Source organism: Aegilops tauschii, chromosome 3 (genome assembly GCF_002575655.3).
Source record: "Aegilops tauschii subsp. strangulata cultivar AL8/78 chromosome 3, Aet v6.0, whole genome shotgun sequence".
NCBI lineage: Eukaryota > Viridiplantae > Streptophyta > Magnoliopsida > Poales > Poaceae > Aegilops > Aegilops tauschii.
This window is the reverse complement of record NC_053037.3, coordinates 91,651,076-91,723,164: the sequence shown is the minus strand read 5'-3', so window position 1 is coordinate 91,723,164 and position 72,089 is coordinate 91,651,076. Positions and strand designations below refer to the sequence as shown.

The 72,089-nt window shown below is 47.5% G+C and overlaps 1 protein-coding gene and 1 long non-coding RNA gene across 3 annotated transcripts; both read left to right on the top strand.

Moving 5' to 3' along the window:
* Positions 1–18,774: 18,774 nt before the first annotated feature.
* On the top strand, positions 18,775–30,473 carry LOC109763256 (uncharacterized). 2 transcript variants are annotated; one of them, XR_012204355.1, is made up of 7 exons: positions 18,775–19,189; positions 19,274–19,366; positions 19,448–19,570; positions 19,657–19,840; positions 20,824–20,931; positions 22,166–27,607; positions 27,694–28,866. It is a non-coding gene; the product is annotated as an uncharacterized lncRNA (long non-coding RNA). The 2 variants fall into 2 exon arrangements; XR_002232877.4 differs by lacking the exons at positions 22,166–27,607; positions 27,694–28,866 and adding exons at positions 28,875–28,965; positions 30,205–30,473 and having other exon boundaries at positions 18,781–19,189.
* A 19,610-nt stretch (positions 30,474–50,083) lies between these two features.
* Positions 50,084–54,867, top strand: LOC141042735 (uncharacterized). The gene is made up of 9 exons (XM_073511617.1): positions 50,084–50,095; positions 52,266–52,421; positions 52,482–52,517; positions 52,641–52,730; positions 52,812–52,876; positions 52,944–53,298; positions 53,694–53,970; positions 54,058–54,531; positions 54,636–54,867. Exons 1-9 carry the CDS (start codon positions 50,084–50,086, stop codon positions 54,638–54,640), a joined length of 1,470 nt encoding a protein of 489 aa, XP_073367718.1. The 3' UTR covers positions 54,641–54,867.
* The last annotated feature ends 17,222 nt before the right edge of the window (positions 54,868–72,089 follow it).

Sequence of the window (72,089 nt, the reverse complement as noted above, 5' to 3'; positions counted from 1 at the left end):
GGTGAGCACGATCATCTAGGACCTGAGAGCCCGGTGGGAGGCGGGCTGGTTCGCCACCATCGCAGCTTTTTAGTTGGCTTCCAGGTGATGCCTATCTTTGCTAGGCTTGTCACTGGCTCGGCCAGTGCCCTGACTAGCTATTTGTCTTCTGGTGCTCACGGGATGGTGGTTCATGTAAAAAAAATATATTTCCTTATCTTACCGACTTCGGCCTTTCGAATACAAGCTAGACACCATATGGAACATGCAACCACATATGACACCGCAAAGTTAAAGCAAGCACCTGGGATGGTGGTTCATTGAGAGCGAGGTCATCAACTCCAGAGCTACGTTTACCGTCTCCATCTGCTGACACTGCACCCTTTATAGCGCTGTAACATGTCTTGCCTAACCGCACATGAAGCTGGAGCGACCTCTCTCTTTTCTTTTTGGCTTCTCTCATGGCAGCAGAGTCTGAAATACCCTTGCATAAAAACACAATAGTGAGAGTAAGGGTGAACTGTGTGCAGAACTAGTGCACTGTAAAAGTAGCAGATAGCAGGTGGCTGAAAAATAAATGACAGGAGACATATGATAGCTCTACAACATTGCATGGCAAACAAAATTAGATTCTACTCCGTATGATATTTTAATGAACCATCCGATCTATAAGGAATGGACATATGGCCTTCGTCTACCTCCCGCCAGTCACTGTTGACGATCTTTCTCGAACCGCCAGCGACCACCGGCCCAGACCCCTGCCTCCGCCGCCCCGCCCTCCCATCGACCTCACACCACCGCCGTGCTTGGCAGCGCCCCCAGGCCATCCCTTTAATCCCGGCCGACCTCCAGATCGGGCGCCAGTAGCTCTAGGCCGCACACGCCCCTAAGATGGGACGTGTAATAGGCGTACTAGCGCCTGTTACGCCGGGGAATCCTTCCGTTAATTAGGAATCAACTGGCCAGAAATTGAAATTCAGGGGGGCGACGGACCTCTAGCTAAGGTGAAATAGTATATGAGGAGAAACCTTGTGCATCGCGAGTTACTAGGAACATCTAGTATCAAGAAGAAGCGGTCAACTAGTGTCTTCTGTGGGATGAATACCGTGCAAGCAGAGACGTAAGATTTGCACGAATAAGGGAAGAGGAGTACCTATTTCGGTAGCCAGTGTGGTCACCTCCACATGTCGCGCCGATCTTCTTCTTTTTACCGGGGAAACCGATGTTCTGGAGGGTGCAGGCTTGGATGAACCCATGGCCAAATTGTTGACTTTGTTGCCGTGGCCGTATGTCGGCGGAGGGGAAGCAGATCCGAGGCGGCGAAGGACGGCGTAGCAGGAACAGCTCCGGTGCAGTGGAGGGTGGCGAAGTTGGAGCGGCAGCGGTGAGGCGCAGGACGGCGTGTTTGAACTGGCTCGGGTACGGACGGCTCGGCCTTGGCTTCAACTACTAGCCGTGGAGGGCGTTGCGGTTGAGGTTGCGGTGGACGACGACGTCGGGGTATCGGCTCTGGCGTGATGGAGGAGGGCGGCGGTTGATGGGTAGGATGGGGTGGCGGACGGAGGACGCCGGGGTTTCACGGCTGGTGGAGAGGTAGTTTTGGCACCCACGGAGTACGAATGGGGAATCGGACGGGTGGGGGGGAACCATGTTTCGGTCTGGGACGCGCTTGTTTTTGGCTTTTTTGAACAGAAGATGGGACGCGCTTGTTTGAAATTTGGCGAAAGTACAAACTTTGCCCCCCTCTTAAATTTCGGACCTACTGCGGGTCGGGGGTAGGATGGTAATCCCAGGTGTCCGAAATAGTGGGCGGGTGTGATTTCGGCCGCGCGCATGTGTGCTTAGGCGGCCATTGTGTATGAATGTTTTTCGGATGCGGTTGCGTGGCGTCTAGATGAAGCTACAAACCTACCCCGGTTTAGACCTTTGGACATCGGGCCGGTAGGTTTCACGGGTCAGAGTTATTAGAAAAGTAATATCCTTGTACTACCAAACATTGGTCTCACGCGGTTTCGGGCGAGTAGAGGCTCTTTTGGCGCTTCGTTCGAAATTTTGAAACACAAGCATTCACGTTTAGAGTACTCTTGAACTATGAGGATTGACCTAAATAGACAACGTTATATTTGACCTTGTATGTTTGAAAACCTCATTGAATTATCCGCTTCTTTTTGAAATTTTGACACTTGAAAATCCTATAACTACGATTATTTTGGAATGGAGGAGCTAAATTTGAATCTATTTTGTACACGCCTACATATGCTATTATGTACAAAATCAGAGCAAACATTGGTGCCCCCATAATTTAGGTATGGTTTACAAATGCCATGATATCAAATTCAAATAATTGAATGGACTTCATGTTGAATTCGATTTTTTTAAACCACCTTAAGTTGAATTCAAATGTATGCTAGTTCATAGGTAGCTATTTATAATGTCCATTGTGTAACTTTCTTATGTAAGATGTGCTTTACACACACAACATGAACTATACTCACGTTTATATTCGATTGCTAAAGCGATGCATTGTCTGGAGTTCAAAATACTAACTATGTGGATCAATTGTGTCGAATAATAACATAGACATGCTCAAATTCGATAGAATCTAGATGTCTGATGGATCAATGGTCGCTCCTTACGCGAATTGCAAATATCATGATCCCATCCTAATATTTGGATACAATTTATATCTTTAATGAATGTGTAGAGCAGTCTTTTACATGTAGTTTCACTCTCCATCGGTGGTCTCTCACACATGATCACACACTCTCTCCCGAGGTGTCTTTCTCGCACACATGCTCTAGATATAACCCTCCCTCCCTCTCGTAACCATTTACAACTGTTTTCACTAACCTTTATCACAAGCACTCTTCCTCTCGCAAACATACACACGCACAATCCTCATCGACCCTTTCTATATACATGGACCTGCCTACGTGTCTCATGTACGCACATTATCTTTATGCCTGTCTCTCACGCATTGTCTCGCACCTCTCTTCCTAATCGACGAGTATGATTCTAGCACAGCATTCTGTAGGATGCCCCTTAAAGTTAGGTTGGATGAATAGTAATATCAGAGATAAAGGGGTTACCTTAGTCCGAGAACCTAGGGTTACAAATCCTAGCCGGCTTTGTCATTGGACATAGAGTCCTTCACAATTCTGCTATCTTTGTCTTGTACGGCTAGTCATCCATGGGTCTTCCTAAATGCGTCACGGGCCGGCCAATGTGGCGCAGGTCGGAACCGAACGAAGGGCCTCACCTCGACCCACCGGACCTCACGCGGTGACACACCCTCTGCCCCCACGTCTCATTATCTTCTCACACCCACACATACCCACACAAACACCACACACACAGAAAATTTCTCCTGGTGCCTCTATTCCCTCCCCCCTTGCATATACACTCAAGGGAATGGAATCTCTTGTCATGACGTCATATTCATCTCTCTCTCTCTAGACCACTCTCATTTCTCGTGCTCTCTCTCCCACACACCCCCGTCGGCCCCTCTATCCATGCCTCTCTCGAATACGTAATACACACACATACCTCTCTAGGCCCCGCCAAATGCATCAACTACACATTCACACATGTTACATCACGTACCCCATTGATCTAAAAAGCCCTCTCTTCACGTTTATTTCGCATACAACATTCCTTTTGAATAAAGTGTGGCCAAAAAATTATTTTAGAGTTTCTACATATATACAACATTACAAAGTTATATGGAGGAGTACGAACGCTAATTTGCATTACATGGTGCCCACAATGATATTTATTCCGCACTGTGAATTTGCATATTTTTATACTATATACAAAGTTAGTCATAATAAAGAGAAACGAAGAGCATCTCTCTCTCCATCGCATACCCCCCTGTACGCCCCTTTCACGTATGCACACAAAACTATATCCAGGTCCTCTAAAAGTAAGCCCCCAGAAAATTCACGCATGTTTCATCTTTCTATCGCGATATATGCAATGACGATCATTGTATTTGAAGCGAAAGCACGATACATACATTGGACTTCAGAATCTGCTCATTACGGTCACATTTACTTTTAGTGGTTATTATACAGTCACGGGCTCACCGTACAACTCTGTATTTTCTCATGACATGACTAGTTGGCCAGTTAAATGCTCCACGTGGCACCTCTAGTGTTGCATCACATTATCTCACTACCATCGTGCCCACCTGTCGACTTGTATCTACTCTACATCTACACTCTTATAAAATACATAAAATACACTCTTATAAAAAACAGAGTTGGTGATGATGGTGTGCCTGCCATCCTGCAATATAGGTCGTCCGATTTATAACTATGGCAATTTTGCAAAAAGGTACCCACACACCTCTCCACATTTGCAAATAAGGCCTTCCCTCGTTCATCCTTTTCTCTCACAAGATAAACAAGTCATACAAATGCATCTTGATGTTACGTGCAACCCACGAGCATCTTGCTAGTAAGAATGAAAACAAACGACAAAAATATATTTGGACGGTGGTTCGAAGTCATGACCGCGGGCACAGCGGACAAGGTGGCCTTGTATTGGTATGCTGAGCCGTCTGTTTTAACACACAGGAGCTGGTGTGGTGATTATACACACACGCACGCATGGACACGAACTGCATCCACGCAACACTCACACAAACACATGCACCCACACACGCACGCAACACTCACACGTACACACGCAGCCACGCACGCATGCAACACTCACACACACACACACGCAGGCATGCATGCACACACCAGTACACCACACGACCAACACACACTCTCACGCTCAAGTGCTCAACTTACACGTGCATGCACACACATCAGGCCCTCACAGACACATACACAACCAGGTGATTCCCGTGCAAGGGTTGGAGCCTTATCGCGCCTGCGTAAATTTGTGTTTATCTGACCTTTTGCCTATGCGAACTGACAGGTGGGACCCACAAGGAATGTGGTCAATTTAACTAGTCAACATAGCGCCACGCAGACTATTTGGCCGGTCAACAAAGTGCAATCCGATGCTGAACTATGAGCAAGTGACCGTATAATCACCGCAAAATGTATATAGTGACCGTAATCAGCTTATTCTGAAGTTCGGTGACCGTATTACGCTTTTCTCTCTGTAGGACCTCCAAAACTACATCTCTACACGTTCTCGCATGTTACATCTAACAACTATGCAATACAACACTACTACTACACTCTAACACAATAAATCATATGTGTTTTTAGTTTTACTAGATATCATATTGTTACTTATAATTATTCAGTTTGCATACATTAAAATTGCCTTTGAAATGTATGGCCAGTATCATCTACCGCGCGGGAAAAATCCCGCCCTTTCCTGTTTAATCGGGTTTGTATTGATGGATCGTGCGAAACAGCAAAACTATAGTACTATACAGTACTACAAGTGATAGTTCACTAGGCCGTCGTGTCGTCTACTCCTCCGTCGTAAGAGTGGAGCGCTCGCTTTCATAAATCTTCTAGTCCCTTTCGCCGACATGTGGGACATCAAGCTACCGGGTCCACGTGCCATACCGGAATACAGTGTAGAGCAGCCGGGGTGAAGCACCCCAGTCATGGCGCCGGCATAGTAATGAGCAATGAGGCGTCAAATCACAAGCTGCACCTTTCCCGCAGTTAAGTTGGAGGGACGAATCAACCATCATTTCACTCGTTGCTGAATCCGCTTCTCCCTCATCTTCTTCAACTTAACCACGTGTTGCTTTTGCCGTTGTTCTGCCTCATGTGGGACGATTGGCTTGGTAAAGCACTGACACGTGGGACCGCATGTTACCAAACCGCCAGGACAACGTCCTCCGAAAATAAGAAGCCTAATCCTAGACTTAAAAGGGCTACGTAGCTGCTACGTATACTTTCCATCTAATCTATATATGCCCCCCCTGATTTTCAAGTGGGGTGGGCCTAATCCTCTCCTTTAATCCAATCAAATAGTCCCACATCACATCAGTTCATAACTTTTCGTAAACCATTACGTGGATGTAGCATTGCTCAAATACGAAACCTCCCCCGCCATCCGCGCGGCAAAATCACCTCCTTTTTACTAATCTTGATTCTATAATTTTTTAGAACAATATAATTGAGATTTGTATAGATAGCACACAGGAGCAAAACCAAGTGGTATGGTTAAGGGCATCCACAATGTGTAGCCAAATGTGAAAATAGCGTTTGGCATCATGGGAACCATTGTGGACGGTGTTGCCAAAGCCAAAAAGATGGAACCGAAGCTCCCTGATTGATTGATTGAAGGAATAGAAAAATGCAACGTCTCTCCTCTTTCTCCCATGCTTGGACACATGTAGTACAGTATAGAGCACAGAGTCTACTCCCCTGTCCCTTCTATCACAAATCACAAAGTAGTGAGGCATCAAATCTCAAAAGCACGGACGAAGCATCCATCATTTCACTCTTCGCTGACTCCGCTTCTCCATTGTCTTCTTCGAGAAACCATCTCATCGCACTAGTACTCCTAGTAGTACTAGTAAAGGACTTCCTGGATGCAAATAAGGCGGTTGTCTCGGCTTGCAGGCTGCACTTGCGAACGACTTACCGTGGTCTCCCTCAATGGTGTTCCCCGTCGAACGCACTTCGCCAAACCACCAAAAAAAAGATATCGTCGACGTCACCGCAATGGGGAAGGAAGTCAAATATAGTTACTACCTCCATTTTTTTGTACACAAGGCCAGTATATCAAAATTACAATTTGCAAAGGGCCACTAACACTAATCGAGGCAAAATTGATGGGGTTAGCAACCAAGGACATTAATATCCCCTGCATGCATGCGGAAGTGAGAAGGTTGGTTTGCATGGGGCTGCATTAATCAAGCGACAAGGAGTGAGATGGTTAGATCTTTGGTCTTTGGAGAAAAAAATACGCATTAATTTACACGTGAAACGAGGATTTGTATCGATTAAATCCCGTGAAGGAAAACCCCGCCTTTCTTTTTTAACACTAGTACTCCTAGTACGTACGTACTTATCCTGTTTGGGTCTAGGCCTTGCATTGCCAAACTTCGCCACACATTTTTGCCAAGCTTGCCTAAAGTTTTCAAAATGAGAAGGAGGTACACTTGCGCACGGCTGTCGCGGTCGCACAGCACCCTCACACGGTCGCTCCTGCACGCCGCGGTCGCACCGCACCCTCACACAGTCGCTCCTGCACGCCGCAAACCCAACCAAGGGAACGCAGCCTCACTGACACGTGCTGTCGCATGTGAACAAACCAAACTCAGCCATCCTATCGCTGACACATAATTTTCGTTCATAGAGTATGTTTATCCAACCGCATGTTGGGGAGTATCCGTATGGCCCGTGCGGTGGTCTGTTGGGGAAGAAGAAGAGGTGAGGAAGAAGGAAAGAAGGGTTAGGAGACGTAGGATATTCATCCAACCGCCTGAAATGGTAGACTGACCCAAGTCAGGCCACTTGCATAACAAATATATGTTTTTACACAGCAAAAGATCCATAAAACCAACAACATAAAGAAAAACTATCACTGCTCGTGGAAAGAGACGGCCTCGTCGTCTTTGGCTGCCGGCGCGAACCAGCCGTCGCTGCCGACGTGTGTCTCCGCACCGTGGTTGTCCTCGGCCTCCAGCTACTCGTTCAAGCGGAGCGTACGGGCGCTCTGCACAGACGAGAGCACAGCCCGGTTCAAGTCGAGGACGTCCGGTTCCGCCTGCAGGAGGGCCTCGATGGCAGCTGCATCCGCGCGCTCCGCGTCGAGTCGAGCCTCCGCCGCCCGGTTCAAGTCCAGGACATCCGGTTTCGCCTGCAGGAGGGCGTCGATGAGAGCGGCATCCGCGCGCTCTGCGTCGAGTCGAGCCACTGCCGCCTGGTTCAAGTCCAGGACGTCCGGTTCCGCCTGCAGGAGGGCCTCGATGGCAGCGGCATCCGCGCACTCCGCCTCAAGTTGAGCCTCCGCCGCCCGGTTCACATCCACGACATCTGGTTCCGCCTGCAGGAGAGCCTCGATGGCAGCGGCATGCGCGCGGTCCGCGTCGAGTTGAGCCTCGGCCTCCCGGTCCTCCTTTAGTATCGCCATGTTGAACCGCTGATCCGCCTGCACCATGGGGGACTCGGACGCTGGCACGAAGTCGACGTCCATCGTCTCATACCCATTGGGGGCCTTCTGCGCCGTGACCTCCACCATGAACATTGGATCGGCTTCCTCGTCCTCGTAGCTTGGCTCCAGAGAACTCGGGGATTGGCCCGCCGCAAAGCGAGCTTGGGAACGAAGGTTTGTGGCGCCGACCGCCGCCGCGATTTCTGCGTGGCGCTCCGGCGTCAGCATCTTGTAGTAAGTGATCTTGCGGCGCACCATGGCTTTCCGGCGAACTAGGGGACGCTTGATGCGGGCTAGGGGATCGAAAGGTGGGGGAATGGGCTGGAGATTTGGTGTGGTTTTAGGGCAGTGGCTGGCGTAGGCCGAGCAGCGAAGGTTCTGGTGTGAATAGTGGTTCCGGTGACGACCGGTCAATCGGTTTTGACTGTACATGGCTCTTGTCGCGTTCGCGTTGTAGCCCGGCACGCTGGACCCTCCATGTCGCTCACCAAATGGAACGCGCTTCGTCTTGCATTTTCGCTCGCTTGTGGGACCGCAGTTGAGAGCAAACCGACGTCCCTCCCCGTCCCCCGCCCGCGTCATTTATTATACCACCACTCCCTCCGTTTTATGCGGAGTAAATAAAAACAGAGGGAGTACACTATGGATGAGGATCCCCTGACGTGGCCGAACCCATTGAGTAACTGACATGCGGGGCCTAGCAAGCATGGGGTCCGCTAGTAAGTGACCGAAAGGGAGGGTAAGGCAGGGATACCTGTGTCAGAGGATCCACTTCCACTATACTACTTTGACCAAATATTAGAGTAATAATATATGACATGCAACTTACACACATGTTAGAGTAATAATATATGACATGCAACTTACACAAAGCATACAGGGTCTAATGCATTTTTCGAGGCTAACTTTGACCAAATGTTAGAGTAATAATATATGACATGCAACTTACACAAAGCATACGGTCAAATTCGTATGTGAAAGGAGTTTCCAATGATATAATTTTCACATTATACATCTCATCTACTATTAATCTTGTCAATAGTCAAATTGGAAACCATCTCGAGTACAAATCTAGGAGTACGTACGAATCTAACAATATTTATTGGGCGTTGTTGAATGTTGATACATTTTTGATCAAAGTAGAGATACTTTGACTACACATAAAACTTATATGTAAACTAGAAAGGATAGGGGGAGTATATTGTACGTTCAAAAATGAAACGAACATTGAATACCCTTTATATATGATTTGCAGATGCTATGATCACCGGTTCAAAATTTTGAATCCGCCTTAGGTATCACGTGCCCCCACTCGTTCCCTGTCGATTTCATCTCGGGGTCCGGAGATCTATTGAAAGAGGACTAGGGTGGGTACATGCGAATGATACTCGGCGGAATGTTCAAATGAGGCATGCGGGAGGATGGACTCGACTGGAGGGCGACATGATCGATGGAGAAGAGGGTTGGAGAGGAATGAGAAATAAGCAAACGCCACATGATTATACTTGAACGGCTCAAATAAACAATAAGTTGTCTCGCTTGGCCTACATAGTGAAAGGCCTAATGCGCAACGCGGAGCACTGACGCTCGAATATGGCCGGGAACACAGGGAAACCGACATGTGTGGCACACCCGTCGGGACGACGTAGCGCAGACTAGTCCAATGGAGGAGCTGGCCCACGACCTCCTCGCCACCGACAACCGTTCATGTGGGTCGTTGGGGCCAACAATGGGGCGCAGCTCCAGCACCGCCTATGGACACGACGACCGTGGTGAGCGAGACGCTCATATCGTTGCTAGACACGGTCGGTTTCAGTGTGCCGAGGGTGGCGTTAGTGATGTGGCACGACCAACGGTATGTTTGGTTTGTGCCCAAGGTTGCCCTATCAAAGCATTGGGTAGCCAAAATTTTGGTTGAGGTATTGGTTGCCCATGATTTGGCCGACATTGGCAAGAAAAATGAACTAGAGTTGGCTAGAGTTCATTGGCATGCCAAAGAAATGGCAACCATCCAAACAAAGACCAATCTTTGGGTCATGAGCAAAATTTTGGTTGAGGTATTGGTTGCCCATGATTTGGCCGACATTGGCAAGAAAAATGAACTAGAGTTGGCTAGAGTTCATTGGCATGCCAAAAAAATGGCAACCATCCAAACAAAGACCAATCTTTGGGTCATGACCAAAATTTTGGTAAGGTGCACTTTGGCCACAATCCAAACACACCCCAACACCCGGCTCATCGAGGATGCACGGGGCGCCGCGACGTGTCCGCGGAGTGGTGTAGCGCGGCCAACTGCATCCTCTGGACCTGAGACCATGCCGGGTCGTCTTGCCCTTTCAATGACATGCGGGGATCGCATGTGAGCAAAGGGCATCTCCAACGTTGCCACGACCGCAGCTGACTACCCTGGCACACCAAAACCCTCGTCCCTCGCGCTGTCGCGCGGTGCGTTCCCAGCCGGCGTCAGCTGCCCGCATTCATGCCGTCCGTTCGTATATCGTCGTTAAAAGGCTCGGTGCCCGAGGAACCAACTCCGGCGACTTAATGACGCACCCGGACGCTTGGCCTCACCGGAATGCGCTACTTAAAGCGGCAACGCCCAGCTAACCTCCACACCATAGCGCATCGTCCTCCTACCTGGCACCACATCCGCCATGACCGCAAGTGCGAACGCTTTGCGGGAGAGCTTGTCTTCGGGGATGAAGCTCGAGGTCGTCGCCCTCGCTCAAGTCGCCTCTCGAGACGCAATAGCGGTGGCCACGCTGGCGGCTGACGACGGGAGCACCGTCAGCCACGCGTCCTACTTGCCGCCGTCCAACGTCCGGCACCACCGAGGTCGGGGACTCCTCCGAGGATGAGTAGGGCATGGGAGGTGGCAAGGCATGGTGTGCCAACTGGCCGGTCCGTATCCCGTGTTCTACTCTTCCTCGCCGGAGACCGCACCTTCACTTCACGGGTCTTGAACCCCGCCCCGTACATAGAGATCGCAGATGGAGGACGTCGGTCGCCGCTGTAGAATAGGTTTAGGGTCGGGTTTCTTTTATTTTTCTGTCCTATAAAAGTTCGAAATGTAATGAAAATCTGCCGTGTTTGCATTAATCTCGGCCGGTGTATATGAACTTTCACAATAATATACATATTGTAGGAGTACTAGCAAGATGCCCGTGCGTTGCACGGAACATCAAGATCTTGTGGGAGAAAAGGATGAATGAGGGAAAGCCTTATCTGCAAATGTGGAGAGGAGTGCGGGTAAATTGTCATAGTTTCCTTCCTATCCGTTAGATATAGATAGGACGGCCTATATTGCAGGATGACAGGCACACCATCATCACCAACTCTGCTTTTTATTGAACCGAGACAAATCTAACATGCGAAGTAAAATAAACACATAGGGTCTATACATACACAAATTATCTTAGGCACTCCAATAGTACGTCCACTACACATTCACGCATTTCACATCTTTCTACATCTACGGGAACCAACGAAAGGGTTAACGTAAATTGCCTCTCTCTCTCCTCCCCTGATTTTCATGGTGGTGGGCCCCTCCCTCCCCCCAATCTACAATCAACAGCTCACATGTTTCACATTACGTTAATTACGTAACTGGGATTACGTAGGTGTAGCATTACTCGTCCTAAAAAACCCAACTAAGCCAACCTCCCAGCATATCGCGTGGGAAAGACCCGGCCGCGCCGTTTTAGTCGGGATTACCAGATTACTAGTAGTAGTATCGATGGATCGTGCGAAGCAGCAAAAAATTTTTTTGAGGGGGCGAAGCACCTAGTTTAAAAGGAAAAAAGTCGGTACACTCACAGCGCTCCTATCGCAGTCGCATTGCACCCCACACACGTTCAGTCCTGCACACGGCTCACGCAAACGGAACGCGCTTCGGCTTGCCTCTTCACTGACACGTGGGACTGCACTTGGAGAAACTGACCATGCGCCAAACTCCCCCCGCCCACCGCGCGAAAATCCTCCCCCCCCCCACACACCCAAAAATTCCCCCCAAATCCGATTCAACCGCCCTTCGGCCAACTAGCCAATAATATTCCCCAAAGCCCCCTCCCCCCTGTCCCCCTCCACTCCATTCACTCCGCTAAAGCCGCCCTCCCCGCCGCGCCGATACGTCAGTGCCGCGGTTCGGCGATCCTCTCGCTCCCACAACACGCTCTCGTAGACTGCCATCCTCTAGCCGCGGCGCCACCTCTGGCTACGTTCTTGTGGAGGCGAACGGCGGTCAGCGCCGCCACCGCTGGCGACGTTCGTGTGGAGACGCACGGCAGTTAGCTTCTCCCATGGTACACGCATTATAGACTGAGGCCCCGTTCATGTCGGTGTAGCGCTGAATGTTAGCTGATAGACGCTGTTAATCGCACTGTTTGCCGAAGTAGTTTACTGTCAATATGCTCTGCTTAAGAAGCTTCCTTGCCCTGTTCTGCACTCAGTCTGCTTAGCTGAGATGGCATGCCAAGGCTGATTAGTTGCTAAAATATCCTGCCATATATTTATTGTGACGTAGATTACCATGGTCTAGTAGCCAATCTGTTAGGTGAAATAGCTCTACACCATTTTATACTCGATCTTTGTTGCTGCGATGGCCTTCGATAGTTCGATGGCTATGTGCTCGGCCTCATTGACTGCTGAAACAGCCTGCCATAATTTGGCACTCAAATCTGTTTGCTGAATTAGCTTTACATATATTTCGTTACTTAGATCTGCTCGTCCAAATATCTTGCCATAGCTTTAGACATCGACCTAGGTATTTTTTTCTGGACTTCATAAAAAAGCATATATGTTTTTCCTGTAATATCTAGTAGAAGAACTAATTTGTATGTCTAACGGATGGACATGACTTCGATAACTTCTGCTCGAAGATTCTCCGCTGCATATGTCGAGGGGGTTGAAAACTTCATGAACTTTATCAGAGCTGAGTACCGGTGGTCCGAAATCAGATGTGCTATGCCCGTGTAGCAGTTGTATGAATTCAGTTACAAGACCCCAGTCAACTGTGCAAAATCATCAACACTTGTATGGGATGTCGGTCGCATATACTAGGTGGGTTCATCATGGTGAAGTTGTGAACGCCAATGTTATTGACTACGTGGAAGCAGCAGATCACCATCTTGATCTGCCTGATGCTCAGGTGGAAGAGGAGGAGGAGGTGGTGGTGGCGGAGCCAGTGAGTTTGACCAACATTGAAACAATGCCGCGAAATGCTCGTGCATTCTGTGAACTTTCACCTGCAGAAGGAAAACGATGGGCCCGCATGTTGGAACAATGCAACGTTCCTGTCATCCCAGGAAATAAGCTATCAGTATTCTCAGCTATGGTCACCTTTCTTCAGGTGAAGGCATCTGAGCGGATGACCAACAAATCATTCGATGCGATGTTGGCTGCTTTCCGCGAATCTTTCCCAGATGCGTCTGAGCTGCCACACACCTACAGTAAAATGAAGAATTTCCTTCGTGCAGTTGGAATTGGATATGATATGATCCATGTTTGTAAGAATAATTGTGTTCTGTTCCGGAAGGATTATGCCAACTTAAGTGAATGCCCGAAATGCAAATCATCAAGATGGAAAGATGGCGATGCTGTGAAGAGGATTCCTCATAATGTTCTGAGACATTTTCCAATTATACCAAGATTGCAGAGGTTGTTTCATGATGCTGAAACAAGAGATGATGTATTGTGGCATTCTAGGAACTAGGAGTACAGAGATCAGAATGTAATGAGCCATCCATCTCATGGTAGTGAGTGGAAAATCTTCAATGATAAACACAAAGAGTTTGCTGCTGACCCGAGACACATTAGACTTGGCTTAGCTTCAGATGGATTTAACCCATTTGACCACCAGAGCGCCACATATAGCATGTGGCCAGTGCTTGTTATCCCTTACAACATGCCTCCAAACGTCTGCACCAAAGAACCAAACTACATGATGGCCTTGCTCATCCCAGGTCCAAAAAGTCCTGGAAAGGATTTTGATTTGTTCATGGAGCCTCTTGTGGAGGAACTTCAACAGCTATGGAAGGGTGTTCTCACTCGACACCTATATAGCAGCCCACCAGCTGATTTCTTTCTGCATGCTGTTATAATTTGGTGCATCCATGATTATCCGGCTTTGGGCACTATGTCAGGGCGAACGACACATGGTTACAATGCATGTGTTCGCTGTGACAGGAATCCGCTGTCATACGCAATACTAAGCAAGATATGTTACATTGGACACCGCCGTTTCCTTGCCAAGGACAAGCCGCATCCTAGAAAATACCGAAGACATGTGTTCAATGCAAAGCATGAAAACCATGATGCGCCAAAGAGGCTCACCGCCGATGAGTTGCAAGTGGAATTAGAGAAGGTCAAGCATATTACACCAGGAAACCATCCTGGTAATGGTAGTGGGAAAAGGAAGCATGGCAGGGTAGAAGAGAGATTATTGTTTACCCGCAGGTCCGCTTTGTGGGACTTGGAGTATTGGAAAGATTTGGATCTGCGGCATAATCTTGATGTGATGCACATCGAGAAAAATATATGTGACAGCATTGTCGGCACACTTCTTAATATTGAAGGCAAGACGAAAGATACCTTAAAATCTAGGATTGATTTGACACACCTGGGTATCAGAAAGGATTTGCAGGTGCAAGATGAAGGTAAACCACGGGATATGGCACCAGCTGTGTACGTCTTGGACAAGGTAAAAAGAAAAGAATTATGCAAGGTCCTGTCACGTGTGAGATTCCCACATGGATTTGCTTCCAACCCTGAAAGGAGAGTCAGTGCAGATGGAAACAAGGTACAAGGGTTGAAAACTCATGACTGCCACGTCCTACTTCAAAGGGTTTTACCTGTTATCCTTAGAGGATTGGGCCGCCCTGACTTATACAGAGCAGTTGCAGAGTTGGGACAATTCTTCAGGGAACTCTGCAGTAGGAATATCAGGATAGATGCTTTGGAGCATCTTAGAGACAAGATACCAACTATCCTATGCGACCTTGAGAAGATATATCCTCCAGCCTTCTTTGATGTGATGGTGCATTTGGCTGTTCATCTACCTGATGAGGCACTACTTAGAGGTCCAGTACAGTATGGCTAGATGTACCCTATTGAAAGGCGGCTAGGCACTTTCAAGGGCTATGTTAGGAACAGAGCTAGACCCGAGGGTTCCATTGCAGAGGCCTACATTGCTACAGAAGCGTTGACATTCTGCTCAAAATACATTGAAACAGCTGATCAGCTTAGCAAAGAGGTGGTGAAGACAATCCCGGGCTCAATGTTTTCGATTATTCTGTTTGAGTTATAGGGAAGAGTCGACAAGAGGACAACCTAAAGATTTGGACAAAATGGTTTGGTATGTGTTGAATAACTGTCCTGAGATACTACCTTATATCAAGTAAGTGTAGTACTGCAGCTTATACATCGTAATCTACTAAACTAGCAGCACATTCTTATATATTTAGATGTTTGACGCGATCACTATGTTGTGCAGCATCTACAAAGAGGAGTTACTGCCGCAAAATCCAAGAAACATTGACAAACTGGTTATGGCAGGATTTGCGAAATGGTTCAAGAACCATGTAAGCTTTTGAAGTGCATTGTCAGTTTTTTTAATATATTGAGTACATAAGATGATCAGCTTGTCTATTTTCCAACCATAGGTTAAGAAGATGCGGGAGGATGGGCAGGCAGTTGATGATGCCCTTTACTCACTAGCAATGGGTCCTGATACTCGGGTAAGACATGATGAATCTTGCGTTGTTGGAGATGTGTGCTACAACACCCTTGCACGAGACGAAGGCAGGAAGACACAAAATAGTGCCATCATGAGCACGGATACGTATGACAAAGAGACAGCTGAAATGTATGCTAACATAACAGACATTGTTCAGTTGCAGTATATCTCCAGTTTCGAGGATCATCGGTGTGTGGTTCTGTTGTGCTGTCGTGGGTATAACCTGTTTTCCAGGATCGCAAAACCCAGAGCTGATTATTATTTCAAATCCATCAATGTCAAGGCGGTGTACCAGACCAACGAGCCTTTTATTTTGGCAAATCAAGCAACACATATATTTTCTTGGAAGACACATTTGCACGTAGCGATGACTGGAGAGTATTGCAAAGGTTTGAGCAGAGGAATTCATTTAAGGAAGTTGCACAACAAGATGATGCTTACACTGCTCCTGATGTACAAGATAACACAAATGTTCCTAATATCTTTGAGAACCATCACGTCAATGATGCTGGCGAAAAGATTGTCTGTCGTGCTGTGGACATACAAGAGTTGATCAAGAAGAAGCCAACGTTCGAGGACGTTGAGGACGAAGAAGAAGATGACACCGTGGGGAATTACGATTCAGACTGATACACATGGCGAAGATGTTGACGCTGCTGCTGTGGATGATGATTACATTGCTTTTGCCGTATTTGCCTGTCAGAAGACGTTTTTTTATCTACTATGTGAAATTGTGTTTGCTATGACAACTGAAACTTGATGAACATGTTGTTTAGTATTTTGCTGTGAGAACATCACTTGTTATGTATGCTGATTTGTGTTTGGTGATTGTATGACAACTAAAACATGATGACATTGTTGTTTAGTTGTACTCACATTTGGCTGTGAAACTTGAATTTGATGACATAGTTTGCTGTTGGACTGCAATTTGCTCGAAGTCTTCGAATGAGAACAAAGCTGACCCGATAGGGCCTCTGCTATTTATTTATTTATATGAGCAAAAGGGGATACCCCCTGATTTCCGTTAATAGAAATCATTAGATGTTCACAACACTACGCCCAGCCAGCTACACAGGTTTCATTCATTACTAGTTTCAGCAAAGTGCTCATGTCGTAGCCACTGAATACATCACGAGTGCTACATACACTGCAAATAAAGAGACAATCATCCTACAGAGCACATCGATTTTGCCCATTATCTTCACAAGCTCTTTCATCTCCTCATTGCTGTCAAGGCCGTTCAGCAGCTGTTGCTTGGCCATGATCAGAGGAACTGCATCTTTAACCTTCTGCTCTGCATCTTCCTCTTCTGCCGTTCCTTCAGTTACTTGTCCAACACCCCAACCTGCTGGTATTGGGATTCCTCGGCTAACCAAATAATCAGCGTAGTTGCATTCCCCCACATCAGCAACTTCCCAGAAATACAAATCACACGAATCTTCCCTTTTCTCCACGAATCAAATTGGAAGATCATCAACCAAACTATTAAAAAATCAGCAACTGAAAGCAGCAGAACAACACTTAAACATATTATTACCCCATGATTCGGGCATTTGTAGAAGACTCGGCCAGGATTGCGGATTGTGGTTGAGACGTGACGGATGACTCTCCGTGATTTGCAGCAGTGGCACCACACCAACGGCAGCGGGTTGCGATGAGCAATCGGCTGTGGTGCGCGTGCCGGCGGGGGTGTGATGAGACCCACAGACGATGGTATGGGTGGCGACTTGGCGCATATCTGGTTGTTACCTGCTGAAGAGCAGGTGGACGAGCAGCCAGCGGACATGGTTGCTGCGGCCAGAGCTTCTGATGCTAGGCAGAGTAAGTAGAGAAGAGGAGAAGCGAACGTTGGATATGTCAGTTTCATTACTTGCAGAGTAGCATAGCACCATATATAGTCATAGTCTCGGTTTGGATTCGAACCAGCTACAGGAGGGACCACCTTGTTTTGTGTAAAAAATTATTTCTCCACCTGACAGCTGGGACCCACCGGCTGTATCTTCACACGGAAGGAAGTGCCTCCTTGTTTTGCGAAAAAAAAATATTCATCCCGTTGACAGCTGGGACCCGTCAGATTTGGTGACTGACTTGTGGGCCTACCAAGCGGACGTGTACGCACGGCTTTGTCAACTTAATCAACAAATGATTCTAGCAGCTGGACCGTTGGATGTTAATCCAACAGCCGTGCTCCTTCTTCAACCTCTGTTCTTGCTCCTGTCTCTCGTGGGCGGCACCGCAGCTGTGCTACCGCGCACCCAAACCAGTGAAGTTTCCCACTCCTCTCCATCTGCGACTCCACTGCCCCATCTTCCCCATCTCCGGGTCGTTCCAGTCTGGGTGCGCTCCGCACGGTGTGGTCAACGTGGTCAACAACCGAGAGTCATCGTAAGATGACTGTACGTGAGAGGCTGACAGTGGGGACGCACCACGCCCATGGACGCATGCATGCAATGGAACACGGCGAGGTCAACATGGTCAAGGAACGACTTCCATCGGAAGTATTGTAACGCCCCGAGACCGACGCTTCAGAAGCCTTCCAGTTATTTCGTTGTTGTTGTGTGTTTTATTTGCTTGTTGCATTCATCATGGCATCATCCGCATTGCATCGGCACCTCGTTGCCGTCGTTGTTTTTAAAACTTGCATCCGCTCGTAGTTGCCGTGTCCCCCCCTTGCTTTCGTTGACCGTTCCGAGACTAACCTTGTTATTCATTTGCCCTCTTGCCTAAACTGGAGTCTCTTTGTACAGTGCACAAACCCCCTTGTGTGCACGTCCGAAGCTGTCCCGAACCCGAACCGCTCAGTCATGACCATTGGGTCCGGATCATCCCCTAACATCTATTAAATATCTCCGTTTTGTTATTTGGACTCCCTACCTATTTATTCTCGATCGTCCGATTGCGATCGGAGGGACGAGGTAGCCCCTAAACTAAACCACTCACTATACAATCAGTCTACTCTAACCCTAGAAACTAGGGATCCTGTCCCATCCATCCACCTATTCCCGAGCCGCTGCCACCCACCTCCCTTTCTTCCTCAGGATCTCCTCATTCCCCCCGATCCAATCCCACCAACCAGAACCAGCCCCGAAGCTTCCCCTCGATCCCGCCGCCTCCTTGCTCGGGAGAGCAAAGGCTCGACCCCGAGCAGCACCGGCGCCTCGTGCCTCCTCCTCCCTTGGTCCTGGACGCGTCCGGCCGCCCGCGGCTGTCGTCGTCCGCGCCTACAGGAGCTAGCAGTTGCAGCCCCGAGCCCTCTGCTTCTTTCCTGCCGGCGTCCGAGGCCGCAGCCTCCTCGTCCACGACCACATCACCCCACCGGAGCTCCCTCCGCCGACGAGCATCCACCAGGCCAACCCGGCCAGCCTTCGGCCACCTACAGGCCGTCCCCGCGCTGTACCCTGCCTCTCCTTCTCTTTTCCTTATTCCCCTAGTTCTTCTCTCTCCCTCACCCCGCGGTCTCTCTCTCTCTTTCTTCAGGGAGAACAGGAGCATGCCCCGCCATGACTGCCGCCCCGGAGCAGCAGTAGCGCCATCGGAGACCCCTTGTGGGTGAGCATCCAGTCGCCCCAGGTCGCGTGCCCTGCCTCTCTCTTCATTTCCCTCTCCATCTCTCTGCTCTCTCATGGTCTCTCTCTGTCGTTCTCTGCACAGGGACATGGCGCCGCTCGTTCTTCTGCAAGCCGGAGCAAGGACCCGTAGGACCCCCGCCGTTCAGATCCGCAACCCCGTGCCTCCTCCTCGCACATGCCCGGCCACGCCACCGGAGCCCCGCAGGTCGCGCGCCCGTCGCCCTCGCCTTCTCTCTTCTTCCCCTTTCTGTTCTGTTTCTCTGAATATCTCTCTCTCTTTTCTTTCTTCAGGCAACAGCAGCAGCCGCTGCACCATCTCGCCGGCGAACCCAGCAGATGAGCCGCCACCTTCCTCCACGCCTCCTCGCTGGCCTCCTCCATCTCCCCACCATGCCAGCAGCACCAGCCGCTCAAGTCCCATCCTCGAGCTGCGCCCCTGCCTCGCCATGGCCACCGGCCTTGTTGTTTCCTCGCTGTGAGCAACTTCCGTCATAAACGAACCTTCTTTATTTTCCTAGATCCGTTCTGGCATGTATAGTTCATTTACAATTGCCACTAGGCTTCTCCACGAGCTCATTAGTAGCCCGTCTGGTCAGAAATCCTTGCTCTGTCCAAGAGGTCTTGGGATCGAGTCCCAGGCGCCTCAGGTTTTTCCTCTGGTTCTTTTTGTCAACGCTGACTCACACGCGCTTGGGCCTAATCCGCCGGTGGTCTACACTGACCTTCTCCTTCCGGCCCAGTATTGTTTTTTTTCTCTGCTCAACGGTTTTTCCATTTGTCCAGGACAACTATTTTACAGTTTAGTCCCTCTAGATCATGCCTTTAATGACTGACAAACCATGCAACGTATGTAAAAACTTTATACATGTAAAATGCTTAGTTTTTCATCTAGTTTCATAATATTCTACTTTCATCCATGTTAAAAATGTTTAAACTTGCTGTTTGTTTAAATTTGTATAAATGCCATGTTAAAATGATTTATTTCATAACTAAATAACAGTTGCTCGGATTTAAATAAACTTTATATGTAAATGGGGTAGAAAAATGCCTAGTTTAACATGGTGCACTTTATTTTTCTGTTTAACAACATTAAAATTATGTTTAGGGCAGAACAGTAGCAAATTCAAAATATGCAAATGGGGATTTTCCGGAATTATTGTTTGTTGTTGCGGCCTCATGTAAACATGCCTAGATAGGTAGTTTTCATATGCTTCACCTCTTGCCATGTTTAAAAACATTTAATATTGTTGTGTACCTTAACGAGAGCGAACTAAATAACTCGAATGTGGTGTTTCGTCTATATGCAACTCATTGCATATTGAGCTCCACTTAATTTGTAGTATTGTTTGTGCACTTTGCCATGCCATGCCTCATTAAACCGGACATGCATCATACTTGGTTGCGCATCATGCCATGTTTATGTGATGGTTGTTTACCATGTTGTTTGCTTCTTTCCAGTTTGCTTCTCTCGTTAGCTTTGGTTTCGTTCCGGAGTTGTGAGGATTCGTTCGACTACATCCGTTTGTCTTCTTCATGGACTCGTTCTTCTTCCTAGCGGGATTTCAGGCAAGATGACCATACCCTCGACATCACTTCTATCTTTGCTTGCTAGTTGTTCGCTCTATCGCTATGTTGCGCTACCTACCACTTGTTATATCATGCCTCCCTTATTGCCATGTCAGCCTCTAACCTTTTCAGCCTTCCTAGCAAACCGTTGCTTGGCTAGGTTACCGCTTTGCTCAACCCCTCTCATAGCGTTGCTAGTTGCAGGTGAAGATGAAGATTGTTCCATGTTGGAACACGGATATGTTGGGATATCACAATATCTCTTACTTAATTAATGCATCTATATACTTGGTAAAGGGTGGAAGGCTCGGCCTTATGCCTGGTGTTTTGTTCCACTCTTGCCGCCCTAGTTTCCATCATACCGGTGTTATGTTCCGTGATTTTGCGTTCCTTACGCGGTTGGGTGATTTATGGGACCCCCTTGACAGTTCGCTTTGAATAAAACTCCTCCAGCAAGGCCCAACCTTGGTTTTAACATTTGCCTCCTAAGCCTTTTTCCCTTGGGTTCTGCAGACTCAAGGGTCATCTTTATTTAAACCCCTGGGCCAGTGCTCCTTCGAGTGCTGGTCCAAACCGGGCGATGTCGGGCGCCCCCTGGGCAACCAGGGTCTATGCCAACTCGACGTCTTGCTCATCAGGTGTGCCCTGAGAACGAGATATGTGCAGTTCCTATCGGGATTTGTCGGCACATCGGGCGGCTTTGCTGGTCTTGTTTTACCATTGTTGAAATGTCTTGTAAACCGGGATTCCGAGACTGATCGGGTCTTCATGGGAGAAGGAATATCCTTCGTTGACCGTGAGAGCTTATAATGGGCTAAGTTGGGAAACCCCTGCAGGGTATAAACTTTCGAGAGCTGTGCCCGCGGTTATGTGGCAGATGGGAATTTGTTAATATCCGGTGGTAGAGAACTTGACACTCGACTTAATTAAAACGCATCAACCGCGTGTGTAGCCGTGATGGTCTCTTTTCGGCGGAGTCCGGGAAGAGAACACGGCTTTTGGGTTATGTTTGACGTAAGTAGGAGTTCAAGATCACTTCTTGATCATTACTAGTTGACGACCGTTTCCGTTGCTCCTCTTCTCGCTCTTACTTGCATTTGTTAGCCACAATATATGCTTAGTGCTTGCTGCAGCTCCACCTCACTACCTTCTCCTACCCATAAGCTTAAATAGTCTTGATCTCGCGGGTGTGAGATTGCTGAGTCCTCGTGACTCACAAATACTTCCAAAACAGTTGCAGATGCCGTTGATACCAGTGCAGGTGACGCAACCGAGCTCAAGTGGGAGTTCGACGAGGACCTTGGTCGTTACGATGTTTTGTTTCCTGATGATCAGTAGTGGAGCCCAGTTGGGACGACCGGGGATCTAGCATTTGGGGTTATCTTCTTTTCATTTGGATTGACCGTAGTCGGTCTATGTGTGTATTTTGGATGATGTATGAATTTATTTATGTATTGTGTGAAGTGGCGATTGGAAGCCAACACTCTTTATCCCATTCTTGTTCATTACATGGGATTGTGTGAAGATGACCCTTCTTGCGACAAAACCACAATGCGGTTATGCCTCTAAGTCGTGCCTCGACACGTGGGAGATATAGCCGCATCGTGGGTGTTAGAAGTTGGTAATCAGAGCCAGCCCCGACTTAGGAGCCCCCTGCTTGATCGAATCGCTGGCGTTGTTGTGTCTAGAAAAAATGTTTTGAGTCTTAGGATTATATATATCGGAGAGTAGGATTCTTTTTACTCCTCAGTACCTTCGTCGCTCTGGTGAGGCCCCCTGACGTAGAAGTTTTGACTCTCCTCTCCTCAAATTTCACAAAAAAATTTAGGATCACGCGGGTATCTTGGAATCGTTCCGATGGTTTTGTGACGAGAACATTGTTCTTGGTGCCTCCTGACATTTAGGGGTTGTGGCAGTGTCCCGGGGAGTTGAGCTCCGAGGTGTTGTCGTCACAATTTTATCGTTGCAGTTCTGGAATACCTGAGTTTCGCCGACATCGAAAATCTCTTTTATGCAGTTGTTGGTGAGATCACCTTGACGCCACCCAGTACTGGGGCGGGAGTTCGGGAGTATTGCGAGAACTCATATAACGGATGCTTTTCGAAGGTTGAGGTAAATGATTTCCGAAGGTTTCTTGGTTATGTGTTGACGGATGGATACAGCTGGATCTAGGGATTGTTAGTTTGGGTGAGATATATTGCGTCCCCTGTATCCCCAACACCTGATTGCATAACTAGAAAGTTTCGGGAGTTTATAAGTGGGAATTCATGTAGCTCCTAGGATATCTTTCCGACAGATGCATGATATGAGATTGGGGTTCGACGTCTGGTGGTCCGCCTTTCCACGGTTGGTTTTACAGTGGTCTCGTAGTGTTTTAAAGAGTCCTTGGCCATGCCGACTCGGGGACACTTCGTATGTCATGTGCACTGCCTTGTACATGATGGTGTTGTACGATCGAGCCCGTGTGGGACCCACCACGAAAACTTCGGACGAAATCTCTATCATATGTTTGTTCTGGCTTATTCTGCAAGCCAATCCTTTGTTTTGTTTTGAGTTGTGGTATTCGAGTTTCTTTGAAGTCAAATGTGGATTCCATACCTTTTCTGAACAGTGTTCTCATATTTCTATGGGAGTGCTAATCCTTCTTGATCACTGAGGTTGTCATGTCGACTCTTTTCCAACCGGCGTGCTTCTCTTCAAGTGGATCCAATCATTTCAACATTTGCAAGATCACTTCTCAGTTTCCCAACGTTGTTCGTTTCATCCGTCCCCAAGTTGTCTTTGTTTTCCCCGCCCTCCCACCCTTTTTCTTCAAGGACTCAGATTTCTTAATCAAGTATCCATCTTATAGATGGGAAGTCTCTCCATTTTTTTTTCCGTCAATGTTCTTATCCGGTGATTCTCGGGAAGATACTAACGAAGCTTCAAGTGTACCGTTCTTCATTCTCGTATTCTTTTTCGGTGGATTCAATTAAAGTTGCAGGTGTTGATCTTATCCCCTTCCCCGTTTCAAGTGCTTTCATATGACGGTGTATCTCTTAATCTTTCACCGCTCGCTATTATTTTGTTCCGGAGTGTTGAAGATATCTTAGGAGATTCGTGTTTTCATTCAAGATCCGTTCAAGCTATTTTGAGGTTGTTATCTCATTCAAGCCATTTAATTCAACCGGCGCAATCTCTCTTTGAAATTGTTCAATGGTGTTTCTCTTGAGTGGGCCCTAACCCACAGGTCTTTTCCCAGGATTTTACCTAACTCTTCTAATTCTTTCCGGAGTTATTCTCAAATTGATTGCAAAGTTTGACGTAAGAATGAATTATCATCAGTCAAATGTCTTTCTCCAAGATCTTTCAAATTCTTTTCATTGTTGGTTCAATCTTTCTAATTGTCATTCCGGAGTGCCTCAACAATTCATGGTGGTGTTTCTCATCGACATTCTCAACATTTGAAGACCGAAGAAGAGTTTCTCTTAAATCTTGCTCCATTCTCTTCAAGATTCATGGTTCTAGCTTGATGCCATCCTCTCATAATTGTTTTCCATTGTGAGAATTCTTTTCACCCATCCGGAGCATTTCAGGAGTCTTTTCAGTTTGATTCTCCGGAGCTCATCATCTCAGAATATTCATTCAAGCTTTCAGCTCTCGTTCTCCAAATCTTACCGGTGAATCGTTCAAGTATCATCTAGTCAGCTCTTGATCTCTGCGTTCACTTGTATCTAAATTCTCTCAAGTATCTTCGTTCATTTTCTAATTCTTCCCGGTGTTTCCTTATCTTTTCTTCGTTCATTTTCAATTCTCACGGTGGTTCGTTCAAGAGTTCTCTTCCTTCGTTATCATATAGATTCATTCGTTCTTTCCAATCCTACCGGTGGTTCGTTGAAGTCCTTCTCAAGTTTGCGCTATATCTATCTTAATCCTTTCTACGAGAATAAGTAGTTTGCCAAATCCGTTGGTTGTCATCAATCTAAATTGGTGAAGGATACGCGTAATGTAATTCTTATTCTTGTTTCCTCCAAGTGATTAATTCCTTCTTCCGGAGTTCGTTCATGATATGAAATTCTCGGTTCCAAGTTGTTCATCTTTTCTTTCCGGAGTTCCAAGTTTTATCGATTATATCATCCCGAAGATCCATCTAAATCATTGCAAGGCTTCACCTTGTGTTGTCAACTTATCTTTCTTTTTATCATCTTATCATTACCGGAGTTCTTCATGGAGGCTCTACATGGTGGTTCATCAAAGATTCTTTTCATTCTTCAATTGTTCTTCAAGAATTCTCTCGAAGTTATGATCCGCGAAGCTATACTCTAAAATAAAATGGTGTTCAACACATGTCTTGTTTTGAGGAGTTCAAGCATTCTTCATCTTGCATTCCGAAGTGCAATTCTCTCTATCTTATCTTCTGAGATGGTGTTATGCCATTTTTGACAATTTTCCTTCGTGTTTCAAGGTTCACAAGTTGTTAAGAATGAAATATTTAAACCCATCATTCCTTCATTGGAGTTATCTTGGGTTATATATTTCACCTAAAGCCTTCCATTGGGAATGCTGCTCTTTGTGATGATTACCTATGATCCAAGTTTCTTATCACCTCGGTGGAAGAAGCTTTCTATCTTTTCTAGCTCTCAATCAAATCTTTTTTTCGGTGAATGGCAGGTTGTCACCTCATAATTTTGACATGTCTTCCATAAGCCCACATCAAGCTTACCCTTTCGTTGTTGATAATCCAACAACTCCGTTCTAGCATTTGTTGTAAGCGTGCTCTCTCAAGATCTTGTTTCCCTCTGTTCATTCCATTCCATTCTTTCATTTCTTCCGGAGGCATTGTGATGTTGCTCTCTTCTATCATCATCTCTAGTTGTGGGGATCGTGTTCTTTTCTTACTTATCCATTTAACCGGAGTGTTGTGTCTATGATTCCTCTTTTAACCGGAGTCTCATCCAAATGCTTTCATTTTGCCAAGTTCAAATTCTATTCTTTTCATTTCCGACCGGAGCGTTATCGTAATTGATCCTTATCGTTCCTTGTACATCTCGTTTCAACCGGTGTGCTTGCATGTACTTCTCGTCCATTGTTCTCGTCATTCATAGCTTTGCAAACTCGAAAGTTCACATGGTGTTCCTTGTTTCTCTTTTCTATCGGTGTGGCCATATTCTTTTCGTTCGTGAAGCTCTTATTTCCATGTTTTTCAACCTACAAGGTTCATGTAATGGACCTCGTTCCTCTTGCTGAACGGAGTGTTTAAATTTTGTTCACCTCCGTCCTGTCATATCTTCAAGCTTTGCGACCTCTCAAGGTTCTTTGGTTTCACTCATTTGTCAAAGAAGAAACTTTTTTTTACCTCTTCCTCTTCCGTTTCTCTCCGGTGCCATCCTAGATCTCAGGACGAGATCCTCTTGTAGTGGTGGAGTGTGGTAACGCCCCGAGACCGACGCTTTAGAAGCCTTCCAGTTATTTCGTTGTTGTTGTGTGTTTTATTTGCTTGTTGCGTTCATCATGGCATCATTCGCATTGCATCGGCACCTCGTTGCCGTCTTTGTTTCTAAAACTTGCATCCACTCGTAGTTGCCGTGTCCCCCCCTGCTTTCGTTGACCATTCTGAGACCAACCTTGTTATTCGTTTGCCCTCTTGCCTAAACTGGAGTCTCTCTGTACAGTGCACAAACCCCCTTGTGTGCGCGTCCGAAGCTGTCCCGAACCCGAATCGCTCAGTCATGACCATTGGGTCCGGATCATCCCCTAACATCTATTAAATATCTCCATTTTGTTATTTGGACTCCCTACCTATTTATTCTCGATCGTCCGATTGCGATCGGAGGGACGAGGTAGCCCCTAAACTAAACCACTCACTATATAATCAGTCTACTCTAACCCTAGAAACTAGGGATCCTGTCCCATCCATCCACCTATTCCCGAGCCGCCGCCACCCACCTCCCTTTCTTCCTCGGGATCTCCTCATTCCCCCCGATCCAATCCCACCAACCAGAACCAGCCCCAAAGCTTCCCCTCGATCCCGCCGCCTCCTTGCTCGGGAGAGCAAAGGCTCGACCCCGAGCAGCACTAGCGCCTCGTGCCTCCTCCTCCCTTGGACTTGGACGCGCCCGGCCGCCCGCAACCGTCGTCGTCCGCGCCTACAGGAGCTAGCAGCTGCAGCCCCGAGCCCTCTGCTTCTTTCCCGCCGGCGTCCGAGGCCGCAGGCTCCTCGTCCACGACCACATCACCCCACCGGAGCTCCCTCCACCGACGATCATCTACCAGGCCACCCCGGCCAGCCTTCGGCCACCTGCAGGCCGTCCCCGCGCCGCACCCTGCCTCTCCTTCTCTTTTCCTTCTTCCCCTGGTTCTTCTCTCTCCCTCACCCCGCGGTCTCGCTCTCTTTCTTCAGGGAGAATAGGAGCATGCCCCGCCATGACTGCCGCCCCAGAGCAGCAGTAGCGCCATCGGAGACCCCTTGTGGTTGAGCATCCAGTCGCCCCAGGTCGCGTGCCCGACCTCTCTCTTCATTTCCCTCTCCATCTCTCTGCTCTCTCATGGTCTCTCTCTCTCGTTCTCTGCACAGGGACATGGCGCCGCTCGTTCTTCTGCAAGCCGGAGCAAGGACCCGTAGGACCCCCGCCGTTCGGATCCGCAACCCCGTGCCTCCTCCTCGCACATGCCCGGCCGCGCCACCGGAGCCCCGCAGGTCGCGCGCCCGTCACCCTCGCCTTCTCTCTTCTTCCCCTTTCTGTACTGCTTCTCTGAATATCTCTCTCTCTTTTCTTTCTTCAGGCAACAGCAGCAGCCGCTGCTCCATCTCGCCGGCGAACCCAGCAGATGAGCCGCCACCTTCCTCCACGCCTCCTCGCCGGCCTCCTCCACCTCCCCACCGCGCTAGCAGCACTAGCCGCTCAAGTCCCAACCTCGAGCTACGCCCCTGCCTCGCCATGGCCACCGGCCTTGTTGTTTCCTCGCTGTGAGCAACTTCAGTCATAACCGAACCTTCTTTCTTTTCCTAGATCCGTTCTCGCATGTATAGTTCATTTACAATTGCCACTAGGCTTCTCTACGAGCTCAGTAGTAGCCCGTCTGGTCAGAAATCCTTGCTCTGTCCAAGAGGTCTTGGGATCGAGTCCCAGGCGCCTCAGGTTTTTCCTCTGGTTCTTCTTATCAACATTGACTCACACGCGCTTGGGCCTAATCCGCCGGTGGTCTGCACTAACCTTCTCCTTCTGGCCCAGTATTGTTTTTTTCTCTGCTCAACGGTTTTTCCATTTGTCCAGGACAACTGTTTTACAATTTAGTCCCTCTAGATCATGCATTTAGTGACTCAAAACCGTGCATCATATGTAAAACTTTATACATGTAAAATGCTTAGTTTTTCATCTAGTTTCATAATATGCTACTTTCATCCATGTTAAAAATGTTTAAACTTGCTGTTTGTTTAAATTTGTATAAATGCCATGTTAAAATGATTTATTTCATAACTAAATAACCGTCGCTTGGATTTAAATAAACTTTATATGTAAATGGGGTAGAAAAATGCCTAGTTTAACATGGTGCACTTTATTTTGCTGTTTAACAACATTAAAATTGTGTTTAGGGCAGAACAGTAGCAAATTCAAAATATGCAAATGGGGATTTTCCGGAATTGTTGTTTGTTGTTCCGGCCTCATTTAAACTTGCCTAGATAGGAAGTTTTCATATGATTCACCTCTTGCCATGTTTAAAAACATTTAATATTGTTGTGTACCTTAACGAGAGCGAACTAAATAACTCGAATGTGGTGTTTCGTCTATATGCAACTCATTGCATATTGAGCTCCACTTAATTTGTAGTATTGTTTGTGCACTTTGCCATGCCATGCCTCATTAAACCGGACATGCATCATACTTGGTTGCGCATCATGCCATGTTCATGTGATGGTTGTTTACCATGTTGTTTGCTTCTTTCCGGTTTGCTTCTCTCGTTAGCTTCGGTTTCGTTCCGGAGTTGTGAGGATTCCTTCGACTACATCCGTTTGTCTTCTTCATGGACTCGTTCTTCTTCCTAGCGGGATTTCAGGCAAGATGACCATACCCTCGAAATCACTTCTATCTTTGCTTGCTAGTTGTTCGCTCTATCGCTATGTTGCGCTACCTACCACTTGTTATATCATGCCTCCCTTATTGCCATGTCAGCCTCTAACCTTTTCAGCCTTCCTAGCAAACCGTTGCTTGGCTATGTTACCGCTTTGCTCAGCCCCTCGTATAGCGTTGCTAGTTGCAGGTGAAGATGAAGATTGTTCCATGTTAGAACATGGATATGTTGGGATATCACAATATCTCTTATTTAATTAATGCATCTATATACTTGGTAAAGGTGGAAGGCTCGGCCTTATGCCTGGTGTTTTGTTCCACTCTTGCCGCCCTAGTTTCCGTCATACCGGTGTTATGTTCATTGATTTTGCGTTCCTTACGCGGTTGGGTGATTTATGGGACCCCCTTGACAGTTCGCTTTGAATAAAACTCCTCCAGCTAGGCCCAACCTTGGTTTTAACATTTGCCACCTAAGCCTTTTTCCCTTGGGTTCTACAGACTCAAGGGTCATCTTTATTTAAACCCCCGGGCCAGTGCTCCTTCGAGTGCTGGTCCAAACCGAGCGATGTCCGGCGCCCCCTGGGCAACCCGGTTCTATGCCAACCCGATGTCTTGCTCATCCGGTGTGCCCTGACAATGAGATATGTGCAGCTCCTATCGGGATTTGTCGGCACATCGGGCGGCTTTGCTGGTCTTGTTTTACCATTTTCGAAATGTCTTGTAAACCGGGATTCCGAGACTAATCGGGTCTTCCCGGGAGAAGGAATATCCTTCGTTGACCGTGAGAGCTTATAATGGGCTAAGTTGGGACACCCCTGCAGGGTATAAACTTTCGAGAGCCTTGCCCGCGGTTATGTGGCAGATGGGAATTTGTTAATATCCGGTTCTAGAGAACTTGACACTCGACTTAATTAAAATGCATCAACCGCGTGTGTAGCCGTGATGGTCTCTTTTCGGCGGAGTCCGGGAAGAGAACACGGCTTTTGGGTTATGTTTGACGTAAGTAGGAGTTCAGGATCACTTCTTGATCATTACTAGTTGACGACCGTTTCCGTTGCTCCTCTTCTCGCTATTATTTGCGTATGTTAGCCACCATATATGCTTAGTGCTTGCTGCAGCTCCACCTCACTACCTTCTCCTACCCATAAACTTAAATAGTCTTGATCTCGCGGGTGTGAGATTGCTGAGTCCTCGTGACTCACAGATACTTCCGAAAAAGTTGCAGGTGCCGTTGATACCAGTGCAGGTGACGCAACCGAGCTCAAGTGGGAGTTTGACGAGGACCTTGGTCGTTACTATGTTTCGTTTCCTTATGATCAGTAGTGGAGCCCAGTTGGGACGATCGGGGATCTAGCATTTGGGGTTATCTTCTTTTCATTTGGATTTGACCGTAGTCGGTCTATGTGTATATTTTGGATGATGTATGAATTTATTTATGTATTGTGTGAAGTGGCGATTGTAAGCCAACACTCTTTATCCCATTCTTGTTCATTACATGGGATTGTGTGAAGATGACCCTTCTTGCGACAAAACCACAATGCGGTTATGCCTCTAAGTCATGCCTCCACACGTGGGAGATATAGCCGCATCGTGGGTGTTACAAGTATACTGTACGTGGAGAGTCTCAGCTGGGTCCACGGCCGCAGCAAGTAAGTGCGTCCTTATTACGCGGAAAATAATGATTCCTCCAACTGACAGCAGGGACCCACTGGACGGGCCACCGTATTTTGCGAAAAGAACGTTTGCCCCCTGACTGCTGGGACCCTCCTAACGGGCCACCGTATTTCACGAAAAAAACGTTCCCCCCGCTGTCAGCTCGGACCCATTGGAAGTGCCTCCTTATTACGCACAAAAAAAGAATACTCCCCCGGCTAGCTGGGACCCACCTGGGTGGGAGGCTGACTTGTGGGCCTACTAAGTTGACGGGGACGAAGGGCTTTGTCAACTTAGTCAATATGAACGATTCTAGCTCCAGTGACCATACGATGTCCATCCAACGGCTGTAGTGCATCTTCAACCTCTGGTCTTCTTGCTCCAGCCGCCCAAAGCAGCGTCGGTCATGCCGCATGCTCCTGCCTCCCATGGCCGGTTGTGCTGCCGCGGAGGCCTCACCGCCCCTACTATTCCCACCGCTGGCCAGGCCCTGCGGCGACGGCAGCCTCACACCGCAGCCGAACCAGTGAACCCTCGTACTCCTCTCCGTGCGGGCTTCCACTGCCGCGTCTTCCCCGGCTCCGCGTCGTCCCCTTCCTAGGCCTCGCCGTCGTCCACTGCCGTGGTGCTCTCCGCGCGGCGTGGTCAACGTGGTCAAGGAACGACTTCCATCGGAAGAGTACTGTACGTGGAGAGGCTGACAGCTGGGTCCACGGCAACAACCCAGTTTTTTTGTGATTTGCAAAGTAAGTCGCTTTGTCAGGCCTGTTGGGCTGCAAATCTTTCAAGACGAGGAGACCTTTCATTCGGCTGGCAGAGAAAATGGCCCATCAGTAATGAGAAATGGGCTGTACATTTTTAAAACACATCAAACCGGCAATTAGTTTCAAATATCTTTTTTTCATTTTGAGATTTTAAATTACATTAATTTTTATGCGTGGAGATTTTGTTGGATTTTATATTGATATACATTTATTTTTAAAATCAGTTTGAATGTGAGTCAAAATTTCGGGATCAAAAACAGTTCGGACCGCACCGAAATATGCAAAATTTCGTATAATTTTTTAACCGTGGCCACAATATGGGTTGTAATGCTAACAAAAAGAATATGGGCTCCAAAAAAAACCTTAATAATTAGCAAATGGGCTGTAAATTATTAGAAATAATGGCAGATGGGTTGTATGCTGTTTTCCACAGATTTGAGGCTTTCCTAAAAAAAGTTGACGCACAAGCAGTGACTGTTGGATGGCCATCCAACGGCCGTCGTGCTTCTTCAATCTCTGCTCTGCCTGCTCCAGCCGCTCAAACAAGCGCCGGCGGGACTACCTACTCCCTCCTCCCCGCGGCCGGCTCTGCTGCCGCGCAGGCCTCACCGCCCCACCGTACTCCCATCGCTGGCCTAGCCATCCCTCTACTCACCCACACCTGCTGTTATTCTCCGGCGACGGCAGACGAACCAGTAAACCCTCGTATAGTCGTACTCCCCTCTGCGTGGGAAACAACTGCCGAGTCTTCCTTTGCCTCCGTGTCGTTCCCTTTCTAGGCCTCGCCGTCGTCCACCGCCCTGGTGCTCTCGGCGCGGCCTGGTCAACGTGGTCAACGACCGACATGCATCTGAAGTGGACTGTACGTGGAGAGGCCGACAGCTGGGTCCACGGCCGCACGCAAGGAAATGCCTCCTTATTACGTGAAAAATAATGATTCCTCCACCTGACATCAGGGACCCACCGAAAGGGCCTCTGTATTTTGTGAAAAAAAACGTTACCGCCGCTGACAGCTCGGACCCACCAGCTATATCTTCGCACGCAAGGAAGTGCCTCCTTATTACGCACAAAAAAATGAATACTCCCCCTGTTAGCTGGGACCCAGTATAGTGGCAGGCTGACTTGTGGGCCTACTAAGTTGACGGGGATGGAGGGCTTTGTCAACTTAGTCGATATGCACGATTCTAGCTCCAGTGACCGTACGATGTCCATCCAACTACCGTAGTGCTTCTTCAACCTCTGGTCTTCTTGCTCCAGCCGCCCAAACCAGCGCCGGTCGTGCCTCGTGCTCCTGCCTCCCGTGGCCGGCTGCAATGTGGCAGAGGCCTCACCGCCCCCTACTACTCCCACCGCTAGCCAGGCCATCCCTCTACTCACCCACACCCCCTGTTATTCTGCGGCGACGGCAGCCTCACACCGCAGCGAACCAGTGAACCCTCATACTCCTCTACGCGTGGGCATTCACTGCCGCGTCTTCCCCGGCTCCACGTCGTCCCCTTCCTAGGCCTCGCCGTCGTCCACCGCCCTGGTGCTCTCGGCGTGGCGTGGTCAACATGGTCAAGGAACGGCTTCCATCGGACATGGACTGTACGTGGAGAGGCTGACAGCTGGGTCCACGGCCGCAGCAAGGAAGTGCCTCCTTATTACGTGCAAAATAATTATTCCTCCACCTGACAGCGGGGACCCACCGGACGGGCCACCGTACTTCGCGAAAAAAAAACGTTTGCCCCTGACTGCTTGGACCCACCAGCTACATCTTCGCATGCAAGGAAGTGCGTCCGGGCAAAAAAAAATGATTCGCCCCCCAGACTTCTGGGACCCACCAGCTACATCTTCACAGGCAAGGATGTGCCTGACAGTCGGGACCCACCTGGTCAAAGCGTACGTAGCGTTGTCATTCTGGTCGCGAACGTGTACGTACATATATACTGGTGGATGTAGAGGCGCGCACGTGTCGTAGTAGAAGTGCGTACGTGTCATAGTAGAGGCGCGCACGTAGCATGTACACGTACGTACAGCGGCTAGGGTGCAACAAAGAAAATACGGCCACGTATGTGTACATACGGGCGGGGTCTCGAACGCCTACTAGCGCATACGTACGGCCAGGGCTCGTGTACATGGCTGGGTCAGAACGGGGAAACAGCGTCGTCGTCATGTTCATGGGGAGGCAACGGAATGCGTCGTGTTCATGGGGAGGCAACGGAATGCCTCGTGTTCATCGGGAGGGGTGTGGCGTACCGCAAAACGGAGGAAACGGACCTCCTACGGCCGAAACGGGGGTCCTGTTGATCGGGAGGAGTGTGGCGTACCGCAAAACGGAGGAAACGGACCTCCTACGGTCGAAACGGGGGTCCTTTTGATCGGGAGGGGTGTGGCGTAGCGGAAAACGGACGAAACGGACCTCCTCCGGTCGAAACGGGGGTCATGTTGATCGGGAGGGGTGTGGCGTACCGCAAAACGGACGAAACGGACCTCCTACGGTCGAAACAGGGGTCCTGTTGATCGGGAGGGGTGTGGCGTACTGCAAAACGGACGAAACGGACCTCCTACGGTCGAAACGGGGGTCCTGTTCATCGGGAGGGGTGTGGCGTACCGCAAAACGGGACTCCACGGGATACTGTTCATCTCCACCGTCGACCTCCTCCAGCCTCCACGGGCTACCGTCGACCTCCTCCAGCCTCCACGGGCTCCTGTTCATCCAGCCTCCACCGCGCGCTACTCCACCGGCTACTGTTCAACCACCCCTCCACGGGCACTCCTCCACCGTCTACTGTTCATCCAGCCCTCCACACCACGGGGTCCTGTTCAACCACCCCTCCAAGGGCACCCCTCCACCGTCTACTGTTCATCCAGCCCTCCACCACACCACGGGGTCCTGTTCATCCAGAGGCAACGCCACCGCTCACTGTTCATCCAACCCCCCCCCCCCCCCCCCCCCCCGCCGCAACACTCACTGTTCATCCCAGAGGCAGCATCGATCGGCTTCAGTTGGCAGCAGTAGCGAAGGAATCGCTCGATCGGGTTCAGTTAACAGCCATCGATCGATCGCTCGGGTTCAGTAACGCGTAGCCTATAGTGTAATCGCTCGGGTTCAGTTAGAGCCCAACGCCTCGCTCGGGTTCAGTTAGAGCCAACGCCTCGCACACACGCGCGTACGTGTATGAGAGAAACGCGCATCGCTCGGCCCCCGACCTCCCACCGTAATCGGGAACTCCCCGAAATTTTCGTCGCCCTCGCTTCTACCACGGTTTTTTTCGTCATAGACGGCCCAAAGAATGTCATGCAGCTGCGTCTCCGGCCCGCCCAGGACGAAAAGCCCATTTTCTGTCATGATTTTTTGTCATAGAAGTAGGAGCCCACCACATCTATGATGATACCGGGTTTTGTCACAATTATCGTCATAGAAGTGTCATATGTATGACAGAAAAAAATTTCGTTCGGCCCAAAATGTCACGGATGTGTCTTTTTTTTGTAGTGCTCTTCCCTGCGAAACAGAGTTGTTAGCACGATGATGTTCATATGAGGACTTTGATCCTTTTTAGGAATTTGATCCTTTTGAGGAATTTGATCCATGTGAGGAATTTGGTCCGTATGAGGACTTGGATCCATATGAAGAATTTGGTCCATATGAAGAATTTGATCTGGGGTTCCTATTCTTCACAGGTGGTGTCATGAGGACATTCACCTGAAGACTTTCAAGGCACCTTTTGGGAACCCAGATTTTCTTCATAGGAGAACCGTTCCTGTAGTTAGTGCCAACATATCGAGCAAATACTTCACCATTCTAATTTTTAAACAGTTTATAGTTGGAGTCAAATGACTCATCAGAAGAATGAGAAGATTCACATGTAAAGCCAGATAAATTAGATGGATCAAATGGAGGTCCCTTTGCAGCAACCCATGAGGTTTTGGGGTACTGCTTAGACTTCCAATATGTACCATCAGCATTGAGTTTCCTCTCAAAGGCAATACCCTCTTTCCTAGGGTTCCTGTTGAGGATCTGCTTTTTAAGCACATCACAAAGAGTATGATGCCCTTTGAGGCTTTTGTACATGCCTGTCATGTACAATTCCTTCAGCCCTGCATCGTCAGTGATACTAGCAATGTCCTCAGATGAGGAATTAGTGATAGCAAAGACAGTTGAAGAATTTGTAGCATTAGAAGCATTTGAACATTCAGGTGAAGAATTAGCAGATTCACGTTCAATGCATTTCAAACATGGAGGAACAAATTCTTCCTGAGCAGCGCTAATTTGTTGAGCAAGTAATGAATCGCGCTCCTTCTCAAGATCTTCATAACTCACTCTTAGCTTTTCAAGATCTTGCTTTCTTTGAAGAAATTCATAAGAAAGCTTCTCATGATCAGACAAGAGAGTGTTATGATGACCTTGAAGGTTGTCAAACCTAGTCTGAAGTCACTGAAGATTTTCAGTCAAGGTTTTAGTGCGATCCATTTCTTCACCCAACATATCATCACTTTTGTCTAGCATGTTTTGAACCTTTTCAAAAGCCCTTTGTTGTTTCACAGCAGTTTTAGCAAGTTTAGAATAGCTGGGCTTAAGGTTTTCATCAGATTCATTCTCACTTGATTCAGAGGAGGTATATTTGAGTACCTTGGCACCCTTTGCCATGAAGCAATAGGTGGGAGCGTAGTCATCATTGCCTTCATCAGCCTTGTTGGTGAGGTCATTTTCTTCAGTGTTGAAGATAGACTTGCTGACGAATGCAGTAGAGAGGGCTAGGCTCGCCACACCGGATTCGAAATCCTCAGATGCCTCCTCTTCCTCATTTCCTTCAGATTCAGCCTCAGAGTCCATTTCCTTGCCAATGAATGCCCGAGCCTTCTTGGAGCTGCTCTTCTTGTGAGATGAAGACTTTGAGGATTTTGATGATGAAGATTTTGAGGATTTCCTCTTTTTCTTCGCATCATCAGAACTGTAATCCTTGTATTTCATCTTCTTTGATTCCTTTTCCCACTGAGGAAAATCTTGAATGTAGTGTCCGGGTTTCTTGCATTTGTGACAGAGCCTCTTCTTGTAGTCACTGGATGAGGAATCATTGCTCCTTGAGGGTCTTCCAAAGCGACCACATCTTGAGAACTTCTGGAATTTCTTCACGAGCAGTGCTAGGTCATGGCTCAGTTCTTCAGGATCACCAAGGCTGCTGTCAGAGTCTTCATCTTCAGACTCAGAAACTGCCTTGGCCTTCAGTGCACGTGATCTGCCATAGCTCGAACCATAGAGATCTCTCTTTTCAGCAAGCTGGAACTCATGAGTATTTAGCCTCTCGAGGATATCAGCGGGATCAAGTGACTTGTAATCAACACGTTCTTGTATCATCAATGCCGGAGTATCAAATGAGGAATCAAGCGATCTCAACAATTTCTTCACCACCTCATGGTCGGTGATGTCAGTGGCACCAAGCGCTTGAAGCTCATTTGAGATGTCAGTGAGGCGATCGAATGTTTGTTGAACATTTTCATTGTCGAGTCTTTTGAAGCGGTTGAAGAGATTGCGAAGAACATCAACTCGAGAGTCACGCTGAGTTGAGACTCCTTCATTTACTTTGGACAGCCTATCCCAGATAAGCTTAGCAGTTTCCAAAGCACTCACTCATCCATACTGTCCTTTGCTCAGATGGCCACATATGATATTCTTCGCTTGAGAATCGAGTTGCTTGAATCTCTTCACATCGGTAGCGTTCAGTGAGGGTGAGACAGAGGGAACACCATTTTCCACAACATACCAGAGATCGTTATCAATTGCCTCAAGATGCATTCGCATTTTATTCTTCCAGTAGGGGTAGTCCGTCCCATCGAAGGTAGGACACCCAGCAGAGACCTTGATCATACCTGCGGTCGACATAACTAAAACTCCAGGCGGTTAAACCAAAATCACACAGAACAAGGGAGTACCTTGCTCTGATACCAATTGAAAGTGCGTTATATCGACTAGAGAGGGGTGAATAGGCGATTTTTATGAATTCTTCATTGAGGAATTTTCCAGTGAGGAAATTCCTTAGTGAAGAACTACTTGCAGTGGAATAAGTACTCAAAAGTATGCATAGCAGAACACAAGCATGGTCATCATGATGAAATGAAGACAAGCATAGAGTACAGAAAGCGTAAACACAGGATAGCACAGGATGAAGACAAACAGACTGAAGAAATTGAACTGAGGAAATTGAGAACATCTTCAGTCAAAGTCTTCAAACACAGATATGAACAAGTGCACAACACAGTTATGAGGAAATGAAAGAGTTGAGGAAATAGAACCAGTAGGCTTGGTGAAGACAATGATTTGGTAGACCAGTTCCAACTGCTGTCTCAGTTGTACGTCTGGTTGGAGCGGCTAGGTATTTAAACCTGAGGACACACAGTCCTCACCGTATTCTCCTTGAACTAAGGTCACACAGACCTTGTCCAATCACTCGTGGTAAGTCTTCAGGTGACTTCCGAACCTTCACAAACTCGGTCACTCGGCGATCCACAATTTCCTCTTGGATGCTCTAGACCATGACGCCTAACCGTCTGGAAGAAGCACAGTCTTCAATGGTAACAAGCGTCAGATCCACGCAGGATCAATCTCTTCAGTGATGCTCAATCACTTTGGGTTTGTAGGTGGTTGGGTTTGGGTTTTCCTCACTTGATGATTTTTGCTCAAAGTCCTCGGAGGATGGGATGCTCTCAAATGACAAGTGTCAGTTTCTCTTGGAGCAGCCAACCAGCTAGTGGTTGTAGGGGGCGGCTATTTATAGCCTAGGGAGCAGCCCGCCATGATAAGACATAAATGCCCTTCAATGATATGACCGTTAGGTGGGTAGATATTTTGGGACAGCTGGCGCATAGCACAGCAACGGTCGGAAATTTGAGTATCAAATTCCTCAGGGCTATCATGTTCCCCACTGTGTAGGCAATCCGCACTGGCGAATTCCTAACTCCTCAGTCAGAAAAAATTCCTCAGAGACCAGAAGAACTCCGTCTCTGTCACTGAAGAATATGACTGAACTGTATGAGATTTCCAATGGCTTCACTCGAAGGGATTGGTAGGTGTAGGATTTTGAGTTGAGCATCACATGGAAATTTTTCCTTAGTATTTCCTCGACCCCCTTTAACAGTACGGTGTTTCCTATGACTCAAGAAAGGGAAAATGAAACTACGAAAACAAAAGTCTACACGCTTCATGTTCCTCAAATGAATACCAAGTCTTCAAGGTCACACCAATTTCTTCACTTTCAAAGTCTTCAGAAAGTCTTCAGAAATCCAAAGTCTTTAGTCGAAGAACTTCATTTTTAGGGGTCGACTTTCTCTGTAAATATCAAACTCCTCATAGACTTATAGACCTATGTACACTCATAAACACATTAGTCCCTTAACCTATAAGTCTTCAATACACCAAAATCACTAAGGGGCACTAGATGCACTTACATATATAGTGGAGTGGTTTTCTTATTCTCTCCACAACAATCGTTTTAAATTGGGTAAGTACGAAACGAAACTCTTTATTTAACGTACCAGTGAAGAAAACTACTACTCCCTCTGTTCCTAAATATTTTTCTTTCTAGAGATTTCAACAAATGACTACATACGGAGCAAAATGAGTGAATCTACACTGTAAAAATGTCTATATACATCCGTATGTGGTAGTCCATTGCAAACCACTTGAAAGACAAATATTTCGGAATGGAGGGAGTACTTCCGATGAACTAACGATCCACGCGTCCTGGTCGCACTTCCTGTCCTTCACGTGCGGTACACTACCCTCCCTTAAGTGAACAACCACACATGCGCCAAATTATCAGAAACGTGTGAGAGTGTGTACAAATAAAGAATTTTAATTTCAATTATCGGAAAGGTTTGAGAGTATGTACAATTTGCCCTATCTAATAATTATGGTTTGTGGTGTTCGGCCTAAACTTGGTCAAACTTTACAATGTTTGACTTCAGTCAAATCTAATATGCGGAGTAAATAAAAATGGAGGGCTACTACGTCCATCTGGTTTTTATTCCACACCATTTTTTTAATCAAAGTTAATAGCTGGACAAATAAAATTACATGGGAGCTGGAGACAAAGTTGTGAGAAGGCTTAGAAATCAATACAAAACTTATGCTCTTAGTACCAACGTCGATCCTTCTTCGAGGAAACATTTGGTTCATAGCCAATTGTATGATAAAATTGCACCAACGTGAAAGACGACTGCGTCTCAAAAGCAACCAAGGTGAACTGACGAAGGATATCATTTTTGTGGGTAACAAGCAAAGAGCACTGATGGAAGACAGCTTGTTTTTATTGAAAATCGATCAGCTTCACCAGCCGACGCAACCATGAGGCGCAACCATGAGCATCGATAGGTCATCGTGGTGATGCATCATCCATTTGGCATCAAGTTTGGGTGAGGCACCAATGAAGTTCGACAAATCCTCACCGTGGTCTGTTTCTTCTCAGTAGTCAAGCTCGAGGAAGGAAGAACCACGTGGCAGAGGACAGTGAGGCGGAACAACAATGGCCATCCAATTTTGTGCAGTTGCACTAAAATTGAGGAAGACATGCCCGGGTATGGAGATACGCATCGCTGTTTCCAAAAATATAAAAAAGGGATATAGTGTTGTTACTTTGTTTTACAAGATTAACAACGACATCTCAATTGTCAATAAGAATTATGAAAAGTACACCAACAAACAAAAGCATCATGATTATCTTGATGGGAACTAAACCAGGATACCCGAGAAAAAAAAGCATTTCTTCATTTAACCAGTGATACTATTAGATTAGCAGCAGCAATAGGAGCATATGGACAATGACCGCACAACCACCATCTACTTTTTGTCGAAACAAAATGTATACCTCCATCGAGGCATAAATCAGGACAAATTTTCGAGTGGCATTTCCTTTATAATAGTAGGTGATGTTGGACCAGCCGATGAACCCTAGCTACTATAAATGGGGAGCTGGGGAGTAGTCACATAGAAGAAAACCCACATACAGCGACCTGGGGAGCTGGACCAGTACAAGAAGTTATACCTCAGGTGGGCGAGATGTCGCTTAGGCGGGCGGGCGGGATCTACCCACATGATTGCAGCGAACAAGGGCGCGGAGGACCTTCGTCCGCACCAGCGCCTGCTCCGAGAGGACGGTGCGCATCGGCTTCCTCCATCGCCGACGGCGACAACGTCAACGCTCCACCTCCTCACCTCCCGCAGCGGACGGGATTCGGCCGGATCTGTGACCACCGGTGAGGAGAGAGATAGTGTGGACACTGTCATCTTGTTTTGATATGGAGAGGGTGAGAGAGCGAGATGCGAGAAAATCTATCAAACAAGAGGCTATAATGGAGTAAAACAATCTCTCCATAGCAGTGGTTTTAAATAGAATACGCGCGTTCCCGTAAAAAAGAAACAAAAACTGGCGGACAATTTTTTAACGTACCAAGAAAGAAAACTCGATCAAAAACACGCCCCCACTTTCAGGTCGCGAGAGTCGCCGCGCACACACACATAGACATAGACATGCATATCCGTGTTTATGTAAAATACCATTTCCATCTCCATCTCCAATCATATTTGTCCAACTGGCACATTATTTACGTTGTTAATTATATACGCGGCAATATTAACGTACAACATCTCTTGTTTGCGGGCGTCCGGACCGCCGCCACGGCCGCTTCTGACCAACGCGAACCCCCTTCATCACCCGCGCGTGCTTCCCGCCCGAAATGGTCAGTGCCGCATTCATGCCCGGCCAGAGTGGACGCGACCTCTCACTGGCGCCGGTATTGAAGCGGCGCGCCGGCCGAGAGAGTATCGCCCGCGCCGCTTCCTGGGTGCATGCGACTGCTCCACATTCAAAGGTCACAATAGCCGGCCACAACATGCATGTAAAAAGTTCTTGGGAGTCCGTGCTACAGCTAGCTGTCCTCCACAACTCGTCAATCTCTTCCAGTAGTACTAGTACTCCATGGCGCGATCCATCGACAAGCAGGCGGGAAAGTTATCGTATACTCGGCTTGCGGTGAGTGGCATGTCGAGCGACCGTGTGGGGTCGAGCCGTGGAGGAGGGTGAGACATGAACGCGACAGACGTGATTTAAACGTTGGTTTTGCTCGATGGCCCGATCCAATGAAACGAAACTTTGGTTTCTCTCCGTTTCCATTTTTTCTCCAGAAAAACGGAAACTTTCCACTCCATTTTCATTCCTGCTCCAAGGTTGCCACGTTACAACATTCCATCAAATACAAAGGAAAACTACACGCATGCTGATGCATCTGAATGATTCACAGATCATAGCCAATTTTTACTTCACAACTAAAGACAAAAGTTGTGAGAGCGTGTATGAAAGAAAAACTACTAATGGGGTCACTACGACTTAAACCCTAAACCCTAAACAAGATTTAATTTCCTGGCCAGGTAGAACCTGTCGAAGGAAAGACGGCTGGCACCCTCGGATCATACGATGCTTTTGTGCAGTTCCACTAAAATCGAGCTGAGCATCCCTGATGGCAAAGATATTGAAGAAGTGTGCTTAGAATAATAGTACTGGCACTAGTTCATGAGACATAAACTCATCACAAGTAGAAGCCGGTAGAAGTAGAGAAAGATCGACATGGAGATGGAGCTACATGGGGAGCTGCGGTAGTGGAGCAAGCCGGCTCCAAAAGGAAGATGGACTACCTGGGACGTCGGGCTGTAGCTAGAAGGGCGGTTGGGACGCGGCATCGGCCCATACCGCGGTGACCCCCGATTGGGATGCACCGACTGTGGATTTTCTCCCTCGCCGATGTCGACCACGTCTACGCAGAACATTGTTCCCTTCCCCCAGTTGCGGGATCAGGCCGGATATGTGACCAGCGGTGTGGCCACCATCGTTCTATGCTTGTGAAGAGAGCAACCCAAGCAAGCAGGCTTGTAGCTTAGGCTCCTGCTAGTGTATATATAGTGGTTTTCTTTTTCTCTCCATATCAACCATTTTATATTGCATACGTGTCATTGAAGAGTGAAATGATGGTTGCTTCTTCCGACTAACTTACTGTGTGATTTGACTGCTCCTTTAGTGGCCCCTACACGTACTCCTCCTACGTGTATGCAACAGTCACACGTACACATGGACGCAAAAACGCGCGCGACGCCCTAATGCATGCATGTTCGAGCACATGACGGAACACACACGGTCACGCTCAAGTGCTCAACCTACACGTGCATGCACACACATACTCAGCCAGGGTGAGCTAGTGACCGTATAAACACCGGAAAATGTATATATTGAGCGCAATGAGCATATTATGAAGTCCACTGACCGTATTTTTACAAATATACAGTGACAGACAGTGTATTTATCTCGTTTGAAATTAAGCCATATTAACCGGAGAGGAGGCAGTATGGACTAGCATTACTTTGCTATGTCCCGTCAACTTGCCGAACAAGGAGAAGCTTGCAGGACGGGAGAAGCTTGCGCGCGGTGGCTCGCAGGACAAGGAGAAACTTTTGACTAATGCAAGCTGTCCTTCGCTCAAGAGGTGGACGTGCAACAGTTAATTCGGTGTCAGATTGCCAGAAGCATACACTATACTAGTACTATTATTGTTGCACTTCCCGAAGAGGCGAACATCCAAGCGCAAAGTTTACTAGTACTACTACTATAGTCTATAGACCCTCCGTTCCAAAATAGATGACCCAACTTTGTACTAACTTTAGTACAAGGTTGGGTCATCTATTTTGGAACAGAGGGAGGAGTGTCTGCACTCTTATTATATTTTTAAAATGTACTAGGAACCTGATGGAGGAGCGTCTGCACTCTTATTATATTTTTAAAATGTGATAAAGCAATCTTCAACACATTTGGTTCTCTTCGAGGGTTCTCGCATGTGATAATGGAAGTTGATTGCATGGAACACTCGCCACAATTCTCGCTTAATTCTGGCTCATATCCTGTTACAAATAGGAGCGCTCGGTAATATTTCCTCTTTTTTCGTTATTCAGCATGTAAACAGGTCAGCAAACCTTGCGGCGCATCTTTGTCCGAACCATGCTTGCTGTACTTTGAATGTGGCCGAGAGTTGGCTTGATGAAACACCTCGCTTCCTACTTCTTTTTTTGCGGGGTACCTCGCTTCCTAGTGACCAGTGTCTTGGCTGATCGTCCTAAGAATGCATATATATGAATAAAGCTCTCTCATTTACCTGCAAAAAAGATTAAGCCATATTAATCGGAAAGGAGGGAGTATGGACTAGCACTACTTGTTGGTGTGTCCCATCAACTCGCAGAACGATGAGAAGCTTGCAGGACAAGGTGAAGCTCTCTTACGCCTTTTGACTAATGCAATGTACCCTCGCGCAGGCGGTGGACATGCATCAGTTCATTTGGTGTCAGATTGCCAGAGGCATACACTGTAGTACCGAACATGCGGAGTACCATCATTGTTCGACTTCACGAAGAGGCGAAGAGCCAAGCGCAAGGTTTAGTAGTACGAGTAGTACTACTACTAGAACCGCATAGTGGAGCCTCCGTACTCTTATTTTTCTTAATCTTTGATAAAGTACACATTTATTCCGGAGAAGGGCGGAAAACGGCAGCCCAACATGTAATGATTATATCGATCAACCATGCTCGAATATGTCTTGTCCTCCGTGCGAGCCCGTCTTTGTGTTCTCGCTCCTCGTCTCTCTCAAGGAACGGCGGGTTGGCCATTTTCCCGTCAATTGAGATCGGTTTGCTCAAACTCCGGTCCCACATGTCAGTGATATGCCAAGAGGAGGTGCGTTGACCGACTGGCCATACGCGTACTTGGTTTTGCACCTTCATACTACTCCTCCCTCCGTCACAGTTTACAGGGTGCGCTTCATTATGATGCGTTTCTCTCAATGCATTTCCACCACCAGAGAGACTTTAGACGCGTTTGGTTTAATGCTCAATTAATTAGGGCGTGGTAACCACAATTTTCTCTCGATGTAGTACTATGGAGTGGAGTAAGTGCATGCATGTGTCTACCCGGGGTGGAAGCACTACATGCATGTGTGTACGCATTATTTCCTCTAGCAATAGACGCCGTGCTATAACTACCAATGCTATTTTTCAGGCCAATCGCTAGTCGCCTTGGTCCCAGAGATTTTGTCTTTTTCTGAAGCGCGCTCTATAAACAGTGACAGATGGAGTAGTATGAGCGGATCCAAAGAAGAGCGTATTGATGGTTGCTTCTTCCGAGCAACTTATAGTGGGAAAGGTGGGGCTTACGATTTGACTGCTCATTACTCACCATTAATGTGGCGCAACGACCGGTCCGAGTCTCCCATGCGGCTGTGCACTACCCCCTCGGTTCTTAAATATACTCCGGAGTATTTATCTTTTTAGAGATTCAAATGGACTACTACATACGGATGTATATAGACATATTTTAGAGTGTAGATTCACTCATTTTGCTCCGTATGTAGTCACTTGTTGAAATCTCTAGAAAGACAAATATTTAGGAACGGAGGGAGTACACATACGAAGCAAAATGAGTGAATCTACACTCTAAAATATGCCCATTTGAAATTTGTACAAAGATAAATATTTAGGAACGAAGAAGTATAATTTTGTGCATGGCACATGGACCCGGATGCCGAAGAGGCTTCTGGCAATGCTATCAAGCTTCCAGCATTTGTTTACATAATTGACGTACTATACAAATAATTTTCCAGCGACATGAAATTGTACAATGGTGTGAGCTTTCAGCTTTTGTTTCGTGTGTCTTGCCATCGATGCTCTTTCGGAAACAATAAAAAACTAACTTCCTTGCTAATCAGAGCTAATATTTACATCACAACTGAAGACAAAGTTGTGAGAAGGTGTTAAATTAAAATTGATCCATGCTTTCATTGGCAGCAACGTCCCCCCAGCTCTGTCTAAATCAACAAGGCATGTTGGGAAAAAAGTAGTTGTCTGGAGCATGCAACATGCCGATCATTTTGTGCAGTTCCACTAAAATAGAGCTGAGCGTCCCTGTTCCAAAGCTAATAAGTGTGATTACGATAATAGAGGACTACTGATGAAATAATAAACACACAAATAGAACCCGGTCACCTTTGAAGTCTCAATTAAGACTAACTAGTTGGAGAAGATTAGGCTCGGAGTTGGATGAGGAGGATAGAGCAAAACCAATCTCCCTTTGTGCAGTCACAATGAAATGTAGAGATGTTGCCCGTGTGACATTTTGGCAGAACTGCACAAAACACTCTTAAGAAAAAAGTGATTTGTGCAGTTCACCAAAAGGTCGCAATAGGAACGAGGTGAAATGGATAGCCCTGTTTGCAAAAAAGAGGTAGAAAGGAAACAATTACTGGCTAATAACAGTTGATGACACATGCGACAACCAAAAAGAAGCATATTCCTTGTCCTAAGGGAAGATAACAACACGGTTCACTACAAAAAAAATACACTTCCGTGATGATACGTGTTTGTCATAGTAGGTCGCGTTTTTTGTCATGCATGTACATCCATGACAAATTTATGACAGAATCAAGATAGTCATACCTGTGCTGTCGTAGAAGTGTTCCATGACATTACCAAAATTATCATCACGGAAGTGTCCACTTCCATGATGATAAATCGCGCGTCACAGAAGTGCTTTCGTCAAGGGTGACCGAGACGTGGCATCCACCGTAACGGAACGCCGTTAAGCTATCGGGTCAGGTTTGGGATCCGATAACCCGTTAACAGCCCCGACCAATGGGGATTTTCCATGTGTAAAATCATCATTGGCTGGAGGAAACACGTGTCGGCTCATCGTTGGGACCGATGTCCTCCACTCATTGGACAGAAGGCGCCTATGATACGTCGACACGTGGCACGGCCCAACAGAGGCCCATTCCTGTGAAAAGGCCGGCCCATTTGACTTGGTCAAAAGGTGGCGGGCCGACCCATGGAAAGCCTGTTAACGGCTTGTTCGCATATAGCCCATTTACAGCCCGCTAACCCAAGGCCCGTTACGCCCTATCCGAATTAGGCCCAGTAGCGTCATCTGGGCCATCCAATATGATTCCAGCCTGTTTTCACTTCTGGCCCATGTATGGCCCATGACGTCTTTCGGCCCATATGAGGCCCTATGTAACTCTTGGCCTATTAACGGCCCGTGGTGAAAATGGCTCGTAGTGAACAGTGTATCACTCTACACCCATTAACGGCCCGTGGTGAAACTGGCCCGTAATGAACAGTGTATCACTTTATACCCATTAACGGCCCGTTATTCCGTTGGGCCGTTTCCAGCCCATGTTATCTTTTGGCCTTCTCAGAGCCCATTTATTCTTGGGCTCATTTCCAGCATTCGTTTACTTACGGCCAGTTACTGTAATTTTCTGCTTGTGGGCCAAATTCAGCCCGTGGTTACAGTCGGCCCGTTTGTGGTCCATTAATACGTTGGGCCGTTTTCATAGCGTCATCAAATACGGCCTATTAACGATGGCCCGTTATGGTCAGCCCATGAACGGATGATTCCAACTCTAGCCCGTTTACGGCCATAATGCGGTCTGTTTGGCCCATGTTTGGCCAATCGATCATACGGCCCGTATAAGGCCCATTGATGATACGGCCCGCAGAAGGCCCATTGTTTCTACGGCCCGTAGAAGGCCCATTGTTTCTACGGCCCGTAGAAGGCCCACTGTTTCTACGGCCAGTAGGAGGCCCAATGTCACTACAGTAAATATTAGCCCATGGTTATTGTGGCCTAGTTTTAAAAAATAGGTTATTGCAGCCACTAGCTAACCGCGGAAAAAGAACTGCAATGACTACAAGCAAACAAATAAACAAGACAACAAGGAAATAAATAAGCAAGCAACTAACGCTAGGCTATCACGGCTATTACACATATTACATCCACTAGGCATTAAAGTTCGCCACCAGTGCAAATATAGGGAACAAAGCAGCATATCATATACACTGGTTGTCAAAGTTGGCGAACAGCGCAAATAAATGCCGCAGCAAAACAAATCCAGAACTGAAACCACTTCAGAAGATCTCAAGAAACAATATCCTGGGTACCCATAATGCTGGCAAGATGCTTAGCCAGCTTATTAACTTTCTCTTGTTTGGCGCTTAAATCCTCCAGCGCTTGCTGTTGCTCCAGAAAATATGCATCTGAATTCTGCAGGGACTTCCTCAGTCCTTCAGCTTCCTGTCGCAGCACATCTGATCGATGTCTTTCAACTTGAAGTTGAGACTCAAGAAGACGAACTGATTCAGGCAGCGAGTTCGAGAGTTGTGCCAGCAGTAGTGGCCAGTAACTCGAACACTACATCAAGACAGGACTTTTGGGTTCCCTCACTGTCGTCAAGATAGTTTTTATCAGCTTTCTTGGAGACCAACAGGGATGTCTCACTATCTTCAACCTTATATGCATTACTTCCTTTACCATTGGATAACGCGGTACTGTTCTCCGATATTTTGTCCGCATTCTAAAAGAGAAACAAGCAGACACATCACATGTTTACCATGTTGTATATGAAACTCATTTTGGTAAATGAGTTCAGTAGTAAAGTGGACAGGATAACAGCATGAAACAAACATATATCTATGTACCATGGTCACTTTATGGTCTATATCATTCTAGTTTTTGTTGCCAAATCAAGATAGAGACATAGTTCAAATAATATTTGTTCAAGACAAAGCAGAATAGACAAAATATAAGTGTGGGTAACTATAGAGCAATAACAACACTTGTAATGTGCATGACATGAGAACATAACTGTTTATTCAATTGAAACTAAAATCAACATAGAGCAGGTTACAACAGCAAACCAGTTAAAGAAACAGGTTTAAAACATACCTGTTGCGCCATTGGAGTTTCAATTCCATCCTTCAAATTTGAAAATAGTTGGTATGAGTAAATACAGTAATGCAAGAGCAAAGGAGTATGAACCATAGCTACAGAACCTGACCTGAGAACAAATCTTCTTCTCCTTTAAGCATTGAGTTGGGATTCGGAGTGGTGGTCCTCGTGCTTTGGGCACTGCAGTTCCCTTACTAACTGCTCGTGTTTGGGTGCTCTGTGGTGGAGACGGTGCTGTGTGAACTGGAACTGGGTTACTATCTGCCGGGGTTGGGGTTAGAAGGGGTGTAGCTGGTTCTCTGTCCAACCGGGTAGGGGTACAATCTGCGAGAGTCTGGGTTATGTGTGGTGGATATGGTCCTTGGGCAAGTACAACCGTGGTTCTATCTGCATCAACTGGTAGCACTATCTTTTCTGAAGACCGTGTTGTTACTCCCTTAGATACTGCCATCACGCTCTCCAATTCAAATGGCTGATAAACAAGAAAAGTAATTAAAAGTATAGACATTGTATGATAGACAGGTGCAATGGATAGTGGGGAATAAAAGAGGGCATGAAATAATTCATATTTATGTTGTCTAACCAAATAGGATAGCATGACACAATTTCACATATATGATGGCTAACTAAACAGGATAGAATGACACAATTTCACATTATGATGGCTAACTAAAAAAGATGGAAAGACATAGTTCAAAATATGAGACTATGTAAACAGGATGACATGACATAACTATATAATGTGTTTATTAAATAGGTTGGCATGCCATAATTCACATACATTCACGGATAGAATGCCATAATTCAAAATATGATGACTGTAAACACTAAACAGGATGAGATGATATAATTATATGATGTCTTTATTAAATGGGTTGCCATGCCATAATTCAGATAGATGATGTGTATGTACTATGTAAACATGATGGCATGATATAATTCAAATATATGATTTATATAGTAAGCAACTAAGCAGATGGCAATCCATATATGATGTAAAAACTAAGCAATGCAAGACAACATGCATGACATGGGTAATATAACCCTGCCAAGTTTGAGCATAGACCTCAGGGGGGAAATAGGACTGGTCATCAGTCTCTGAATCCTCCTCTGAGGAGCTCTCTCTAACTAGCAAGATGTCTGCTTCAGCAGGTAGCATTTTCTGTTCTGAATACCTTGTTTTCACTCCAGATACTTCCATCACCGCTTCAAATGGCTGATGCACAGGAAGAGTAGTTGAATATACAAACGTTGTCGACAAATGGAACACATAATACAAAAAAATGATAGCATGATATAATTCACATACATGATGATTGGCTAAACAGCATGGCATTGCATAATTCACATATATAATGCCTTTGCAACAAGATAGCATTGTATAATTCACATATATAATGTCTTGCAACAAGATGGCAATGCATAATTCACATATATGGTAATTAGACACTGAACAGGTGGCATTCACACAAAGCATGTCTAAACTAATCAAATGACATAGCAATGCAAGACACCATACACATGATATGAGCAACATAACCCTGCCAACTTAGAGCATACACCTCGGGGGGGGGGGGGGAATAGGACTTGTCGTGGAATAGTCACGGCAGATGTCCTCGTGAAAGGACATAGTCGTGGAGCCATCGCAACTAGGAAGCTTAAAGGGGTTAAAGCGGGACAAAGGACACGAGGGTTATACTGGTTCGGCCCCTTACGGTGAAGGTAAAAGCCTACTCCAGTTGAGGTGGAATTACTAGGGTTTCGATGACCAGGGAGCGAATTCGCTATGCCTGGCTACCGATTTGATGTTACTTGCCCTAAGCCGCCGGCGGGTCGTCCCCTTATATACACAGGTTGACGCCCCACGGCCTACAGAGTCCCGGCCGGCTCATAAACAATGTCCGGCTTGGTGACTAGTTAATCTTGCCTTACAACACAAGTCATGCCATTATGGCGGTTTATCACTACGGTCCTTAAGTCGCCTACGGGCTTTAGGCCCTTTATTGAACCGCCATCTTCAAGCTTGATATTGGGCTTCATATGATGAATTTCCATTGCGTAACCCGGCCCCTCCTGGGCGGGTTACACTAGTAGTTATATCCCCAACATTAGGCCCCAGATTGATTTGAACGGGTTCATGTCAATCTTCAATACCTTAAGAAAAAGCCTTCTGACTTCTGTCTGTGCAAAAGTTATAACCCGCCATGACGTCATCTTCTGGATTCATGATAACCCGCCATGACGTCATCTTCCATTAAATTCATTTTTTATTCTGTCATATCACAACGGATCCTTATCTTAATGACCATCCCGAAAATCGAGGCATCGGAGTAGCTGGATAACCACGTCTGGCCTCCTCGTTTCTCGCGCCCTCTCTGTCAGCCTTCTTCCTCTCGCGACTCCGCTGCTGCTCGAGCTCCGCCACCGCCGCCGCAGCAGAGCTCCTCATCTTCGTCGATCTTGGCCGCTGCATCAACCTGAATCGACCAGAGAACGGCGGCGATCCTCCGCAGTAGATCTACAGCTGTAAGTCTTCACCTTCCCGCACTTCAGATCTGCATTTAGGGTTTTCAAGTTCTTCCGTGTTCTTCATGGTTCTTCATCGTTTCTTCGTGGTTCCTCCACCGCAGCTTCTTCTGATCCAAGAAGAACATATAACTTGTGCGGTAACCGTTTCGCATCCATTTCAGATGCTAGTAGATTCCTTTCTCTAGTTCAGAGGCCTCATTAGAACTCTCAAACTCATCTGTACCAGTTTTTAGGTCTAGAATATTTTCTTTTCTGAACGACCAATTAATCCAAAATAACATCTTCAACCTGCGAAACTTGTTTGTGCGACACTTAGGCAAAAAACTGTATCTGTTAGCCATGGCGACTCTTATCGCCGGCTTAAAGAGGCAATGCTCAATGAATAATCCTGATCACTCATAGTGGATTTAAATAATTTAATTGCTACTGTTTCCCATGGCGGCTTAAACAATCTGACACAATTAGCCATATATCATTAGGCCCCTTCATAAGCCGCCATCTTGAATATGAATTGAAATATTTTCTCTGGCTTAAATTTGAGCCGGAAATTTTTATTTTGTCATAGGCTTCCATCCTTCATAATGCCGCCCAAGGCTCCCAAAGCACCCGTCACATGCAACTGGGTTAGATCCACCGTCACTGATAGCATCTTAAACGATTTTGTGAAGACTGGTCATCTGCCGAAGAAAGAGATCATGTCTTATCGTGCTCCCGACCCGTCAGAAGAAAAGCCTCAACCCAAGGATGGGGAAGTTGTCAATTTTACTGATCACATGAACCGGGGCTTTGCTCCACCCGGCTAAAAAAATTTCAGAGACGTCTTGCACTTTTTTGACTTGCGACCTCAAGACATTGGACCCAATTCCGTGTCAAACATCTGCAATTTCCAAGTATTCTGTGAGGTGTACCTTGGAGAAGAACCCAGCTTACTACTCTTTAGAGAGTTATTTTATCTGAACCATCAAAACGAATGTGCCCACGGGCCCAGCTTGGAGCTTGGCGGAATCTCAATCCAGCGACGTAGAGACTGTCTCTTCCCTTATGCCGAGCCGCCGAGTCACCCTAAAGATTGGAACCAGACATGGTTCTACTATCAAGACACTTCTCCGGCTAATCAGAACCCTTTGCCCGGCTTTCGCGCCATGCGCCCCCTTACCAGATAAATTATCTCCGGCTGAACGTCAAACACTTGCCCCCACCATAAACAAGATCAAAGCTCTTCTGGGGAACGGCCTAAACGGCATTGACTTGGTCCGGGTTTGGATTGCCTGGCGGGTGATTCCTTTGAGCCGTCGCCCCGGCTTGATGTGCGATTACACAGGCCAGAAAAATGATCCTCTATGGCACAGTCCTGACGACTTACCTGAGGATCTCGTTGATGACATGACCAAGTCTCTTCTGAATGAGAGCCTTTGCAGATTGTGGGAAAGCGGGCTTAAGTCCTTTCTGCAAGGCTAACCCGGCTCCAGCGGTAAACCATTAACTTGAGCATCTTACTTTCCACTTTGATAATTTCATCTTTACTCAAAAACTCTTGCTATATTTTACAGGCTGGTGATAAATTCTGGAAGGTCAAGTACGACCATGAGGCTGCAAAGAAGGCCAGAAAGGCCAAGAAAGCCGCCAGGAAAGCCGCTGCCCGTAAGAAGGGGAACAAACCTAGTGCCTCGGATATGTTTCATCTGGACGATACCTCCGAGTCAGAGGTAACTCTTGACTCTTTAGGCTCCTTCATTAACCATCTTATTGACACTGATTATCAGCAGGAGGATACAGGAGCAAGTCATGCAGTAATTGAAGAGGTAACTATAATTTCCTCCGACTCCGAGCCTTTGCCGAGACAGGAAGTCCGAAGGGTAACCCGGAAAGTAAGATTTTCACATCCTTTAGCTTATCAAGATCCTCAATTTCTTTTGAAGCAACAGATTCACGAGAGTCGGAGGCAGACCCAGACCAGTAAAGATGCGGACCTCTCCTCCGGCTTACCCGATGTAACAAGAAAATGCCGGACTGAGGTTATCTCTGATTTATATTCTTTGTATCCTTTGGCGGGTTTCACTCATCAACCACTCAATTCTTCTGACTCAAACTATCAGGGAACTTCACCTTCCTCCGGCGAATCAATGCAGTCCAGCATGCCGGCTTTCAAAACCGCTCCAGGGTAATGATAATCTGTTTATCTTGTGCTTATCTTACTCATGTTTTTGTACTAACCCCTTAATTTTCAGTGTACAAGTAAAGCCCAGCAAGAGGACGAAGAGAAGTAAGCCGGCCGAAGAGCCAATCTTTGCTGAACCGGAGCTCAGAACGGCTGCTCCTGATACTTCCACTCATGAGCCGCCGCCTGAACCAGCCCATGATACTACAACTCTCACCACTGACTTCGTTCAACCGGGGAGACCCACCGCGCTGGCCAAGTGCTCCACCAAAGAACAACTTCTGGAACGCCGCAAAACCCGGCTGGATGTCACTGATTATGCTCATCTGAGTATTAGAGAAATCGTCTCTGGTTATGTAAACCAAGTGCACAACAGCCGGGATCTGGAAATTGATATGGTGAAACAAATACACCAAAAATCTGAGGTATAACTCTTGTTGCTTGTTCCTTAGTTATCCTTACTATGCCAGCCCCCAAGTCTATTACTTATGATGAAATATGTTGTAGACTTAACACCAGCTTAGTAATCACTGCAAGAAAACCGGCTTATCCGGCAGCACCCAAGGGCCGGCTCAGACAGCATATTTGAACCAGTCTTCGCCGTATTTTAACCAAGTACTTGAACAGCAATATGCATTAGCCCCATGTGCCAAGTGCCTTTGCCTGCAAAGTGCTTGGGAATTATTTCCATGAACCGCCGCTGTAAATAGAGCTCTTTAGCATACATTAGCCCCCAAGTGCCAAGTATCTTTGCTTGCAAAGTTCTTGGGACTTAATGCTGCATTATGATAACCCTAACTGTAACCCGGAATTTATACAGGCCGCCATTAAGCAATTCGAATCGGAGATCTCTGACTTGAAGAATCGCCTGAAAACTCAAGAGTGTGAAACCCAAAAGGCGAATTCCAAGTTTGAATTCAGTGTATCCGCACAAGAGAAATTGAAAAAGAAGTTTGAAGCAGAGAGAAAGGCCTGGGCGGATGAAAAGACCGCTTTGCTCAACCGGGCTGAAAAAGCGGAGGCCACTCTTGCAGAAACAACCCCCGAGTTATCCGGCTTAAAACGCCATGTATCTCAGATGGTCTCAGCAATCTTTGGTAAGTTACTCTGTAAGTGTTAGCTAGCTTAAATCTTTTTCAACAAGCATCTCAATTGTCATCAGCTCACTTGACCTTGTAATGCAGGCCCCAGGAGTTCCAATCTCAACCAAAGCATGCTGACAAAGCTGAAGGCCGTTTATACCCTGGTGGAACAACTCTACACCGGGTCACAACGTGCCTTAGCTGTCGTGGATCTGTCAAATGAAGTTCCCACTCGTCTGGCGGATGTGCTAAGGCGGCTTGCCGTGCTACCTCAACGATTCCAGGAATTGATACGAGCTTCTACAAGAGCCAAAGACATAGCTGCTTTAAGCCGGGCCAAGGCGTGGCTACCGGAGCTAGACCCGGCCGACATCGCCCTTGGGTATCCCAGTTTGAAGGAGGACGGCACCCCATTTAACCAGAAGGATTTCGCCGCTTGTGTGAAGGACATACGCCCTGTGGCCACTCTGATCGGTAATGACACGGATCTTACCAAATACCAACCGGGTTATGACGCTGAGAATCAGAGAATTCCAACACCACATTATGAAGCAATCAGCCTGATCCCTCCAACTCGTAAGCATACCTTCGCCCCTAAAGTTGATCCGGCCGGGTTAATTGATGATGAAGCTGAATTTGAAGCCTTGAGTGGCATTGACTGGAAATCATCAACCTTCCAGGATAGGGAAACAGACGGAGGAGCGGAAAGGGATGAACCGGAAGCCTCAGCCCAACCACACCTTTGATCCCTCAGGCGGCTCATATTTATGTCTTGATAAAAAACAATGCTTCACTATTTGGACTCAGGGAGTCATGTAATAGAGTAGGAAAACACTTATTTTTGTCGTGCCATCGCACACTTGTGTGGCGCTCAACACTGTTTAAGCCGCCATCTTATATTCCCCCGTTTTATGCTGATCCTCTTCTTTCCTTACGTTTAAAGAGCTGCCTTTAACTGTCCTGCATAGAGAACAAATTACAAGTCCCTTGGCGGCTTACCGCATAGAGGGTTATATATTTTACATATAACCCAGAGTATGAATCAAAATCATAAAAACCGGTTCTCAATTATATCTTTGAGACAACCATAACAGCATACCTGTGACCCTTCGATTACACTTCCGGTTTATGTGACCCGAACAATGAGGGTGAGAACCCAACTCTGTAATACGATGTTTATTATATGCGATCATCTTTATTGATCAAGGTTAAGCCGGTGGAATAGGAACCACCCTTGAACACTTTAAACATGATCAAAAGAACTTCCAGTAAAATCCAAAAACTTGTTTGCAAAAAAAAAGAGACTTCAAAAATTTGGAGGCTTCTGATTCGAATACGACTAGAAAAACTGTCCCAAAGGGGTTAAGCTAAGATTCGAATACGATCATATAGCCCCCAGTGGCTTTGGCGTTGCCGATCAAGAGGGTACCGACAGCTATGTTCTCTTTGGTTCGAATACGGCCTATGTTTGAACAGCAAGCCCCCAAATGACCTGGAGAGTTGTTTAACGACGCTGATTCGAATATGATCCACGTCGGTTCCCAAAGGGGGTTGAGCTATGATTCAAATAGGACCAAGAAACTCCCCAGTGAGCTCGGCAGTGTGCCGATCAAAAGGGTATCGACAGCTATGTTCTCTTTGGCTCGAATACAACCTATGTTTGAACAGGAAGCCCCCTAGTGATCATAATGTCTAACGGCTAGATTCGAATACGATTGTATGCCGGATCAGCCCCCAAGTGATCATGTGATAATATAATGAAAATAACAATGACACATTTACCTTTGAGGGGAAAAGGACAGAGGTCCTGCTTTATTATTTATCATAATATATACATTGTCACGGAAGTATGTACATTATGAGAGCCGGTGGCTCAAGTGTAATAAGGCCGAAGATGAGCGATATTCCACGGCCGACGGGTCTCCTCCTCCGAGTTACGTGAATCTTTGTGCTCTCGAACATCGATGAGGTAGTATGACCCATTGTGCAAGTTCTTGCTGACCACAAAGGGCCCCTCCCAAGGTGGGGATAACTTGTGTGCATCTGTTTGATCCTGGATGAGCCGGAGCACCAAGTCACCTTCCTGAAAGGTTCTGACTTAACCCGGCGGCTGTGATAGCGGCGCAGGTCTTCTTGGTAAATCGCCGAGCGAGCTGCTGCTACGTCACGCTGTTCGTCCAACAAGTCAAGGGCATCCTGACGCGCTTGTTCATTGTCCGCCTCAACATAAGCCGCCACATGAGGCGAGTCATGACGGATGTCGCTAGGGAGAACCGCCTCGGCTCCGTAAACCATGAAGAAAGGCGTATAACCCGTAGACCTATTAGGAGTAGTATTGATGCTCCATATCACAGTGGGTAATTCCTCCACCCAACAACCCGGCATCCGCTGCAAAGGGACCAAAAGCCGGGGCTTGATGCCTTTCAAGATTTCCTGATTGGCTCTCTCAGCTTGACCATTGGATTGGGGGTGAGCCACTGATGAAACATCAAGTCGAATATGCTCTCGTTGACAAAATTCTTCCATGGCGCCTTTAGACAGATTGGTACCATTGTCAGTTATAATGCTGTGTGGAAAACCAAAGCGAAATATCACCTTTTTCATGAACTGAACCGCCGTGGCTGCATCACACTTACTAACTGGCTCTGCCTCAACCCACTTTGTGAACTTGTCAACCGCCACCAAGAGGTGGGTCTTCTTATCCTTGGACCTTTTAAAAGTTCCAACCATATCAAGCCCCCAGACTGCAAACGGCCAAGTGATTGGAATCATCCTCAACTCTTGAGCCGGCACGTGAGCACGTCTTGAGAACTTCTGACAACCGTCACATTTACTGACCAAGTCCTCTGCATCAGCATGAGTCGTCAGCCAATAAAAACCATGATGAAAAGCTTTGGCCACAAGGGATTTTGAGCCGGCTCCCCCTCGTGAATCTCACGTAAAATTTCTTGACCTTCCTCAGGGGAAACACAACGCTGAAAAGCCCCAGTGACACTGCAATGATGCAACTCGCCATTGGCAATTATCATTGACTTAGACAGCCGGGTTATTTGTCTGGCCAAACTTTCATCCTCAGGCAATTCTCCCCGGGTCATGTAAGCCAAGTATGGCACTGCCCAATCTGGGATAACATGAAGAGCCGCCACCAACTCTGCTTCTGGGTCCGAAACAGCCAAGTCTTCCTCTGTAGGTAACTTGACATAAGGGTTATGCAGAATATCCAAGAAAGTATTAGGCGGCACCGGCTTTCGCTGAGAGCCCAGCCGGCTTAAGGCCTCAGTCGCCTCGTTCTTTCTGCGGTCAATATGCTCTACTTGGTAACCCTGAAAATGTCCGGCAATGGCATCAACTTCACGGCGATAAGCCGCCATGAGGGGGTCCTTGGAATCCCACTTGCCTGATACTTGTTGAGCCACCAAATCTGAGTCGCCAAAGCACCTTACCCGGCTTAAGCTCATCTCCTTAGCCATCCGAAGACCATGGAGCAGGGCCTCATACTCAGCTGCATTGTTAGTACAGGGAAACATCAACCATAGCACATAACGAAATTTGTCACCTCGAGGGGAAGCTAACACGACTCCAGCCCCCGAGCCCTCCAATTGCCTGGACCCGTCGAAGTGAATAGTCTAGTATGTGTTATCCGGTTTCTCTCCAGGCATCTGCAGCTCTGTCCAATCGTTGATGAAATCTACCAATGCTTGCGATTTGATAGCCGTGCGTGGCACATACTTTAGACCATGAGGCCCACTTAGCGAATCTTCCTATGGCTTCTCTGTTTTGGATGATATCTCCTAAAGGAGCAGAACTAACCACAGTGATAGGGTGGCCCTGGAAATATTGCTTAAGCTTCCGGCTTGCCATGAATACCCCATAAACAAGCTTCTGCCAATGCCGATACCGTTGCTTGGACTCAATAAGTACTTCGCTGACGTAGTAAACCGGCTGCTGAGCCGGATGTTCCTTACCCGCCTCCTTGCGCTCCACCACGATGGCCACACTGACGGCTCGTGTGTTAGCGGCTACATACAATAATAAGGGCTCCTTATCAACTGGAGCAGCAAGAACTGGCGGTTCAGCTAACTGTCTTTTCAAATCCTCAAAGGCGGCGTTGGCAGCATCACTCCAGACAAAGTCATCTGTTTTCTTCATCATCTGATACAGCTGTATGGCCTTTTCGCCCAACCGGCTTATAAACCGACTTAAAGCAGCGATCCGGCCCGCCAGACGCTGGACGTCATTTATGCACGCCGGCTTCGCCAGAGAGGTGATTGCCTTGATCTTCTCCGGGTTAGCTTCGATGCCTCTGTGAGAAATCAGAAAACCCAAAAGCTTGCCTGCAGGAACACCAAAAACACACTTGGCCGGGTTAAGCATCATCTTGTAAACCCGAAGATTACCAAAGGTTTCCCTCAGATCGTCTATCAAGGTCTCCATCTCTCTGCATTTTACCACAATATCATCCACATAGGCATGAACGTTGCGCACAATCTGATTATGAAGACAATTCTGTACGCAGCGCTGGTAAGTCGCCTGGGCGCTCTTGAGCCCAAAAGGCATAGACACATAACAGAAGGCTCCAAAGGGAGTAATGAACGCCGTCTTCTCTTGGTCCTTAACTGCCATTTTGATCTGATGGTAACCAGAGTAAGCATCCAGAAAACTCAAACCCTCACAACCCGCCGTAGCATCAATAATTTGATCAATACGGGGGAGAGCAAAAGGATCAGCTGGGCAAGCCTTGTTTAAATCCGTATAATCCACACACATACGCCAGGTGCCGTTCTTCTTGAGCACGAGCATCGGGTTAGCTAGCCATTCTGGATGAAAGACTTCGACGATGAACCCGGCCGCCAAGAGCCGGGCTACTTCCTCACCAATGGCTTTCCGCCTCTCCTCGTTAAACCACCGGAGAAATTGATTGATTGGCTTAAATTTTGGATCAATATTAAGAGTGTGCTCAGCGAGTTCTCTCGGTACACCCGGCATGTCAGAAGGTTTCCATGCAAAGATGTCCCGGTTCTCACGGATGAACTCGATGAGCGCGCTTTCCTATTTAGGATCCAGATTGGCACTGATGCTGAACTGCTTAGATGAGTCGCCTGGAACAAAGTCAATAAGCTTAGTCTCATCGGCCGACTTAAATTTTATTACCGGTCATGCTCCGTGGTCGGATTTTTCAAAGACGTCATATCTGCCGGGTCAACATTATCCTTGTAAACTTTAATTCCTCTGCCGCACAAACAGATTCAGCGTAAGCAGCGTCACCTTCCTCGCACTCCAAAGCTATCTTTCGGCTACCATGAACCGTGATGGTCCCGTTGTGACCCGGCATCTTGAGCTACAAGTATACGTAACACGGCCGTGCCATGAACTTGGCGTAAGCCGGCCGCCCAAATAGAGCACGGTACGGGCTTCTGATCTTGACTACCTCAAAAGTCAGTTTTTCCTCCCTAGAGTTGTACTCATCTCCAAAGGCTACTTCCAGCTCGATCTTACCAACTGGATATGCCAACTTACCGGGTACCACGCCATGGAAAACAGTATTGGACTGGTTGAGGTTTTTATCAGTTAATCCCATACGACGGAAGGTCTCATAATAGAGGATGTTGATGCTACTACCTCCGTCCATGAGTACCTTAGTGAATTTATACCCACCAACCTGAGGAGCCACCACCAAGGCCAGGTGACCCGAATTATCAACCCGGGGAGGGTGATCTTCCCTACTCCATACAATCGGCTGCTCAGACCATCGCAAGTAACGTGGAACTGCCGGCTCAACAGCGTTCACAGCCCTCTTATGAAGCTTCTGGTCTCGCTTGCACAAACTGGTAGTGAACACATGATACTGTCCACTATTGAGCTGCTTTTCATTGGTCTGGTATCCCCCCTGCTGCTGCTGCTAATTACCCTGGCCAGATTGCTGGTTAAAACCACCTTGATTACCTTGAGAATTCTGAAAATTGGAATTTGAACCGCCGCCCGGGCCATGAAAGCCGCCGCCACCTGAGCCGCCGCCCTGCCTATTGTTACCGTCGAACATGTTGGAATTCTTGAAAGCTTTCATGATCGCGCAGTCTTTCCATAGATGAGTGGCCGGCTTCTCCCTAGAGCCATGCCTTGGACAGGGCTCATTTAACAATTGCTCAAGCGTCGGGCCTGACCCGCCAGACCGGGGAGGTGGTCTCCCCTTACGTCGGTGATTGTTACCCTGCGTGTTGGTGTTAGCCACAAACTCCATACCATCATCAGCCTTACGTTTATTACCTCCTTGACTCGCCGGGTTATGCTGAGGGCCCTTGCCGTTGCCATTCTTCTTTCCCTTCCCTGTCTTTTCATCATCAGACGCAGGATCCTTGGTACTATTAGAGTCGGCGTACTTGACCAGAGCCGCCATCAGCGTACCCATATCATTGCAATCGCGCTTGAGCCGCCCGAGCTTCATCTTCAGGGGCGCAAAACGACAATTTTGCTCCAACATTAAGACTGCAGAGCCGGCATCCATCTTATCAGACGAATGTATTATTTCCTTGACCCGGCGTACCCAATGGGTTGTAGATTCGCCTTCTTGCTGCTTGCAGCTAGTCAAATCCACAATTGACATAGATTGCTTACATGTATCTTTGAAGTTTTGGATGAACCGGGCTTTCAGCTCTGCCCATGAACCGATGGAATTAGGTGGCAGTCCCTTCAACCAAGTGCGGGCAGTCCCATCCAACATCATGGTGAAGTATTCGGCCATCGCCGCTTCACTGAGCTCGAGCAACTGCATAGCCATCTTGTAGCTTTCAATCCATGCTCCGGGCTGTAAATCAGCCGTGTAATTAGGTACCTTCCTAGGTCCTTTGAAATCTTTGGGCAGACGTTCATTACGGAGAGCCGGCACCAGACAAGGGACACCTCCGGTCCTCGTAGCTATGCCTGCCTCGATAGAAGACGTTGGGTAAACCGGAAAAGGCTGGTAAGCTGTCAGCTGAGCCGCCTGCTCAGCCTCTTGACATGCTTTGTCTTGATCTACTGCGTTAAAGGCTCCATTATGCGCCGGGCCATGCCCACCTTGCAAGTCACGGCACCGGACATTGCTTGAGCCAGCCGCTGAAACCATGTGTCTGCTATAACTTGGGCTCCGGTTTGGACGAGGGGTTGAATGAATCCTGTCCCGGCTATATGAATATGCCTCCTGTTGTGCCAAAGCCGTCTGAAGAAGTTCTCTGACCCTGCGGGTTTCGACCGCCGTTGGAGAATCGCCCTCGACCGGGAGAGCCGCCAGTCGTGCCGCTGCAGCGATCATGTTTTCCAATGGATTAGAATAATGACCCGATGGTATTGGTACGTATCGAGGTGGGGCAGTATTCACACGGGGAGGCCCCATCACTTGCGGCTGAACCAACGTTCCAACCCCGAGTGCCGTGATTTCTGGCGGGTTACTAGGCCCTGCACCAGGCGTGTTGAAGAGGTTTCGAGGATCATAAACCGGAGGGAGCCGAGATTGAGCCTTCTGATGCCTCCTTCTCATGACCTCATTGGATGCATTCTGATCCATTGTGAGCCGGAAAGACTGCGCCTGAATCAGCTGAGTCTGGGCGTCCAGAGCCGCCCGTTCTGCAGCCATCCTGATTCCTTCCGCTGCCAGATCTTCCTTGGCCTGCGCTATATCTAGCTTTAACTGTGCCACTTCTGCATCATGTTGAGCTTGATCCGCTGGGACGACCGTGGCGGTTAACAGGGCAGTCATCTTATCCGTGAGATCCATCAGCACCTAAGCCGGCGAGTGCATAGGGCCTCCTGCCCCAGCGACGGATTTCTAAATAGGTTGCATGCCTGCCATGAAGATTCCAACCCGACTTGGCGGCTCAAAAGGGTCCGGAATACTGTCGCCATCGGAACAACCCCCGAGCCTGCCGTCTTGAAGTTGATACAACGAGTCCGTCTCACCTGTGGACGATTCACCATCAAAGCAGTTGGCCGTCTCATCGCCAGATCTAGATCCTTCAGAGAGTCCTCAGTGGATGCATCCCACGAAAGCACGCTTCAGGGCAGGCAGAGTCTGGGCGGGTCTCGCACGCTGAGCCGTCTCGATGAGGTCGGCGCAGATGTCCGGCTCAGGGCCCGGCTCGCCGATCTTGCCAATGAAAACATGGATTCCGCCGAAAGGGACCTGGTACCCGTACTCGATTGAGCCGGCGTCGGGGCCCCAGCCTGCGTCGTCGATGTAGAGCTTGCCGCGACGACTCTTGGTCATCCGGCCCACAGCGTATCCCTTGAGCCCTTTGAAGCTGCCCTTCAAGAACTCAAATCCACCGTGCGCTGGCCGCACGGTGGGCGCCAACTGTCGTGGAATAGTCATGGCAGATGTCCTCGTGAAAGGACTTAGTTGTGGAGCCATTGCAACTAGGAATCTTAAAGGCGTTAAAGCGGGACAAAGGACACGAGGGTTATACTGGTTCGGCCCCTTATGGTGAAGGTAAAAGCCTACTCCAGTTGAGGTGCAATTACTAGGGTTTCGATGACCAGGGAGCGAATTCGCTATGCCTGGCTACCGATTTGATGTTACTTGCCCTAAGCCGCCGGCAGGTCGTCCCCTTATATACACGGGTTGACGCCCCGCGGCCTACATAGTCCCGGCCGGCTCATAAACAATGTCCGGCTCGGTGACTAGTTAATCTTGCCTTACAACACAAGTCATGCCATTACGACGGTTTATCACTACGGGCCTTAAGTCGCCTACGGGCTTTAGGCCCTTTATTGAACCGCCATCTTCAAGCTTGATATTGGGCTTCATATGATGAATTGCGATAGCGTAACCCGGCCCCTCTTGGGCGGGTTACACTAGTAGTTATATCCCCAACAGGACTGGTCATCTGTCTCTGAATCCTCCTATGAGGAGCTATCCGTAACCAGCGAGATATGCGCTTCGTCAGATAGCATAGTCTGCTCTGAAGACCTTGTTTTCACTCCAGATTTTGCCATCACCGTGCCAAATGGCTGATGCACACGAAGAGCAGTTGAATGTACTAACATTGTTGACGAATGTAATATGTAACGAAAAAAAGGATGGCCTGATATAATTTACATATAAGATGACTGGCTAAGCAGGATGGCAGTGCAAAATTCACTTATATGATGCCTGGCTAAACAAGATGGCGTTGCATAATTCACATAAACGATGAATAATCTAAACAGATGGCATTCGCACAAAGGATGTCTAAACTAAGCAGATGACATATTTGATGTATTAAGTAAGCAATGCAGGACACCATATGCACGATATAACCAACATCAGCATGCCAAGTTAGAGCGAAGACCTCAGGGGGTAAATAGGAGTTGTCTTCTCCTTCTGAATCCCCCTCAGAACAGATATCTTCCTCTTGATTACAATCTGAAATGCGTGGAGGGGGTGCTGCCTTTGCACCTACCATGGAGCGACGTCTGCATGAAATTTTATTGCCATGCAAGGCTCGTCTCTTTTGCTCTACATGTTCAGTTCCATTGTTTACAATAACTGTCATGCATAGGAATAAAACATAGTGAGATTATGTAAGGAGTGCATGCAGAAATCTAGAGTGATGGTAGCAACCTGTGGATAGACCCAAAACCAATAATAGCAGACAGATAATGGCTTCAGTTAAAAAATACAGATAATGGCTTCTTTACTGTTTGTTTCCCACCCAACATGAAACTCATTGTAGACACCGGAGATTAACCAGCCAGATAGTAGATAGATACTATTGAGCGACCCCGATATGTACCCCACAACCATTTAAAAACTCAAGTTTGACCATTAGTTTGGAGCTGACTCAGAGTCTAATCAGTGAACAGGACGATAAAGTAGCATGTAATATTAAGCGATGCATAACGTAAGCAGACACGAAAGAGTGCGACCTCTCTTGCGGACCCGTGTAGTCCTCGAGGTCATCTGCTCGGTTGATGATGGTAATGCAGTTTTCATGGCTGCCAGCAGTGGGGAAGAAAATCTGAGGCGGCGAAAGACAGTCTGGAGGCCGGATCCCTGCTGTGCTGGACCCTTCCGTCGTTGGAGCAGCTGAGCTGGGGTGGATGACGGCGCAGCAGGAGCGGGACAAACCACGCAAGGTTTTCTTTGACAACTATCTGTAAGAGAAGTAATTCTGTAAGGGCTCATTTGAATTGGAGGATTCCAACAATGCAGGGATAGGAAATAGACAGGAATAGGATAGGAATGCACGTGCAAAACAGAGAATTTAAAAACACAGGATTTCTGCCAATCTGGGTGTTTTATTCACAACAATTGGAAGATCACAAGATGCAAGGAAGCATGGTGAGATTAAGTCAAACCACAAGAAAATGTACGGTTATAATGCTATTATGCTACTATCTCTTAGTCTTGTGCTTCATGAATAGGTTTGAAAAGGAGGACAAGTGAAAATTAAAATTCCTACGTTTTTTCTTTCGAGGAGACACTAAAGGAACAAATCCGTGTGCTCAGTGGACAATATATATAACATGTAGAGTAAAAAAGAGATGCAACAAGTGTACAACCTCTTTGGCGAAGCCATGTCGATCTCACCGTGATTGGGTTGGCCGGTGAGGATGCTCTGGCTGACTTTGCTGTCAGAGTAGGGGAAGAAGATCTTAGGCGTCTGGAGATGGAGCCCGAGGTACTGCTCTGCTGTGATGGAGGGTTTCGTCGTTGGAGCAGCTTCGGTGAGTTGTACGACGCCGAAGCTGAAGCAGGACAAGAGAGACAACGAACAACGTTAACCTGAGTGGAATTCTAATAGCATCTCCAATACATGACGTAAAATACATAACCACAAAGTCCTAGATGTAAAATACATCAGCCGCTCATCTCTGAACTTAACTGTCGAAACTGAACTTAACTGTCGAAACTGAACTTAACTGTGGAAACTGAATTTTGCTGTCGAAACTGAACGCACTAGCAAGGTGAGGCTACACGTCGGTCGACTGACTTTTTCATCTCTGGTCAGTCGATTTTGCAGCCGTTGGATATGAAATCAAGGGCCTGTGGTTCATCTTCAACCTCCAACCCCCTGAGCCGCCAGCCACCACCGGCCAAACAGCAGCCCCCCGCCGCCCGCGGCCGGCGGTGCACCGCCCCGAAAACACTCCCCACCGCTGGTCCGCCGCCACCCCGGCCATCCCTCTAGGCCCCCCCGTGCCGAGATTTTCTCCAGCAATCCCCACGTCACCGCCGCGCCAACGCCTCGCCACCGCCGGCGACCACCGCCCCCATCCTGAACTCTAAGATAGATAGTGGGGTACCTCTCCGGCGAGCCCCCCTCCCCGCTGCGGCTGGTTCTTCCTTCACCCCGGCGAGCCTCCCCACCCCCTGAAAATCAACTGACCCAAAAGTCGATTCAGTCGACTGAAGTGTAGCTAAATCGGAGCACCATCGCAAGCAAGAGCAAGAGCGAGAGCACAACGCGAGCAAGAGCAATAGCAAGAGCAGACCAGGCAGGGGACCAAGAGCAAGAGCAGAGCAGCAGCACGAGCGAGAGCTAAAGCAGCAGCAGCTCCTATTGATGTGGACGTCGCCGCCGAGGGAGCGAAGCCGTGGAGGAAGTGGTCAGCGACGCCGCCGTGGATGGAGCCGCGCCGTGTCGGCTCGGGACAGAGCGCCGGCAGCACCGTGAGATCGAATCAAGAAGAAAATGCGGCGATTAGTGTACAACCTCTTTGGTGGTGCCGATTAGGCCGTAGCTTCATCCGAGGAAACGGTGATGATGATGCTCTTCTGGTGGTGCAGGTGTAGACGGCGGTGTAGGAATGGAGGTGGCACGAAAGACGAGGGGAACATCGGGGCAGCTCCTTGGAGGTGGAGGACGGGGTGGCTGAGCCGGCGGGACGATGAGATCGACGACGGATCCTCATCCGGTACGGTAGATGAGGGACGTCGAGGTGTTGTTGTGGACGACGTCGTCGGGAAGAGGCTTCGGCTGGGTGGCGGACGGAGCAGGGTGTGGGGTTTCGTCGCGGGTTTTCGCGACCTCGGTGTACGAATGGGTGGGCGGATGGGATGGCAGTGGGGAACCATGGCTTAGAGACGCGCTTGTCCGAAATGTGGGGTAAGTTACGAAAGTACCCCCCACCAATTTGAGGCGGTTCTTTCGGTTCAGGGGTACCACGGGCATTTCGCGTGTCGGGATTTCACAGGAGGTGGGAGTTTTCACGCGTGTTGTAATTTCGGAATAGCAAGGTGCGGGTTGAGATGGAGGGAGTTGTCGGGGCACAACGAGACAAAGATATGTCTTAAATATTTCGGGCTAACAAGGCGCGGGTTGAAATTTCCGGACAAGCCTAACGTGTACTGTACCAAATCAATGCGCACTACAAATGTCATTCAAAACTTCGAATTCATGTTATGTTCAATTAAAATATTATGCTACGTGTATAATGCATGCAACCTACTACTCAAATGAACGTTTTAGTGCATTCCAAACGAATATACTACCGCTTCAATATGAACTAAATTTGAATTTGTTTCTCTATTTGAATAAGATCTACAGTAATGATTGTTGTGAAGTCAAAGCATTTGAATTCGTTTCTCTGTTTTAATAAGATCTACAATCATCATTATTGTCAAGTTAAACCATCGTTTGTGTATTATCTTCACAGCACACCACATGATTAGTCTCGAGTTACATATGAACTATGTGTACTATATGAACTCGAACTAGATTTTTTGAATCCACTTTATTTTGATTTCAAATCACATTACATTTCTAGCTCTAGCTAGATCTTCATAATCTAAACCATGTCTCATATGTATAATGTGTTTATCACATTATGTATGGTGCCCCGCCCCCTACGCCTACAAGTATTTAGATGTGAGTTGCAAACACCACACATTACCACAAATTCAAATAAAATGTGAGAATGTTCGATATATAGTATTGTTTAGATTGTTCGATATTTAGTTGTAAGCTGCAAACGCCACACATTATCACAAATTCAAATAAAATGTGAGATTCTCTGATGTATAGTATGGTTTGGATTGTTCGGCATTTAGCTGTGAGTTGCAAACGCCATGCATTATCACATTATGGTATAACATGTGCACAGCACGTGTATCACCGCTATATTCATGCATGCAATGTTTAAAACACTATGATCTCCTATTCAAATATATGAATCCGCTTTCATATCAACTTATGATCTTTGTTAGTCTCTTACACCCACACAATCCTCTAACCTTTGTAGCTACCACTAACTTTCTCTCGTGCATGCACATGCCCTCCTTGCCCTCCCCCTCCCTCGGCATTCTATCCACCGCGCACATTGATTTTTCTCTTTAGGTCGTTCTCCCAGAGTCTCCACAACTCCTTTCCGACACACATCGATCGATAAACCTCTCCAGCGATGCCTGCCTACAACATACACACACACCTTCAATCTCCTCCTTTATGTTTCCTTGCCTCGTGTCTCTCATACGGTCAGACACACGTGTAAACTCTCGCCCCTCTTTTCATCGATCTCACAACCGCACACTCCTCCCCTAGTAGTTGGGCCTCTCGCACCACCTCCTAGCTCCATTCTCTCTGTCTATCTGTCTCGCTGGGCCTTATTTGCCTCTAACAAATGGACGTACACCGACCGATCTCTCGCTATACATATAGCTATCTAGGTCCTTATAACTCGTTTTTACCCACACGTCAATCGATCTACCTCATTAGTTGTGTCTCTCCCTTCCTCCGGCAAACAACAATTGATCTACCGATCTAGTTAGGTTTGCTTACCAAACACATGGTTCCCCTTCATCATCCATGGATGCGTCCCGACATATCTATCACGCACAGGCACACATAGAAACACATCCCCACTCTTATTGATAACATTGCAGTTCCCCCCTCAGTTTGTCTAGTAGGCCTCTCCCACCATCTTCGAGAAGCAACTCCATCACCCATCTAGCACTCTACCCCTCTCCCTCCCTCTCCCTCCCTCTCTCTCTCTGTCCCATCATATTTCCCGTCCTTCAGTTATGTATGGATGTCGACCGATCTCCCTCAAGACATAGCTGGGTCTCTCCTTCTCAACACATATACGAGTCGTTCTACCTCTATAGTTAGGCCTCTGCCTACCCCTCCCCCACCCCCCTCCCCCCACACACACCGATACATCGAGCGCTCTAGTCATGTCTCCCTGCCACACACAAACTTGACATGTGCCCTCTAACGTTCTGGTAGGCCAGTCGCCCTATATCTTTGACTTGCACACACACACAATTTCGATGGCTCTCTTCATCAATCTCGCACCCACCCACTTGATCCTCTCTTCGACTCTATCGATAGCTATGACCCCTCCCTCTCTTCTCGTGGATTTCCCGACCCTCTATGTATGATATGGATAGGCCTCCATTTCACACACATTGCATGCAAAATTTTGTTTGAGATGTCATCGACACATATTCCCACAAGTAATTCATGAAATCAACCCCCCACCCCACCCCACCCCAAAACAAAAAACACTCACGAACGCGGTTTGTATCTCACACACACCCACGTAGGTGGGGGACGTGCACAAAGAGAGGGGGTGCATGCACGGCGCACGTACTCCCGTCTCTTTCCCAACCACACCCGCGCGGGTACACGGTGGAGCTCATTTCTGTACGAAAATGGCAGCCCACGCGGTAATTTGGCACATGTACTGGTTGTCCACTTGGTGGAGGGAGGATCGTCTACCATGGCTGAACAAACAAATTGCGACTTGACGTGTTATGTTAAAAAAGAGGCAAACCATATGGGGCCTACCTTAGAGGCAAGGCTCAATACACTGGAGTTCTTTTGATGTGTCCCGTCAACTCACAGAACAAGGAGAAGCTTGCTTAGTACGCCGTCTCCCCCGCCCACGGGCGTGGTGGCTCGCAGGATGAGGTGAAGCTTGCTCCGCCTTACGCCCGCTCCCTCGCCCATGCGCGCTGTGGCTCGCAGGACGAGGAGAAAAATTTACTACTCCCTCCGTTTACTCCTCGTCCCTACTACCTTGGTTATAGAGATTATATCATATTGTTTGGAATATATATGTCGTTTAGTAGATTTCAATATGAACTACTAGTACATACTCCAAACACTGATGTATATAGACGTATTTTATAGTGTAGATTCACTCATTTTGCTCCGTATGTAGCACTCTCCCTCGCCCCTCGACCCTCGCCCACGTGGTGAACGTGCAGCAATTCGTTCTGTCTCATATAGCCAGAACAATATATACTGCACTACCATTATTGCTCGACTTCCCGAAGAGGCGAAGAGCCAATCGCAAGGTTAATATTTTGGAGATGCCAAGCGCAAGGTTATAGGAGAACGAGTAGTAGGTGCTGCGTCATTTATAAATAAAGTTTTTTTCTTCAGTGGCACGTACGCAATATGATAGGTTCATATGGAGAGAAAAGGAAACCGCTCCACTATATACATAGTCAGGATGGGCCAGCCTACACGGTTGCTTGCTGGGGTTGCTCTCTTCACACTCTCTCGCACAAAACGACTGTGGCCACATCTCTAACATCCCGGCGGATCACGTCCGCTTGGGGAAGGGGTGGATGCTTAGTGTAGATGCGGTGGCCGTCGCCGACGGCGAAAACCCACTGTCTGCACGTCCCGATCAGGGGTCCCCGCTGTTCTCTCTCACAAAGTCTGTGAGGTTTGCCTTCGTCCCTTGCTCACTGCCGCGACATGGGCAGTTGTCGCCTCCCGCCGCCCTCCTCAAGGTTGAGCTACGTCCCTCAGGTACAACTCCCTTTACAGCCGGCTTGCACCACTGCTCCAGCTGCCCACATCACTCCCTGTGGATATTTCTCTACTTCTTTGCCCCGCACATACCTCTACTGGCTTCTACGTACTGTATTTGTGATGAGTTTATGTCTCATCAACTAGTCCCGGTAATCTTATTCTAATCACGCTTCTTCAATTTCTTTGCCACAGGGATGCTCATCTCGATTTTGGTGAAACTGCACAAAATGATCCGATGGTCAAAAGGTTGCAAACTTCATTTATTAAGAAGCTCGAACGTTGCCAGCAAATTGAAGCCTGGTCAGGGTTCACGGTTCAAGGGCTAGGGACTGCATGGATCGTTTTCTCTTTAGCTACCTCTGTTCCAAAATAAGTGTCAACTTTAGTAGTAGTACAACTTTGTACTAAAGTTTGCACAAAGTTGAGACACTTATTTTGGAACGGAAGGAGTACATATTTGCTATGATCTGTCAATCATTGAGATGCAATAGCATGCATGTTAGTCTCCTTTGTATTTGATGAAATGTTGCAACAGGCAACCTTGGACGCAAGATACATGTAACAGAAGCTGGAAGCTTCATAGCATTGTAGAAATTTATCTCGCTGATAAATTACAGTACGTACTATACTAGTACTTCCTCCGTTCCTAAATATAAGTCTTTGTAGAGATTTCACCATGAACCACATGCGGATGTATATAGATGCATTTTAAGTGTAGATTCATTCATTTTGTTCTGTATGTAGTGGAATCTCTACAAAGACTTATCTACTAGTAATAGCTAGCCCCCACTACTAGGAATTCTCTATCCTCTCCTTGAGCCACATCATCAAAATTGATGTAGCCGTTAGATGAAGTAAATCAGTCCATAATAGCCGTCTGATCTAGACGTTGAGAGGCTCCGCACTAAGCCACATGCAAGCATGCAGAAATACCGTGGCACATGCATGTGAGTGGGTTTTAAATCACATCAACATGTCTGCATGCAAGCATGCACCGGTAGCATGCATGTAAGTGAGCTTTTAAGTCCCATTAACATGTCAAAAAGAAAAATATAATCCCATTGTGCAGTAGGAGTTGGCTGATCTTTTTTCCTTACGTGGGATGATCTAAATGATGATGGGAGTTTATTTAGTTTGGCTACCACATTTGTCATGCGGTTATAGAGTTTTTTTAGTTCTATGAAATCGATAATTTTGCGCAGAGAGATATACCGCTGTTCCGCGGCAACGCGCGGGGACTCATCTAGTAATATTTAGGAACAGAGGGAGTACTATGTAAAGAGTTAGGTGTCGCACGGTGATAGTGTGAGGTGGTCCGTGTAATCACTGAGCATGTGTGTTTTCACTGCTCTTACACGCCTCCGTTGTAAGAATGGAGAAAATTGTAATCTAGTAGTAGTACCTCCTTTGGCCGAAAGCGTGGGACATCCAGCAGTCCGACCACCTCAGTAATAAAGACCAATGAGCAGTCACATCACATAGACCCAGTAGTAAGTTGGACGAACGAAGCAACCATCACTCTTGCGCCAGTGAGAGGTCGCGTCCGCTCTGCCCGGGCCTGAATGTGGCACCGATTCTTTGGAGCGGCGCAGACCATTTCGGGCGGGAAGTGCGCGCGGGCGATGGAGGGGCTTTGGGTGGGCCAGGCTGGTCAGGAGCGGGCGTGGCAGCTGTCCACATGTCCCTACCGGACACGCCCGGAAACGAGAGGATGCACCGACTCTCGCGGCTAAAATCATACTACACTACACAACATCTCTCTGTAGGAGTAGGTCGATATGTCGCTCTCTCTAACACACACATGTTGTTAAACACACACACACACACGCACGCACACGCACGCACCTTGGTCCCGTTGCACCTTCTAACGTGACTTATTACACCTAGACGGAGGTTGTAGTAAGTATACGAGATACGGTGGCCACTGACTTAAGTCGAATACAAGTGCCCAAAATTTGTGTGCATGTTATAATAAGGATTCACTTAAAATAGTACGTGAGCGAACAGAGGGATCAATTGGACAGTGTTCCCGAGCAGTAGCGAGATGTGTGAGGTAAGATACACCGCTGGCGCTTTTAATTTTTCTTATTAATTTGTTTGTTTCACCCTCTGACTGGTGGGACCCAACGTACTACGTGGAGAGAGGTAAGGTGACTAAGGCTGCATTATTTCTGCGCCACTGTGGATAGTCTTACCACCAAAGCCACATGACACGATTATGATTGAAATCCCAATGACTCCCACACACAAAAAAACACGGCATGCTTGTCACACGAATGCAGGAATGTATAAAAGGTTATTTCCCTCTCGTTGAACATAACGGGAGGGTTGTGTAGCTGGTTAGCCTGTTCGCTCATCAAACTTGAGGTCTCGGGTGGATTCTTTGACTGGTCAAAATGTTTTCTAGGGTTT

What these genes read in the sequence shown, in the direction of transcription:
- LOC141042735 (XM_073511617.1), top strand. An exon ending in CAAGAAAATGCCGGACTGAG is followed by an intron (nt 52,731 to 52,811) that starts GTTATCTCTGAT and finishes TCAAACTATCAG; the next exon opens with GGAACTTCACCTTCCTCCGG. An exon ending in GCTTTCAAAACCGCTCCAGG is followed by an intron (nt 52,877 to 52,943) that starts GTAATGATAATC and finishes CTTAATTTTCAG; the next exon opens with TGTACAAGTAAAGCCCAGCA.